Source organism: Vicia villosa, unplaced genomic scaffold (genome assembly GCF_029867415.1).
Source record: "Vicia villosa cultivar HV-30 ecotype Madison, WI unplaced genomic scaffold, Vvil1.0 ctg.001245F_1_1, whole genome shotgun sequence".
NCBI lineage: Eukaryota > Viridiplantae > Streptophyta > Magnoliopsida > Fabales > Fabaceae > Vicia > Vicia villosa.
The window spans coordinates 237,295-309,383 of NW_026705548.1; the positions used below are offsets into that span (position 1 = coordinate 237,295).

General features: G+C 33.2%; 3 protein-coding genes across 3 annotated transcripts; all 3 read right to left on the reverse strand.

Moving 5' to 3' along the window:
* Positions 1-18,444: 18,444 nt before the first annotated feature.
* On the reverse strand, positions 18,445-21,082 carry LOC131634165 (LEAF RUST 10 DISEASE-RESISTANCE LOCUS RECEPTOR-LIKE PROTEIN KINASE-like 1.1). The gene is made up of 4 exons (XM_058904820.1): positions 20,383-21,082; positions 20,111-20,143; positions 19,564-19,773; positions 18,445-19,445 (listed from the first exon to the last, which is right to left on the reverse strand). Exons 1-4 carry the CDS (start codon positions 21,080-21,082, stop codon positions 18,445-18,447), a joined length of 1,944 nt encoding a protein of 647 aa, XP_058760803.1.
* A 2,068-nt stretch (positions 21,083-23,150) lies between these two features.
* Positions 23,151-27,663, reverse strand: LOC131634164 (LEAF RUST 10 DISEASE-RESISTANCE LOCUS RECEPTOR-LIKE PROTEIN KINASE-like 1.1). Its single transcript, XM_058904819.1, has 4 exons — positions 25,713-27,663; positions 25,570-25,620; positions 25,192-25,455; positions 23,151-25,060 (listed from the first exon to the last, which is right to left on the reverse strand). Exons 1-4 carry the CDS (start codon positions 26,428-26,430, stop codon positions 24,105-24,107), a joined length of 1,989 nt encoding a protein of 662 aa, XP_058760802.1. The 5' UTR covers positions 26,431-27,663; the 3' UTR covers positions 23,151-24,104.
* A 238-nt stretch (positions 27,664-27,901) lies between these two features.
* LOC131634163 (LEAF RUST 10 DISEASE-RESISTANCE LOCUS RECEPTOR-LIKE PROTEIN KINASE-like 1.2) lies at positions 27,902-40,037 on the reverse strand. Its single transcript, XM_058904818.1, has 4 exons — positions 39,104-40,037; positions 29,807-29,854; positions 29,120-29,377; positions 27,902-29,042 (listed from the first exon to the last, which is right to left on the reverse strand). The coding sequence occupies exons 1-4, from the start codon at positions 39,873-39,875 to the stop codon at positions 28,054-28,056; spliced, it is 2,067 nt and encodes a 688-aa protein (XP_058760801.1). The 5' UTR covers positions 39,876-40,037; the 3' UTR covers positions 27,902-28,053.
* Between the last annotated feature and the right edge of the window lie 32,052 nt (positions 40,038-72,089).

Sequence of the window (72,089 nt, forward strand, 5' to 3'; positions counted from 1 at the left end):
CCATTTGACCACGCATAAAGACCATCTTTATTCCCTCTTGAATTTTGAATTTGAATTTCAAAATTCATTCTTCCTCATTCTTCCCCTATTTATTCCATTTAAACACCATAAACATCATTCATCCTCCATCATTCACCTCTTAATTCTTCATCATTTCCCAATCTTCTATTCCATTCAAATTTCAAACACCACCATAATTCCATTTTAATTCTACATTAACCACACCATTCTTAAACCTCACTATAAAACCACACCACCACCACTCTTACTTTTCACAACCTTCATACCATTTTCTACCATTCTACTCTCATTTCTATTTTCCATTTTCAAACTCACCATGCCTCCACGTTCAATCATCCGTAGTGTGCGTCCTGAGAGACCACCACCCGACCTTTCAAATATTATTTTTCGAGAAGACGACAATGATGCTCAACGAACAAAATACCTCGCTTTCTATGAACGTTCGATCGTTCCCACAAAATTTGTGAACACCGAATGTCTAGAAACTCTAGGCCTCATTGATGGTGTCACCCGTTTACTCACCAAATCTAGCCTACACCATCTTTGTACCGAACCCGTACCCACTTATGAGCCGCTCGTCTTAGAGTTCTTGAGTTCTTTCAACTACGACACTCCTTCTAATCAACCGCTCTCAACCGGTAGCATCCAATTTCGGATGTTCAACCGTGAATTTGGATCAAGAAGTGGTGGCTACGTACTTGCACTTTAATACGTCACCAAATGCTCTCCGCACTATCTTTCAAGAACTCAATGGTCGTTCATGGGAACAACATGCTTTCGACCTGTGGTTTAATCTCACTGGCGAAGTCCCTACTGGTTGGAGGGCTCTACATGCTTCTCACATTCAAAACCCCGCTATACGTTATTTTCAGCGTGTTTTGGGGCACACTATTTTTGCGAGATCCAACAACCATAAGGTAAATCAGCATGAATTATTTTTCCTTTATTGTGCGCTTAACAATATCCGCTTCAATGCCGCACCTTTCATGCTCCAACATATCCAAGGCTGTGTCAACGCCCCCGCTACAAACCCCTTTTTGTTTAGCGGACTTATTACCACCTTGGCATGTGCTCTAGGTCTGGGTGATGATCTCCTCTCACTCTCTCATCTCATGCTACCTGCTCAATCACTCGACCTCACTTATTGCCGTGACTCCCACTTAGTTTCACCCCGCCATGATGGCCGATACACTTTGGTCGTCAACAAAGTTCTGATCCCTTATGTCATCCTTCCGTGCCCCGAAAGAATCAACATCCATTATGTTCAACGTTGGAGGCTTATTGAAGACAATCCTCAAGATAACCAACCTGAACATCCTAATGAACATGTGGATGCAAATGAAGAAGAACTCAACCAAGGGCAAGCTGATGTCAACCAACCTCCTCAAAACAACCATCCGCCTATCACTCTTGAAGCCATGTATGCTGCAATTCAACGACAAGACCACCTATTTCAAGCTATGCAGACAAATCAAAATGAAACACTGAGGCTTATTCGAGAGATGCAACAGGAGCACCGTGACTATGCTATTAGGAACGAAGGCCAATACACTGAAATTGCTACACAATTGCATGATCTTAACATTCGTGTGAATGGCTCTCCTACTGATAGACGTCGCCGTGTTCGTACAAGAGGCGCAAGCAGTTCACGCAACCACAACACTGAGGAGTAGTTCTCATGCACTGAGGACATTGCATCATCTAAGTCTGGGGGAGTCGTATTACTTGCTTTAGTTTTATTTCCTTTTAGCTTATTTCCCTTCCTTGTAATGTTTTTTCTAATTCAATAAAGAATATTTATGGAATTTCAAGTCTTATCTTTATAATTCCGTAGTTATTTCAATTTCTTCCATTTTCTTGAGCCATAACAAAAATTTTGCTCTTAAACGATAAACGCAAACCCCACACGTTTGAGAAATACGAAGCTACTCAAACACTCAACGCATAGAAATTGATTCAAGTCAATACCCTTATTGTCCCAACACTCTAAAACCCCCAAGTATGCGTAACTGATTTGAATACCCGTTATACCGAAACCATCGACTTTAATTTTTGAAGTAACCCTTAGTAGTTTATTCTAGCAGTCGGCACCGTCTTAGATACAAACTACGCAGAGAGTCGATGAATATAAGTGTATGATCCTCATAATAATAATTATGTGCTTAACCATAATAAGAAATGTGCCTACTAAGTAAGGTGATCCTCACAAGATCATTTAACCCAACGGTCGCAAATCTCAAATACAAAGAATTTAAAAACTCATTGTTGATTGGTTCAGAAGTCATCTGGTACTGAACTTGGTAGGAAGGACTATTGTCCGATTCCCCACAATCTACAAGTGAGTGCTAAGGAGTATACCACATATTGTGCCAGAACTCCATGAGAAGGATCATAGTCACTAACCGACTACTCTGCTATGTGCGTGTCAAGATAATGGGCTTAATGTGATTGCGCGCGAATGAAAAGGGTAAAACATGATGACGAGTCAAAAGGTCGAGCTATAATGGCATGATTCGGATTGGTATGCATACTGGGAGTTGTCTAGTGTCGCTACTATAAGTTTATTATTTGAATCTGCAACATTATTTTCAAACAAGAACACAATGTAGCTGAGTATGACCGAACGATATGGTGGAAGCGTGTTTCATTTTGCTGTCCTCCCATTTCTATCTTGTTATTTTGCTTGAGGACAAGCAAAGGTTCAAGTCTGGGGGAATTTGATAACACGATTTTATATCGTATATTTAGCTTGAAAATTCATAGATATTTATAGCATTTTCCATTTATTATATTGATTTATTATGATATTACGCGAGTTTTTGCTTTGTTTCAGGTTTTACACTCTTATTAGGACTAATTGCGAAAAAGAGAAGAAATGGAGCTAAAACGACCCATATCTATGCCTAAAAGACGAAAAATAGGTGCTGAAGTAAAAAGGGAGTGCAAATAAGGCCCAAGTGTGCTGAAAGAGACCCAAAGACCCAATGAAGAAATCCAGCCCACGAAAGAAAGCAGCCCAATGCACACAAGTAAGAGGAGACGCACGTCTGTCATACCCCAATTTTTGACCCTAAGGTCATACATCATTTGCATCTCAATCATTAATCAAGATCACAATCTTGAGATTTCATTTTTCGGTGTTATGTTCGCTTCGTCTTTGAGGGGAACTACCAAGCACCTAATTTTCTTTAATTTGTTTTATACTAACCAAAATACAAAAATATGCATTTTGTTTCCCTTGTTTGTGTTTTGTAGGAAAAAGATCGAGCAAAAATCAAAAAGTGCAAGAAAGGGAATTTTTGAAATTTTCAATATGGAAATCGATTTACCCCTGTGGGAAATCGATTTCCTGTGCGCAAAATTCAAAAAAATATAAGGAGGGAAGCTTGACATCATTTTGGCACCTTTTTATTTGATCATTTTATCAATTTTCCACCTCATCAAAATTAACTCATTCATTAAACCCACTTTAACCTCATTTTACCATTTTTACCATTTAATTGCCACTTTAATCACCAATTAAACACAAGTTAATCACCAAACACAAAAAGACCAATTTGCCACTACTCTTGCTCCAATTCTATAAATAGAGCACTCTACTCTCTCATTTCTCAAGCTTGGAGAGCCAAAAAATTGCTTGCAAATTCATTTCTCACCCTTTCCAAAACCCTCACCCAAAGTTCATTTTCATAAGATTAGTGAGATTCACCTTGAATCTTGCTAATTTTGAACTAAGCCTCCTACATTTCACTCTTTTCTTTGATTGTTCATCTCCATACTTGAAGGATCTACACTTTGTGCTTGTTCTTGAAGCTACTTCAACACTTTAATTCAAGAATTGGTAAATTTCTCAATTCTAAGATGTAGATCTTTGTTGCTTGTGTTCAATGCATCTTTGATGCTATATTGGTGCTATTTGATGGTGATTTGATGGAAAATTCGTGCTCCAATGGATATGTGATCATAAGGTGTTTGTATGTTTGCTTAGGTCAAGTTTTATGCCTCCTAATGCTGATTTTTTTGAATGCTGCGTGCAGGAAATCGATTTCCCTCTGTAGGAAATCGATTTCCACCTTATTTTTTTTCAAAAATTTGAACTCTGGACTCAGGAAATCGATTTCCTACAGAGGTAAATCGATTTCCTGCTGGCAGAATGTGTTTTTTTGCCTTTTTTATGCTTGTTTTGGCTTCCTACTTCCTCCACTTCATTAATATCATTGGATCTAGGATGTTGATAGGTTTGAAATGATCTAATCCATAATATTAGATGAATGATATTAATGATAGTGTGAGTTGATTATCTTTTGTGAATTTTATTCTTCTTCCTCCATTTCATTAATATCATTGGATCTAGGATGTTGATAGGTTTGAAAGAACCAAATCCATAATATTAGATGAATGATATTAATGATAGTGTGAGTTGATTATCTTTATGCATTTTATCTTCTCCTTCTCCTTTTTTTCTTTTGATCGATGAAAGTCTTAATACTTTGAGAATTCTTATGGATTCTTAGTAAAGACTAGATGGTTACCTATTTTCTTTTCGTGCGGTATTGCTTTCGGAAGGCGATCTACATATCATTCTTCTCGCATGCATTAGCACATAAAGTTTTGACCGGCCTCGTTGTAGGGTGATTTCTACATAAATCACTTGGCGATCTGCTTAACATAGCGCAATATTTCGTGTCCCGAATAAAAAAAAGATCAAACATGGAAGAGAATTGTATGCGGTTGATTTAAGACTTGTGGAGGTTTTTATCGTGTAGTCGCTATGATTCTATCAAGCTTCTGATAAACCCCATTGAATTTAAATCCGAGTACATCATTCACTCACCATAGATCTTTCTACTAACTTTGATAACATACTTGACAAGTTTCAAGATGGTTATCTTTAACACTTAACAACTAACTTTAATTTCCGCACCTTTACTATACCGCTCTTTATATTACCGCTCTTTATATTTCTCGCTTTATCGCTTTACTTTATCATTTCATCATATTTACTTTCCGTCATTTTCTCTTTGTCCACTTGGACATATGTTTATGCTTCTGTTATTTTTCTTTTGTCCACTTGGACCATACTTTATTTTTTCGCTGAAACACTAATAAATAACCAAAATCTAAAAAATACATAAGGCTCCCTTTGGACTATCGGTTACTATCCCTAGCGCTTTGGAGATTCGGACTTATGGACCTAGTACCTCTGGACTCATTCTATTACTATCCTGTGATTGTTCTGTCTGTCTGGCATTGTTCTGTTGTATGTTTATGTGTGCAGGTATTTCCTTGAAAGCCCTTGATGGTTAATTCCAAGGCATTGATATAAGGATTTTACCCGAAAACAGCCGTTACTCTGCCCAATTTTCGTCAGAATCTTAACGTGCTTAATGCAAAGTGGTGCTAAGACAATAAGTTCATCTGGATCCCCAAGTGTTAATGTATTGGTATTGATAAATCCAAAGGATGGGAAAACTACATTGACGCTTAATGTCAAGTGTTGGCTTCTTATTTCGGTCAGACCGTTTCTTTCCTTAGCTTTTATTTTACGCAATAGGATAGCCTCTTCATCTCCTCCCATTCTTAAATTTTCAAAATCTTCTCTCTTTTTCCAAAACATTCTTATATTTGCAAACCTTTTCAAAACGTTTTCCCTTAAAATATCTTTTGCCCTTAGTGGCCTTTTCCTCTTTTCTTCAAAAGTTTAGACACCGTTAATTGTCAAAACGAGTGGTTATACCCCACGATTTTGAAATTGATTGATATAATGAGATCTTTTCCGCGTGAGAGAGCTAGTGGCATACTCGTCGATTTTATCCGAGTTGGAGCCCTTCTTTCATTTGCGAAGCAAAGAACTCATTTGTTCTCATGCTCAAGATCAATGGCTGTGTATTTCTCTCCAACGACGATAAAGTGTTTATTCGTTTTAAAAATGTTTTCCCTTTAAGCGGAACTACATTAGCTCTGACTTCTCCATTGCACCGAGGAGGTATGTAGGCACAAGGCTTAACGTCTTGCCGAGCTTATTTTAAAAATAAAACAAACCCTTTTTAGCACACACACACACAGATTTTCAAAAAGGTTCCCGTGGAGTACCACGGATATGAGGGGTGCTTTAAACCTTCCCCTCATATAATCAACACCCGTACCTGAGATCTCTTTCTTGTTTTAAAAAACAAAACTTTGGGTTTTACGTTCTTTTCCCTTTTCCTTTGAAAAAATAAAGCGCGGTGGCGATTTCAAAACGGAATATTGATTCGAGTCAATCCCATGGCTTCGATGTCAGATTTTCCCCACTACAACGTCTCCAACGTCCCTATGCCACATCAGCAAAAGGGAGACGCACGTCTCCATTTCCCTAAAGATTCTCCACTTGAGACGCACGTCTCAAGTCACGCGCCCAGTCTTCCTGAAGAATCGGAGACGCACGTCTCCAAGCCAGTTTGTTGGAAGCTCCTCTTTTCACGCAAAGCAAATGCAAAGCATCCCCTATAAATAGAAGCAGTCACTTCATTCCAAAGTGTCCGATTTCCTGCTAACGAAGTGCTGCCGAAATTGTACCGCGAATCATAATTTTCATTCTGCTTTCATTCAAACACTTATTTTCTCACAACGATTTCTACACCGGAAATTGTTGTGAACTTTTTATAAATCTAGCCTTACGTTAGATTTATCGTTTTTATTTCCTTGTTTTATTTTCTGCCCGTTTAACTTCCGAAGAACGATCCAGCCAACTTGTGGTGGAGGTTCGATACTTGAAGATTTACTTGCCATTTATTTAATTCAGGTTTAATATTTACCGCCTTATTTATATTTTATTTGCATGATATATTGTATGCCTATTAACATGCCTATTATTATAAACCGAATCTATTTATGCATGCTTAACCATATTAATATGTCTGGCTAAATTACTAAGGTGTCGGTATGTAGAGTAAGTTAACCGAGGAATCCGAAATAAATTGGCTTAATTATGTTTTATTAAATATCACTTATTTTTGGTTTATATGTCTAATTTAATTAGTGAGTCTTAAAACCAATAGAGCGAAAGTTTGAGGGGTTAAGACGGTCAAAGGTTAAAATCAATAGAGCGAAAGTTTGAGATCTTTAACCACATAGTAGACATAGGACATTAGTTTTAAGGATGGCGAAAGCATATTAAAACTAATTGGGATTTATTTATTTTCAAAAATTGTTTTTACACCCGAGCGGGATGGCGAAAGCGTACATTAGGGATATTAGCTTGTTCCGAGTCAATAGAGCGAAAGTTTGAGATTAGGAGATTTAAATAGATAACAACTTCATAAAATAGGCATTTTATTAATTACGTTGTTTCCAAAAAGCTCTTCTAAAATCTAATGGGATGGCGAAAGCGTACATTAGGATTAGGATAGTAATCTGAATCAACAGAGCGAAAGTTTGAGACGAGGATTTTTAATCAATTTAATTAGTAAAGATTTTTAGTTAAATTATGCAAAAGCCAATGGACCTTCGGATTACCTTAAGTTAAACGAAATACATACTGATACCTGTCTTTTATTATATTCTTTATTTCTCACTGTCACTATCCCTTAGGAACAATCAAAATTTTAGTAGCCCTAGCTTTACATAGTAACCTTAGATAACGGTAGATCGATTCATAGTCCCTGTGGATTCGATATCTTTTAAAACTACACGACACGACTGTGCACTTGCAGTCATCAGATTTATAGACACGTAAAGTCGCGACCACTCATGATCTTCAGAAGAGTGATGATATAACCATCCAACAAATCTGTTCATGTGATAATCTTGCAAACCTTTTCACAAAGTCACTCACTAGTTAAACTTTTAACCAACTAGTGCAAAAGATTGGCCTTCATCGGCGAAAAAATGATCATTCAGCTTATTGAAAAAAATGAATATATTTTAAACGAATATTGTATTTTTTTTCTCTTCACTAGATTTTTTTTCACTGGACTTTTTTAGTAAAGTTTTAACGAAACATATTTTTTATGGACATTCAATAAAATATGTTATAAATGATATGATTATGAATGTCAATCAATTAAAAAATTTCATATGAATTTTTCATTTATTACCTCTATAAATACGACTCATATTATATTTGAATTAATATGAATCATACCTTGAAAAAGAAAATAATATAACAAAGAGCAGTGCTATAGCACTGAAATATCCTACAGCTAACCATTTCAATTTGTTTTCAGTGTCACACAAAACCCAATGCAATTTTTTTTTTAAAATAAACAAAAATATGTACTGTATAATGGTATATAATTACGGTTGTAGCTTATGGTGTCATCCTAGCATTTATGTATAACAAACACTTTCTTATCTTTTCTCTTGTTCGATTGTTTTATTCTAACTAGTCAGAGACCCGTGCTGTCGCACGGGTGCATTATTTGTAGTGTAGAAGTTTTTGAACGATACGAAAAATGTGAAGTGAAGAAGTTTGATCAAATTGCATATATAAAATGAAAATTAACCATTTAAAAAAATTACTAATAAGACATTAGTAGTATGAAAATTAGGTTATAAATTACAATAAAATGATCCACAAAAAAGGTTTAAGATATGTCAACACGTGTAAGTTCATTCATATCTTAGGTCATTTGATAAGGTTTGCTTGTTGGTGATATATAATTGTTATTAGAAAATCACTAATAATTGAAAATATTTAAAAATAAATATATAGCAAATTATCAACATGATAAAACCAATATGTCTAATAACTCCAAATATTTTCAATTATTAGTGATAATTAAAATAAAAAAGATATTCTGGTGATAATGACCCGTAAAAATAATGAGTTTCAGTGATAAAATTCTCGGGAGTTGGTAAAAAACAACTCTTTAATAAATAATTTATTTTATTTTAGGATTTAATTATTTTAAACATGTCTTTCTAAAGAAGTTATGTACATCTTAATAGTTGTGGCATATATGATTATACAATAAATTATTTTTAAAGCAATTTATGTGTTCATCCTTTGCTTTTGCCTCTTGCTTTTTATCTAAGTAGTTTATAAAGATAAATTACATAAATTATTTTTAATCAAATATTTTTTTTTACATATAATTTATGTTTTCAACAGTCACGATAAATTACATAAATTGGAAATAGTTAGCATAATATTATTTCAATTGATTGGATTTTATGGGGAAGGGGGATATTGGACAATTTTATTTAATATATTTCTCAAATGTTAGCAAGCCCATTTAGACATAGGACAAATATGGGGATCTATGTCTGCTCTACATTTGCATGTTTATTGATCACATATGTATGAGCTTCCATTAAAATACTCATGGGTATTTGTATACAAAGTAGGTTAATGTCATTATATGGTGCCAGCATAATTGTAGTTAGATATAAAAGTTAGAAAGCATGTAAATCTATGAAAACTATAGAAGTCTCTTTAAAATCCATTCCAAACTATTCATATTACAGTAGCTACACCTTACGGCTTAGTAGAAACAAAGGTCATTGAGTGGTAACACAGGACTTTGAATATTAAAAGACAAAAAATAAATGTATAATAATAAGAGGATAAATTGTACATTTAGTAAATGAAGGGGAGAAAACTCACGAGGTCAAAATATGTAAAATAATCCACCTAACTACTTTGCCCAAGTTTTTGTTACCCACAGTAAGTTTCTTTGACTCCTTCAACACAGAAGAAAAGAAACAGAAAAGAAATAGGTTGAATATTGCAAAGCCATCCAGTCTAAGTACACAAGATTTTTTCAAGCACATTACTCACTTTAAATATGAGTAAACACATCCAATAAGTACTATAAAGACTATTTCATATTGAATTGTCAGTTTCATCATACAAACACTTGTGTGTGTATGTTTTGCTTCGCAATAATGCCAACATGCAATTGAACAGGAAAATCTGCAAAGAAATCAACAACTTCAATTTAATAACTAATGAAAATGAACCAAGGTTCATAAAACATTAACATTTATATTCTAGCTTACAATGTCTTTAATTTTCTTCTAGTATGGACACGAATAACCCAAGATTACCAAATAACCAAAATAATTAAAAAAACAGGAAATTACCTTCTCACATCCAGAAGCAGCTCCATGATACAAATATTTTATGACAAAAGCAACTCCAATACAATGAAGATCAACAACTGCATCACCTGTTTTACAAATCCCGGTTTGTGTTGTTGACTTAAGGGAAGCTTCCGCATATATAGATTCTGAATCAGTAGCTTTGACAGATCCATCTGCCAATATAGGACAAGAGAGAAATAAGGAACTATAATATTTCAAAGAGTGAATTAGTAAGTACATTATTCCGATTTGCGAGGAATGTATGGGAAACACCTTTCTTATCGGATCTGCCTATTTGCCTAATTTTATGAACGTAATCTTATAGAAGTTAGAGGAAAACTAAAGTTTAGCATTACTTCAACATCGGGAATATCCAATCCTCGTGCAGCCACATCAGTAGCAATCTATCCATTAGATTGAGAAAACAAATAATTAAACATATAAAGCAGCAGAAACAATGAGTGATTATTATCTCTTGCTCAAAAAATAAATGGTTCTTCTTATAGAAGAAATTCATACTCTGCTATAGACATTCAGAGGATCCCTTGCAATGATGTTAAAAACTACACAACACAGTGATAAATTTAATTTCAAACATATAACAAAGATTTCCCATCTCCATTGTTACCATTCTTCAATTGCATATAACAAAAGTTTCTACATATAACAGAGAATTTCAACATAAAGAACATTTTTAAAGTGTTTGACTTGTATTTTCAAGATAAAATTTAGAACATTGTTAAAGAATTATCCTTAGGGAACTGATTAGCATAAGATACTTCTATTCAAGGGTTTATAAAGCATATGAATATAATGTTGTGGATTGTTATTGTTGCACTTAAAGTAAACTCAAAATTGATAACTTTAAACCCACTTCGGGACCTTGTAGTTGCATTCCCATTTCAAAAAATATAGCAACTGAACTGATTCACTTAAAAATTGAATAGTTGGAGAAATATTATAGACCATATTATTTCAAAATTCATGTAAGGTACAAATGTCACCACAACCTTTGAAAAAATAGAATCTGAAACTAATCAATTGAAGCACCTAAAGTAAAAAAGAAGAAAATAATTTAAGTACCTTGCTAGATCTTAACGATACTGGATACATTCCGCAACATTCTCAGGAGAGATAAATTCCAATACCACATGAAAACAACATTATAGGTCAATAATCAAATGGCTGTCATATTATCCATACAATTTAAGATGAAGTGACTTACTATCTAGTGATTCCTGCCATTGCATCTTTTGCTTTATCTATGGTTGGCTTCAACTGCAACATCAACAATGGATTTCCATGCATCCACTTGGTCTTTTGTCTAAACACCTGGCGTGCGTGGAAATTCACAAGCAGTATCAGAAACACTGGTAGCTTCAGCAATGAGAAGACAAGAACACAGAACGAACACATAAAAAAACTACAAACATAGACATGCACCCGTGAAGAAACTACAAACACAGAACAAACACAGACACAAATAGCATAGAAACAAAAACCAGATGCACCTAAAATATCAATACACAGAGAAGAGATGTAAAAATAGTTACAATTGAACTGAAGTATGATGTACTGAAATATAGAAGGAAATATATTATATAGCATTTGATGAAGCTACATATTAATAGGAGCCAAAACATTGATTTTGGGACTTGGTTGTGTTTTGAAAAAAGATGTGCAAAACTACATTTGATAAAGCTACATATTAATTGGAAACCACACATTGATCAAGTACAATAGAATGTTAAAGAAAGAGCTTCAACATTGATTTTCCTATGAAAAAAGAAGTGCAAAACCTGAATATTAAACTGAAAATAGAATCAGCTATAGGCAACAATACATTATACTTCAACAGATGTTCATTAAACTGAATAAGTTATGAAAAGAACAAATGGATACAAAATAAGTTATAGGCTGTATATTAAACCGAAAATAACAAAGAAATATGCAAAATGATTCAAACCGGTGTAAATCAAAGCATTTGCATACAAATCGAAAGAAGATATGAATTTCAACACAAAAAGGAGAGGTAGCTTACACAAATATTTGTTTTCGAAAGTCAGGATAAAATATCTTCATACAAAACACCATTTCAAAAGGACATGAAATTTTTAGTGGAAAACAACAAACTTATTTTTTCATTGAAACATCAACGAAAGGAAATAGTTCAGACCTTGAACCTTATATAAATACGGTATGCTATATTTTTATCTACACCGTATATAAATACAGTATGCTATATTTTTTTATTATTTTATTATTTTCTATGCATTGAAAGCTGTGCAATGCTTAAGACCATCTCCAATGGTAGTTTCTTCTATTGAGTTCTCCACCTATACCATTAATTTAATAATTAAATATTTAAAAAATTTGCCATGTCATAATAGAGTTGCATTGCAATGCAAGTTTGGTTCAACGGAGGGGAGGGGAGGGGAGGGGATTTAATCGAGGGGAGGGGAATGGAGGGGAGGGAATTTAACTAAATATATGTTTGGTTCAAAGAAGGGGAGGGGAGGGGAGGGGAGGGATTTTTAACAACAAGTATGTTTGGTTCACAAGGGGAGGGGAGGGATTTTAAAATCAATTTACCTTTTCATCCTTATAAATATTATTATTTGTGCTTAGTAAAAATAATTCTTAATAAAAACTTGTTCATTCATAAACCATAATATAACCGTAAACAACAACACACATTAGTTGAACTATATATCTTCAACGCAAATCAAACTATTATCTGATCTTATGATTCATCTAACTCAATAAAACAATTCCTATAATTAAAAAATAAATAAAATAAGGTTAGAATATTAAAAAAATTAAATAAATAATATTAGAGTTAAAATTTTTATTTATAACATAAATATATTATATTTACATATATTGTATAATGTTATTATTATTATTATTAATAGTATAATAAAAAAAAGTCTTATTACTATCATATATAAGAACCGATATAAGTATAAGTATGTTATTATTATAAAAATAATAATATAATATCAAAAAGGGAACTTCAACAAAATAAAAAGAAAAAAACTCACCTGAGAGGAACAACGCACCAATAGCAACTACACAATAGAAAAAAATAAACGTGAAATAATACGGAGGAAAAATCTAGTCTTTAATAATTCAATAAGGACAATCTTGTAATTAAAAAAATAATTGAGGTTAAAAAAGGAAAAATAATATAATTATGATTACTAAATCTTCCCTCCCCTCTGAATCTCTCCAATTTGGAGGGGAGCAAAAAGTGGGTCTAGGAGGGATTTTGCTCCCCTCCCCTCCCCTCCCCTTATTAAAAATGAACCAAACACAAATTTTTATAAATATCCCCTCCCCTCCCCTCCCCTCCATCTACTCCCAACCAAACAGACCCTAAAAGATTGTAGTACCCAATTAAATCAAGTTATGAGGTAAAGTTGTGGGACCCATATCAGATTTTTATTAAAGTTAAAATTAAATAAATTCTTTTAATATGATGTAGCTTAGTGGGTCCCATAAAGAACTCAAATGTAAGTTGCACCATTGGAGATGTTCTAAGTTAACATATACAGCTACTGTATATATAGGATACGGTGTCATCATCTACTTAATCTAAATGCAAGGTTGTCATGATGACAACTTTTGCAACAACCCTAGACCTAAGAATGATGTGTCATTCTAATATAACACTAAAGCTGACGTGTCAATCTCTTAAAATTTCTAATATCAATTAACTATTTGTATTATGATATTTTGAAATAAATAGTTAAATTATTTTTTACTTTTATAGTATTATAATTCAATAATTCAATAATAATAATAATAATGATAAAGATTAAATTATACAAAATCATTTTAACAATCAAATTAATTGATGATAGAGAAGAAATAAAAAAATAATATTTTATAATAAATAATATATTATTTATTAAATAGACACAATATTAATAATTAAAATAAAAATAATAATAACAATAATAATAATCGTAATAATAATAATAATAATAATGAGATAGCAATAAAAAATATAAATGAATAAATAATAATCAGGATTAAATTATACAAAATTATTTTTACAATCAAATTAATTTATAAAAGTTAAGAAATAAAAAAAGTAAATAAGATTCTAATATATATTTTTGGATTCAAAATACATTATCTTTGATTTTATTGAAATTTGGCTTTATAAATAATTTAACTCAAATTTGTACTTATAAATAATAGTGTTTAATTTTTAAAATCTTGATTTCATAATTATAATACTTTTATCATAATGTATATCGTGATTAAATATTATTTTCATGCTATCATTTAATTATAATTAAATATTAAATATTATTTTCATGTTATATCATAAAAATAATAATTATTAGTATATTTCAATTAGATTTATAACAATAATTATTTTTATTGCAGTTGTTTAAAATAAAAAGTAAAATAAGACATGTTATTCTTTTCACAGATATTTTTTTTTGTTAATTTTCATCTTTTGTTTCTATAATAAAAAAATTTAAAAATAAGTGTTCAAATTAGAAATATTGAACAATAAGTATAACCATATTTTAATTATAATGATGACAAAATTAAAGTTCTTCTTAAAATATTATTTGTAACTCTTTTAATAAATTATATTGATAATAAAACGGTAACCCATTAAATGTTTTTTATAATAAAACGGTAACCCATCAATTTGTTTTCAATTTCTTTAATTATTAAAAAAATCAATATAAATAGGTCTTATTTACCCTCACAATCCATATAGAAATGAGATCTTCTTTTTCTCTTGTGTTGCTATTTTTATTATTTTTTTCTTAGTTCTCACTTATTTTAACTGTATTTTGATTTATGTTGCAGACTAACGATTCTTATTTATGTTGTAGGTCCTTGACTCAACTTAATCTATGTATCAATTATTTAAATACTTTATCAGTAGTGTTATGTAATAATTTGTTTTAAGAATTAATATAATATATCATTATTTATTTTTTTAATTTCTTCTTTTTTATTGTTTATTTAAATATAACTATTTTTGTTATGTGAATGAAAAAAGAGGATAAAAAATTTATTATTGTTTCGACTTTTGTTTCCTTCCAACTTAAAAATATTGAGAAAAATCGTAGCTCATGTAAATATAATTTTAACTTAATCTTTGAGAGAAATGTGTAATTGATTTAAATTTTTTTATTTAATTAATATAAATTTTCAATAAACAAAAAAGATAGTGTGAGAAGAATTTAGGAATAAAAATGTATGATTTATCAATATTTTATTTCGTACAAGTCATTTGTGATTCACTTTGATATCATGATAATGATAAAAATGATTTCTTTTATGCAATTGATACATCTATCTGTATATACATGTATAGGAAGCTACATTACCTTACAAAATTTCTCCAATTTTTTGTTTTACATCACAATTTTACAAAATTTCTTCTCACATAAGATTGATGTTAATTTCACATCATAGTTCTTTTTTATCTTAGTATTCACATAATATTTTTCTCATAAAATATTTAGCTTTGTGTCTCATAACTTTAATTTTTACTTTTTAAATTCTATTTTATTTAATTTTTATTTTAATGAATATTATAATTGTAACTAAAACATGATATGAATAATAAATACGTTTATAATTACTACTCAACAAAAATTTTAAATAAATAATTCAATAAAAAAAGATAATTTTAAATGAGTTACACATTTTTTCGTTTATAATACAAAAAATTAATTAATTTTTTAAAATAAATTTTTTAAACTTTAATTATAATAATTTAAATATACTTTTATTTATTCTTTCACTCTATTTCTGTATATTTAATTAAAAATATTACTCTCAAATAACTTTTTTATTAGTTATTATTTATTATTGTTATCTACGTAATATAAATCTAAGGTTGTCATGATGATAACACTTATGCTTTCTTTTGGAAATAAATTCTAATTTTTTTATATAGCATAAATTCTAATTATTATTTTAATCATATTTTATACTCATATTTATTTTGATATGTGTTATTTATTGGTGTACTAACAACCTTAAAATAAATATAGAAATATATGATTTTTGCAATAATTTAGAGAACAATAATACACATTTTACCATACCAATTAGATTATTATTTTTGTTTAATTTCCTTCTTTCACTTATGATTTCTAAATTTAAGGTTGTCATGATGACAACCTTATAAAAATCGTAACTCTTAATATTGATAGGTCGTTGTATTCTTAATTTTAACTTTTTCTCTTTTTTATCTAGTAAATTAATATTTTAATTTTATAGATTAAAAGTCATTTTAATAAAAATAATATTAAATTGAAAACTCTGCATTGAACTATCATTAAAAAACTGTTTAATTAAACCATCAATGTTTCAAATTTAATGATAATTAAAATTTTAAAAAAATAGAATATTTTACTTAATTTACGTTTCTTAATGATTAGTTGTCTTTTTTTTTCTTATTTATTGATTATGTTTCACATTTTTCGCATAATATAATTCTACAACACTATTATTTTATAAATTTAAATATTCAAATTTTTAGTTTGATTCTTGACCTTTGCAATTATTTAAATATGAAAATAATAATTATAGAGTATTATTTTTCTATGAATTTAAGAGTATTATATAAGATATTTCATTTTAAGAAAAGAGTCTTACAATATATTTTAACCATGAACTTGATATTTTAACAAAACAACAAAAAAATATTACTTATTAAAGGTCTCAATTTCTCAATTATTAATTAATTATTTTATAAACTTAAATATTATAATTTTTAAGTTGATTATAATATATTTAATGACATATAATCATTACATTACATAATTATAAAATCGTTGAATTGAACCATCATTACTTCAGAATTAACAATAATAATAAATATCTTTTTAAAAAATTTATAGTAATAATAATGAAATTAATATAAAAAATTAAAGTAAATATAATATTAAAAGTTAATAATTTAAAATTTTCATTAATTGAATAAATATTTAATATAACTAATAAATTTTTTTAATTTCTTTTTTCTATTATGTAATTTCTATCATATATTTATATTAATTCAATTTACTTATTATCTTGAATTTTTTTTAATTGAATGTTTCATCATTTGATATATAATTTTTTTAGATTTTATAGTCATAATAATAAATATAATAACAATATTTTGAAGTTTAAAATACTATAAACAGTGACAATAATATATTGTAGGACAACTGCGCAACGCGCGGGTTATATACTAGTTTAGTGTAAATGTAGCAGTGTAAAAACAATGAAACTACGGACAAAAATGTCTAAAATAAAAGAAGTGTCTAATCCTTTCAAATCTCTTCATTTTGGAGGGAGCCAAAATTGGCTTTATCATTTTCGTCCTCTTCCTTTCCCTCTGATCAAAAGTTAAACTAATATAATATGGTGCGATTGGTGCTAAATAAATCAGGGAAGGTCCCCATTTCCGCCAAACTCAAAGAGCCAACAAACACTAGCATTTCAGCGGTTTGAATCTCTTCTATTAAACGCATTCTTTTTCTTTTAGTTTTAAGAAAATCGCAAATGTGTCGTTTTGCATCCTTCTAAAGCCAATTCCAATTGTTTCAGATCAAATTACATGAAAGCGAAAACCCTAAATCCATAATCATCATCAGCAGCACCTCTGAACACAGAGCTAACCATTGCTTCACTATTACAAACAGGTATAATGGCTTTCATATTCATTCTTCGCACATCGCAAATGCTGAATGATGCTCAGGTAACTCATTTTTTCTACATTATCGCTGCTATGTTGATTTTATATAGTAATCTGATTTCCTTTTGATTGAGTCCATTGCAATTGCCATTTCACTTTTGAAAAATTTCCTTAATTCTATGCGTAAGAAGTGGTTTCCATACTGTATAGCTTGTAAAACCGTTGTAAGATAAATCTATAAAGTATAAACATATTATTGTTAGACTGAATTCTTATCATAAGTATCAACAATGTAGTTTGTAGGTGTATTATGTAGTACATAGGTAGAATTCTGATTTGGCTAACTATTGCTAATAGCAACTTTATATTATGCAATCGGAGAAAACGTTAATAAAGAAAATATAAGAACATGTTAATTTTAAAGTTTAGTATCCAGTCTTGAATTGGTCAACTTGTTTCAAAGAGTTATTAGTCAGGAACCTGCATCCACGCAACAAGATAAATCAATAAAGAAAAACAACCAATTTTTCGAGATGCCAAATTGCTAATAAAATATACATAACTTTTTAGCAAATATTTGGATCAGCAAATGGAATTTACAATCAAAACCCGATAACAACCAACAAGTGTTGATGAAATCTTTATTCTTGTCTTCCGAAATATAAAAGGTTTAACTAGTGTCATTATTGCATTTGGCTTGCTGATTGGCCACTTATATTAGGAGTATTGGATTCACTATCCCATTTATCTGTCACACCCTTAGGAGAAGGCGTTATCTTTTTATCCTTCGACAATTTCACCTCAACATGGTCGGATGAAGGCGGTGACAGTGAACGTACATTGATACGTGATATACCTGCTCCATGAGCTATTACTTCCTCTACATGTCCAAACTTATCCACCCCACTCCCATTATCAATTCTCCTCAGCACCTCTAAAACGTCATCCATGGAAGGCCTCAATTCCTTATCTCGTTGCAAACATTGAAAAGCCAGTTCTGCTATTGAAACTATTTGTCTCTTAACATCACTATCTGACTCAAACCAGAGGGTAGGATCCACGAGTTCCCTGATTGCACTTTTTTGAATCTTCCTTATGGCTAGGTTTGCCAAGTTTATCTCCTCCTTATCTCTGCTCATATCAACTGCTGGCATAGATGATATCAGCTCAACAAGCACAACACCAAAGCTGTAAACATCACTCTTGCTTGTAAGCCTGTAGCATTGATGATATTCCGGATCCACATAGCCTGGGGTTCCTTGTGGAGCTGTGGATACATGTGTAACATCATTTGGGAACAGTTTTGACAGTCCAAAATCTGCAACTTTAATGCAAAAGGTGTCGTCAAGGAGAATGTTGTTTGTTTTCACATCACGGTGAATGATTTCAGAAGCATGGAGATAAGCCAAAGCAGCAGCAGTCTCTAAGGCAGCTTTCATTCGGATATGCCACGGCAAAAAGCCAGATTCACCACGCAGATGACTGGCGACAGTTCCATTTGAAATGTATTCGTATACAAGCAATAGTTCATGACTGTGATGTGAAGTGCATCCATAAAGAGTAACTAGATTTTTGTGGCGCAAGCGAGTGAGGATTTTGATTTCATTCATGAACTGTTCAACTCGTTTGAAGTTGTGCTGGTATAGGCGCTTCACAGCAACTTCACGTCCATCTTTTAGTTTTCCTAGATGTTAAAGATGAAACTAAGAGTTATTATATACTTATATAGATATGGGGAAGATATTCTAATTAAACCTACCACCCTTTCATAGACAGTGTTTTTGTATGATTGTGAAACATACCATAATAAACAGTCCCAAATCCTCCTTCTCCGAGTTCTCTTGAACTGTCAAATTTTTTTGTTGCTACTTCAAGATCCTTAAAGGAAAACACTGGCACCCCATTGTAGATACTGTCACTCTCTGTGTATTTGTTGTAGAAATTAGGAACACGTCGTTTGCAGCGCCAAGTAATCAGCAATCCAGTTATAATAATGACAAGGAGTCCAATGCCTAGAAATCAATAAAGGAGAGGAAAATTAAAAAATTAATAGAATATTATCTTGAAGAGCATGCGAAAGGAATTTGAAATATTGTCTGATTGACTGATTACTCGACTATTATGTCCTTAACCATCCAAACTTTGATAGGTCTATCAAAAAGGGAAATAAATATATAGGCAAAACATTTTATTGTGAGACCTGCAGTTACGACATAAAAATATTCATTCCTGCTAAAAAGGGAGAGTAGAGTATAAAAGACATGGAATATGTGTGTACTATGCTTCTCAGGATCATTCAATTTCATGACATGCGAAATTAAAGAAACTGCTATGTCGGAGGAACATTACCAATTCCTAACTTCCAAGCCAATCTTTTATCCTCTGCAAGAGAAATCAAAGAACCCGTTACTTCAAAACAGACAATTATTGATAGTACATACAAGGCAGGAAATATCAATTGGACGAATTCTACAGGATTGAAAACAGTCTAGTGTTACTGAAACTTTTGCTTCAATTATTGCTATAAGTGCTGAAATGCTAGTAATAGAATTGTATTTCGCTGATAACCCCTTTATTTAAGACCATCGTTGTAATTATGTGTATGTATTGGACATGCATACCTTTGGCACAGTAGAAATTTTTGTGAACGTCAAGTTGACATTGGCCCCCGTGGTGGCGACACTTGTTGCAATCATCCGATAATTGTACTTTAATTTCGATTTCAGGAGATAGAAAATCAAAGGGATCATCAGAAGGGCTGTCTCTTATTGCAACCTTATACACTTTACACTGTGCCAAAGAACTTGGCACTTTGAAATTACCATCAGAAATTTGACGGTAATAGTAGATATTATAACCGGAACAGTTTTTGTAGTTATAAAATGATTTGGGAGGGATTACACTAAGGGAGTGATTGCATTTGAACATAGTTGTACTATATTTGATGTAGAAAGAAGCTAAAGGAGAACTGGGAGGAACAGGAAAATTGTGAAAGGCTTGACAATTTTTGGATAGCAAATTATTCCGTTGAGCTTCATTTTCCCTGACTGTGATGATATCACCTTCCACGTATGGAACAGTAAAAAGCTGTTTTGATGGTGGGCTGCCAAGTTGGATGGTTCTGGGAGCAGTTGCATTCTTATTGTCACAACCAAGTATTGCCAAAGCGCCACACTGAGGGTGTTGTGAAACTGTGAAAGGGAATGTAATTTGGCCCAGATATCCACAACTATAAGAGGTTGGACATCTTCCATGATCTTGAGCTGAAACAAGTAGAAACTGGAATAATATTAATGACTTGAAAATGAAAAGGGAGGTCATTGTGAATTTTAAGGCCAAGGTAAGGAAGCAATGATATGATATTAATGGAAAATAAGAAATATAGTAAGTTCCAAGACAGTCCCCTAATATGGTTTTCTAGTAAAAGTGTGGTTGATACGCAAGTTGACTTGATATATGACAAAATACAAGAAAGACAGTAGTGGATTTAGTTTTAAAAGAGTTGTCTTGCGAGAAGGGCAAGTCATTTCCAAAGAATTCAACTATATCAACCCAATACAATATTAAGACGTGATTTTTAATCTTTCATACTATTCTAGCTATTATTATAAATGAAAAATTGATTCAAAATTTAGTCATTGTTATAATCAAAATTCAACTATTTTTAAGTTGTTTAATGTTGTTATTCTTATTATACTATTTATTTCATTTAAAATGTTAGATATTACAGTTAATTGAGCTTTTTTTTATTAAATATCAAAAATGGCAATTTAATAAATTTGAATTCTATTTTATATGAAATTTAAACAATTAATTATACTTAGTTGAATTTCTTAATCATATTAAAAGGAAAGAGAGTGAACAACTTATTGATATAATGGAGAGGAACTTCAAATAAGTGTAATGCATCGGAGATGATTTAGTTTTTTTTATTAAATATCAAAAATGACAATTTAATAAATTTGAATTCTATTTTATATGAAATTTAAACAATTAATTATACTTAGTTAAATTTCTTAATCATATTAAAAGAAAAGAGAATGAACAACTTACTAATATAATGGAGAGGAACTTCAAATAAGTGTAATGCACTGGAGTGCACTAGAGTAGAGACATGATAAGTTCAATACAATTGATAGAAGTTATGAGAAGGATTGAAAATAAGGAGAGCAAGCTCTATATAAGTGTAATGAGTAACGCCTAAATTTTCTCACTATATGGCTCGCATGGCCACTTTACATCCAATCTTTGTCGAAAGGCTGATGTTAGGGGATTACTTTATTCACTTCATGGAGTGAAGGTGGACACACTGAAAATCTAAATTTACCCTTTCATATTCCGAAGATGCATCTTCCGACACACTTAAAATACACACCTCATCATTTTGTGAGTGAGCCATCCCATTTTACTCGAATTTAATTCGGATATGCATCTTTGCAATTTCTGTAACATATGCTCTGTAATTATAGTCTTACTTCTTCCTCATTTTATTTCTACAAAGTCAAGGCTATGACATTAGAATTAAATCAATAGAAAAAATACACAATATAAATTGACTAGGAGTATAGAGAAAAGGCTTTTAAATTCTTGATCTTCAAACTCACATCAATAGTTGAATTAAAACTTTGAAATCAATAGTTGAATTAAAACTTAGAAATGACATTCGACCTTTAAATGCTCCATGATGAGGATCATCTTTCAATATGACCACGCTACATATATGAAGTGCATGCAGGTTATAGTGCATTTTCGGAATATTTCGAAGATGCATTTCCAGATTAAATTTCAATAAAATGGAGGTGACTCATTCACAAAGTGCTGAGGCTTGTGTAATATAGATGTATCCGGAGATGCATTTTTGAAATTGAGAGTATTTTTGGTTTTTCACCTTGCTGAACTAACATTCCATGGATGGGATAAAGTAACCCCTGATGTTAAAATCAACAAATTATTTTAAAAACAACAATGAAAACATATACCACATTGATGGTAAAAAAGAATGACCAAAATGATTGCATTGAAACCATGTTTATGAGAAAGAAGTATGAAACTTTGACTGAGATTGAATTGCGAAAGACAACACCTTTTAACTAATTTGTGCATCAAATCAAATAAATAGTATAACACTCCTTATTTCTTAGTAACTTCAATTATTTTCCACCTTTTAACTAACTTGTGCATCAAATCAAATAAATAGTATAACACTCCTTATTTCTTAATAACTTCAATTATTTTCCCTTTTGCAAGATCCAGAAAAGTAAAATGAAAGTGAAAAAAGATTACTGCACAATTATGATCTTTTATAATTTATAAACTTAAAAATAGAGATAAGATTATTCGAAAAATTGAAAACAGAGCACTTCTTTCAATTTAAAAGATTAAAGGTCATTGTCTTATAACTATCTTCTCGAGTATGAGAACCCTGTATTATAAAAAATGTTGGAAGGTGTAAGTTTAAGTTAAAAAAAAGTTTGAAACCAAAATAGATCTATCTTTTAACACATCGTTTGATGTTTGTACTTATCTTGCTCAAAGAGAATAAAAATAGAGCACAAATAGGATTCAAGAGACTCCTGAAAAGAAATGAAAAATAGGAAAGAAAAAAAAGTTGGAACACAACAACAGTGTTGAAACTTCGAAAAAGAAAAAGAAAACGAGCAGGAAATACGTGAGTTTCAAGTAACTCAACATCCATAATGAACGCCAGTATAGAAATGTCCATGTATGGCAGCACATATACGTCATGCACCTGTAACGCTGCATGAAAGAAGTTGCAAGTGGGATGGAATCCAGTGATGAGCATCTGAGTTCGGGCCGGCTTCGGGACTGTAATTGGATGGTATGGCCATCTGAGCTAAATATGTGGCGTATGATGGTCAAACACACGCTGACACTAACGGGGTTAAATGGGAACCATAGCAGCGGCGATGAACAAGTTGAGATATCTCAAAAAGATGCAAAGACAAGCATAAAAGAAGCAAAAATTGGCACTGAAGGCTTAACAAGAGGAAACTGCAACATCGAAGGCTATGGTTAATGCAGAAGATAAGCCCCAAAAACCGGGAGCTCTTGAATTGTAATACCATATAGAAAATATTTATGATATATTTCTAAGTTGTGAATATAGTATATGTACGTTTCGCTTAAATAGACTATTCTACATCAAACATGAGTCTCATTAATGGATCAAGTACAATTTTTATGCATAATTACATGAAGTTTCTCATACCACCCCTTGTATGCTCAAATCTTCCGAATGACACTATCCTTCCTATAAAGCCAGCGTTTTAGAAGCTGACAATGTTTAAGTGCTGCAAATTAGTAAGTATACAAGGCTGTACTATTAATGACCGCTGATGGTATTTGACGTAGTAGATCGACTATCCCATTCATCAACCACAGTTTTAGGCGAAGGCTGTCGCATTGTTTTTTGGAAAAGTCCAATCTCATCCTCATTTCCTTCTGGTGAGGATGGATGCACCTCTTCTTCAACTATATGCTCAGGCTCATCCTTTCCACTTTCAATTCTCATCAGCACCTTCAAAACCTCATCCATGGAAGGTCTTAATTCCTTTTCCCTTTGCAAACATTGAAAAGCCAACTCTGCTACCGAAACTATCATCCTCTTAACCTCATTGTCTGAATCAAAACCAAGATTAGGATCCACCAGCTCAGTAAATTCACCCTTCTGGATCTTCTTTAAGGCCAGGTTTGATAAGTTAATCTCATCCTTATGCCTGTTCATATCGACAGCAAGCTTAGATGATATAAGCTCGACGAGCACAACACCAAAACTATATACATCACTCTTGTTAGTAAGCTGGTAGCATTGATGATAGTCCGGGTCAACATAACCTGGTGTCCCTTGTGGTGCCGTGGAAGCATGGGTGATATCATGGGGGAATAGCCTTGAAAGACCAAAATCTGCAACTTTTACACTGAAGCTGTTTGTAAGGAGAAGGTTTTTGGTTTTCACGTCACGGTGGATTATGCCTGAAGCATGCAGATAAGCCAATGAACTTGCTGTCTCTATGGCAATTTTCATCCTGATATGCCAAGGCAGTGTGGCTGTTCTTGCTAGATCACCTTGGAGATGAAAATCAACAGTGTGGTTTGGAACATATTCGTACACTAGCAGTAGTTCATCGCTGTGATGTGAAGTACAACCATAGAGGGACACAAGATTAGCGTGGCGAGTACGAGCAAGGATCTCAATTTCGTTTGTGAACTGTTCTACTCGCCTCCAGTTATGTTGGTATAGGCGCTTAACAGCAACTTCACGTCCATCTTGCAGTCTCCCTGGTTGTTATTTGTTAAGGATCAGACCATATAATAATTAGTTTTTCAACATGATGCATGAAAATAGAGTTCAAGTATACAACTAATCTATTTTCCAGTAGGGAATGAAGTTTGGGAAGGGAATGATTTACCATAATAAACTATTCCAAAGCCTCCACTTCCAAGTTGGTTGGCTTGGTGGAAATTATTTGTAGCTTCTTCTAGCTCCTTATAAGAGAACAGAGGTATTTTAAAGTAGACAGTGCCGTTTTCTGAGTCTTGATTTCGGTAGGGATCAATTTCATCATTGTATGATTTTATTCTCGATTGATTCTGGAGGTCTGATGGAGCATGTTTTCTTTTGGAGTGGCATCGAACTATAAGAATACCCAGTGCAACCAATGTAATACCTAAACCTGTAGTAGGAAAATTCAACCCTCAATCAGGCAAAACTTTAAATATAGTAGGATCAATATATATGAATTCTTACTCTTGGTTATGTATTTAAAACATCATTAGTTATATATTACCTATTCCAAGTCCAAGTAGAAGCTTAAAATAATCTCTCTTATTCTCCGGCTCTGCAACATAAGCCAATTTGAAGCAAGTTTATAAGTAAACCATAAATCAGCAAATGAAATATATTAGTATGAGAAATTCATCTGAAGCGTACCATTATGACAGTAAAACTTCTTGCTTGCATCAAGTCGACATTGTCCTCCTCCGTGGTTGCAGCACTTGTCACAATCAGCAGATAGTTCTATTTTAACACTCACCTGACCAGATACAAATGATAAAATGTTTTTGGTATCAGTCAAGTCTTTAGATGGAAACTGAAGAACCATGCAGGATGGGAAAAAGCTACGTGCCATCTCTATAGTAACATTGGGGTATTGGTTGCTGTCATAATATATATCATAGGATGAACAGTTGTGTTTAAAATAATGTGCAGGGGGGTTGATTTTGTGGCCATGGTTGCATCGGAAGAAAGTTACATTATAAATTATATAAAAGGAAACCAAAGGAGAAGGGGGAGGAAGAGTGTAGTTGTGGTTCAAAGCATCACAAGCATTATTTTGTAAATGCTTGTAAAAATCTTGATCAGAAAGTGTAATGGTATTCTGGTCAATGGAGCCAGTTAGCTCTGTGGTTCTTGCATTCTCCTCCAGTTGGATCAATTTGGGTGAATAGTAACCGGCGTCACAGCTATGTATGAGTATGAGGCCGCAGTCTGGTTTCTCTGCCTTGGTGAAAGGATAACTAAAATTCCCACGAATTCCACAGCTGAATGAGTGTGGACAGTTATCCTGGTACCCACTTCCATACCCTTCTGATAAAATCAACACGAGGTGACAAAACAAGAGGAAGCAGAACAAATGAACAAGAGTCATCCCAACTTTACGAGGAGGAAGTAATGGATCCTTAACATAAAAAAAAAAACTGATGTAGTGAAGATTAAGTACTAGTAGTGTGAACAGTGCAAAATACACACGTTGTCTTCACAAATAGATATGTATCAGTATCATGTATAAATCAAGTGGTCTAAAAAGGGAACCTATTTGATAGGTCAGTTGACTTGAAAAATGAAGGAGAAAGACTTGATGAAAAAGAAAGGTAGATTAGATTAACCGTAGTCCATATAAATGTGAGTTATACAATTCAAAGTTAGAAAGGTATAGTTGCTGGCCATTTCTTAGTTATTCCACCAATGAAACTGGACCCCTCTGCCATATTTTCCTTATTGACAAAACAGCACATTCAGACAATGAATACTTCAACATTCAAACGCAGCCAATTTATTTATTCACAGCACATAAGAGGGAATATAAACATCAATATTTTTTCAAACTTTTTCCCATATTAAATTTTACACTTTGTATTCTTTCTTAGAAAGAAAATATACTACTGTATATACTGTTATTGGGAAATATTATATTTGTGTTTTCTTTCTATCTCTTTTCTTTTCCTGATCCTATTTCAAGTCTGTGAGGCATACATATAATGAAAAAGGTGTCATCAATTTGACAGTCACACTTACATTTCATGACTTTCAATATATTTCATAGAACATGTAGTTTCCAATTAGCTTCCAACATGTAACCTTGCCCAAAAGGCAAAGGCAAGAAAACTAGGACAAAATTTCTGGGCCCTGGTCATTTTTATCTAAAAGCGTTTGTAGGGTATAAACTTTTTCTTTTTTCTCCCATTATATTTTTAAGTTTTGGTTAACTGCATATTAAAGTTCAACTACTAGTTAGAGCCAGTTTAAAAGACCTAGTTGGTTCAACCATAGTTTAAATCGAGCTATCGCTTCGACAGCTAAACCAGTTGAATCAAATCGATTTTTACTTCTCATCATTTTAAATTCAAAGAGTAGGTCTGACCAGTATGTGGTCGGTTCCTTATCGTATCAACCGGTCTAAGTCAGTTTTCATTAAAGTTAGTCTGTACTGTTTGCACCGGGGATGGACTATATGTTTTATGCAGTATATTAAAATGTGATAAATTACTTGGTGGAGCAACATGGTGTGAACAAATATAGTTTGCAAATTAGCATTCCAAAGATAAAGAGGAAAACAGGCATCATAAATTCATAATATAATACTATGAAGTTCCAGTAACACGAGAAACAGACTCTAAACCATGCGAAGGTTCCCCCTTCTTCGAACTTTTAAACGATATGACAAAAAGATGCTAGCTGCTCTTATATAACGATTTATTAAATTTCAAAAAATCCAAGGATAAGCAGATAGCTATAGAATAACATAGCAAACATTGTGTCCAAATTTTTTCCCTTTTTGTGTCTTATTTCTGTACCTCTTTTTATAATATTTACATGTACCCCCATCTCAACTCTTTGCCTGACTGCAATGTCTCTTAAAATAATCATCTATACAAACGGATGAGACGAGAATGATACATTATACTCGCTCAATTTCATGTTTCAACTAACAATCATTGCTTATAGTTGATTCTGTAAAAATGACTTATCAACAATTGATACTAGACAGTGATTAAGCACTGGCATTAGGTGTAGTACTAATACTTTCCCATTTATCAGTGACCGTGTTTGGTGAAGACGGGTGCTTCATATTTTTCATATTCTTCAATAATCCAACTTCATCCCATTCAGGTGAGGTTGGTGGTGGATTTACATTACCGTGTGAAGATCCAACACCATCAACATCTGCTTCGTCTACAACCTCAACCACATCCCTCCCACTCTCTATTCTCCTAAGTTCATCTAACACTTCTTCCATAGAAGGTCTCATCTCCTTGTCCCTTTGCAAACATTGAAATGCCAATTCTGCCACTGAAACTATCATGCTATTAACCTCATTGTCTAAATGAAAACCAAGACTGGGATCTACCAGCTCATCAATTGCACTTTCTTGAATCTTTTTTGTTGCTAGAGTGGACAAGTTAATCTCTTCTCTACTTCTGTTAATATCAACAGCAGGCTTAGATGATATAAGCTCAATTAGCACAACTCCGAAACTATATACATCACTCTTGCTAGTAAGCTGATAAAATTGGTGATACTCGGGATCAAGGTAACCCGGTGTCCCTTGTGGAGCTGTGGAAACATGAGTGGCATCCTCAGGGAATAATCTTGAAAGGCCAAAATCTGCAACTTTAACACGAAAATTGTCGTCAAGGAGTATGTTACTGGTTTTCACATCACGGTGGATGATACCAGAAGCATGGAGATAAGTCAAGGCAGTAGCAGTCTCTATGGCAATTTTTATTCGGATCGACCATGGTAGTAAATTTGGCTTGGCCAATTCACCATGGAGATGACTTGCGATGGTGCCATTTGAGATATATTCGTACACAAGCAGTAGTTCACGGCTGTGCCGTGATGTGCAGCCATAGAGGGACACGAGATTTTTATGTCGCAATGTTGTCAGGATATTAACTTCATTCATAAACTGTTCTACTCTTCTATAGTTGTGTTCGTATAAACGTTTGACAGCAACTTCACGTCCATCGGGAAGTTTCCCTGGATTTTAAGGTTGAACTATAAGTTATACAATAAGATGGAAAGATCAATTTAATGTCAGTTAATTGTGTACCTACCAAAGTAGACAGTACCGAATCCTCCATCTCCAAGTTCTTTAGTATGGTCGAAATTGTTTGTTGCTTTTCTAAGCTCGTCGTAGGAGAATAATGGAACTCCAAAGTGTTTACTAACAATTTCTCTGCGTGGATTTATGGACGAATCAGAATAAGAGTTACTAGATTGGAAGTGTCCAACAGAGATAGCATGTTTTCGTTTGTAGAGTAGGAGACACATCAACCCGATGAACAAGATACCCAGGACTCCAATACCCAAACCTGTGGGAAATGGCCAAAAGAATATACCAATATAAGATTACTATAAAATATAGGGTTAAATAAGTTTTTGGTCCTTATAAATATTGCAGTTTCATTTTTAGTCCCTCCCTGCCTTTAGGCAACGGTTTTAGCTGGTTTTGGCAACGGTTTTCTTGTAAAAACCGTTGCCTAAAGGCAGGGAGGGACTAAAAATGAAAATTGGAATATTTATAGGGACCAAAAACTTATTTAACCCTAAAATATAACAAAGGGAATGAAGTCATTGCACAGATTGAAATCATACAAATATATATTTTGAACAAAAATATTTATCAAAATAAATATGAACAAATATGAAGATCCTATGGGTTGAACATACTAATGAACTTTCACACTCAACATCAATGAATTTGAAATAATGTGTTGAAATTTATGTAAACGGTAGATTACCTATACCCAGCTTAACATTCCGCCTCCGCCTGCTCTTTGCATTCGTAGCTGCAAATAGAGGAAACAATTCAGATTTGAAATATGATAAAGTTGTGCAGAGAAAAATATGATTTGCTAACTCAGTGCTGCACAGACAATATTAACCAGTCAATCAGTGGAACTCAACTCTTGCCATCCAAGAGTAATAGTAAATCAGCTGAAAAGTGTAGTAAATGATAAATTCAAAATCAAAATACTGAAGACAACAAGTTTTTATTTAGATTAGGCACGTCGATGTAGTGCCAATACTCTTGAGATGTCTGACTCTAATAATGACGTGGATAAGTAACTGGGCTTGGGGTATTTTACAGTAAAAATAAATTATGTGTACTTATGTGCTTCATATTTCTAAGATATCGATTATAGTATACCGTTGGCACAATGAAACCTCCTGTTGCTGTCAAATTGACAACATCCTCTTTGATTGTAGTGACAATATGCACATTCCTCTGTTATTGTTACTTGAGTATAAATATCAGCTGTTACGAAAGTAAAAGGGTCGTTAGCGTCAGCAAAATCTTTAGCTGGAAGCCGGGCCTTTGTACAAGCTGTAAAAGCACTCCGAGATGCAATATCAGCACTATAGTAGAAATCATAGAGAGGGCAGTTTGTATACTTATACATAGATTTTGGAGGGTTTAGACGGAGGGAACGGTTGCACATGAACAAGGTTGTATGAAATTCCATATGAAAAGAAACGAAGTGAGAGGTAGGAGGAAGAGTATAATTATGTTTGAAAGCTTCACAATTTTTGTCTTGCAGCTGTTTGTAGAGATTACCGTCTCTGAAAACACAAGTACTAGTAGCATTACCACCGCGAAACTCAAGAGGATTTACAATTCCAACCTCAAACCATTTCCCTTTATCCGGAAATTGGATCATTTTGGGCTTCTTAGGATCATAACAATTATGTATTGGTAATAAGCCACAATCCTGGTGTTGTATTGTAGTAAAAGGAAAGCTGATATTGCCAAGGTATCCACAAATAAATGAAGCTGGACAATCTTCTTGGTACCCGTTACCAAGTAGCATGAGGTGTGAAAACAAAAGGAACAAAAATTCGCAAACTAGACTCATCCTTAACTCTTCAAGCTAATTTATGTGCAAAAGGGGTCAGGGATCTGATTTTCTAAAATAAGTTGAAGTATGTCTAACTTGTTTTTACACTCTTGAGTCTACACAATAAAATAACACCACCAACTTTAAATGCTTCATACATCAAGTGGAAAATGAACATGAATGGAAATGAAAGTGGGAACACATGAATATCAGTATATCTATATTTTTGGCCTTTAGGGAAGTAAGACCAACTTCATGCTCAAGTTACTAAACTCCTATTTCTGAATAAAGACAAAGACTTGACTTCATAAACTGCAAATCTCAATCTTCTACTATTGGTTCCTAAACCACGCAAAATTAGGATAATAAACCAATAGTTAACTTATATGCATGGGAACTAAAAATGAGAAATATCAAAAACTGAGGTCTAGATTCTTGAGTGAGTCAATGTAGAGATATTGAAATTAAAGAAAGTGGGTCCTTAGTGGTTGAAATACTCAAAAAAGATGAGAAAAAACAAGCAGCAATTTGAAGTTGAAAGAGTCTTTGGAAATAATAAGACAAATAATCAAAGGTTCACACTTCACTTCACAATGACTGTTCAACGAGGGATCATGAGAAAACGCGTTAACAAGAAAATGTGTCTATCTTTGTTGTCTCATCTTCATTAACTGTCTGTCATAATCCTTGACTTCAAACTTCTTTTGCTTCTTATTAGTTGGTACCTTAATGTCTTGTGCTGCGTGTTCCCTCTAAATTAAATTAGAATACTAAGTTGTTTCTCCACTTCATTATTGTTCATTTATTATTTATTCATCTTTATCCTCATTCTTGTTGAGTGCAAATTGGAAAGATTTATTGTAAAATCAACGGTCAATAAAAAGTTAACCGAACCTATCCTAATTGGCCTGTACCACATGGGAATTATACGGAGATGCCTCCCTATAAGGATGCTAATGCAAATTTAGTTGGAAATAATTATAGATGGTTACTTCGTCCAGTGATGAATGGTGCTGAATTTGGTAGGTAGGACCACGATTCATTCTCACAATTGCAATTGAGAAAAAATTAAAACCATTTAATGTCAAAACTGATCCTCAAATCAGATTAGACGGTTCAGTTGGCTGGACACCGATGGTGAAAAAAAATTATGTAGAAAATTGTTAGGAGGAGTTTGGTTGGATGCTATATTTTTAGCCAAAATAAAAAAATTAATATAAAAAATAACATATAATAAATAATTGAATGAAAAACTTTTAGACTTGGAAAGTGTTCATTTATTTTTAAAATAATTTTTAATTTAAAATAAAAATTTTTTTACATAATAATAATAATAATCGAAATGTAGAATAATTGAAACGAAAAGTATGACTAATATGGATAATTTTTGCATTATTAATATGGTTTTGTTCTGGCGTCAAAGAATTATGAACAAAAATAATATTCTTTGTTTTGAATATGAAAATTTGATTTAAATATTTCATAATTTAGATGTATTTTTTTATAAATTCTTATAGAAGTTATATGTTATTTTATGTTAATTTATCAAATGAACAAAATGTTGAATTGAATCGTACCAGTCTCTACTGGGGTTTATTACTCATTTTTGTACTTGCTGTTTTATTTTCAAATTATTTCTTCAATCAACTTAATTAATAGAAGAAAAGAGAATAGTATATATATCTTAGGAATTCTCTTATCCCATTCGGAAGGATATCATTTCAGAATTATCTATGACTGTTTAGGTCTCTAGTATGACTGACTACTTGATCAAATATAGAGGAAGGTGGGATAAATGGCCGATACTACTGAAAGAATTCCTCTTTGGATAATAGGTACTGTAGCTGGTATTGTTGTGATCGGTTTAATTGGTATTTTTTTTTTTATGGTTCATATTCGGGATTGGGATCATCCCTGTAATAATTGGATGAATAAAATATAACTGAACTTCGATAAACAGATGAAAATTTCAAAGTGACTACTTACGAAAACAAACATATATAAGACCCTTTTAAAAAAATTAATTTTTTTTTCTAAAATGAACTATTTTATTGCATTATTTTTTTTAATACAGTATTATTTATTCTTGTTTTTTGGACTCAATAACATGAATTATTTTTGTGGAATACATTGTAATGGAACATATTTTAATTTATGTTGTATATTAGATTACTCTCCTATAGCAAGTATCTACTGATATCTGTCATTTTCATGAAAATAAAAACTAATATTTTACTTTTTAATATGAACCAGACGACCAAAAACTATCTTCTATGCCCTTTTCCTACTAAACTTCATTAATATAGCTACCAAGTACAATTATTATTATTTTCATGAAAAACCAACATGAGAAAAAAAAAATCAACATAGTTGAATTATGTTGTATATATATTTATAGTCTCCTCAAAAAGAGGAGACAAATTTCTATATAGATGATTTGTTAAACTTAAGAAATGTTTCTATATAGAAGATGGCGTGGGTTGGGAGTAGGAATGTCAAAAGTAATCAACAGTTGAAGTGTAGTGTGTCAATTTTATGAATATTCACTGTCATTCAGTTGGGAAAGTTGGATACTAAAAAAGTTGATAAATAGGAGTATTTGTTTTCTTTTTCAAGCTCACCGCGTATAAATCTTTGAACCTCTGGTTTTTGTAGAAAGAGTAATCGCCGCTAATTGAGAAATTGATTTAAATCACTTTACCATAAAAATTTATTTAAATTTATGTTAGAATTAGGGAAGGCAAAACAGGTTTGGCGGTAATTTTTTGTGCACTTTTTTATGTTAGATAAAAATTTAAGATTTGTGTTCTCTAATATATTCGGTCCACCTTCATTTTATTTTTTTTTCGGATTTTTATAAATACAGACGTTAATATATAAGACAAAGAAATATAGTTTTTGTGAGTCTACTCCATCCCGCTTTCATTTTTTTTTTGAGCCATTGATATTTTAAGCTCACACGCTGTCCCATTCGGTTTTTTACAACCTTTTGTGAAACGAATTTAAATAAACAGATATGTTCGTTTGTTACCCCTTATTAAATTTGATCAAACAATTTTAGATGGATTTAAATAAGACTCTTTTTGCGAGTTTGAAAGAGATGAAAGAAAAGAGTGAAATGTAAATTTGAAAAAAATATTTTTGAAATTATACTTATATAAAATAATAAATGAATATTTATTTAATTTTCATTATATTTAATGAATTTATTTAAATTTTCCAAAATCCTCTCCTTCAATATAACCTTAAAATTTTTTAAAAAATTGTAGTATAATAAAAATAAATTTTTTAAAATTCTCTTTATTCAAATCATTCAACTCTTTCAAATGTTTTTTAAACCTTAATATAAAAGGTCGGTCGTGCATAAAATAGATTAACAAAAGTGGCATGGTTGTTTGAAGTATTCAAAATGTGTTCGTAATCAACAACTTAGAACACACAACTACCAGCTTTTTTCTTTTCAGTGTTGTAATTGTTTAATGAAATCACTTTAATTAGAGTATTTTAATTCTTGATAAATATAATAAATATTAACACAAATTTAGGCCATTAGTGGTGGTAAGTGGGGTGGAAATTAGGCAGACTAATTAATATGTGTCTACTGATTTACACGTCAGGTTAAATTACTTTTTAAATAGAAATGAAAATATGAATCCTCTAACACTTTCCACGTATCTTCGACAAGACATATGTGGATGACTACAACGAGGCTTTGCCATGTGCTTGCTCATTCATCCTATTCAGAGAGAATCAGACGACCAAGCTGTTTCAAGTTCATCTTGACCATATCGCGATAGATAATATAATGTTTACACCATACGACAATCAAAATGAGACACACCAATTTGATTAGATATCCTTCTACTCCGAATGACTAGTTTGTAGATCACGACTGATGTATCTACATCTACCTGAGTGTGTCATGCACCAGTTCGAATATCTATGGGATATTCCCAGAGCTCTCACAATTGTTGCTCCTCATACACTTCGTCGCAAAGATATTGATAAGATATTTATGGGGTATCATGATTATCTGGTCCTAGAGGATGTACGTAGTGTTTCAGCTCCTCAGCCATGGAGTATTGTATACAATTACATCCAATGATTTTTTAGAGTGTCGCATCCTTACATGACATTGGGAGAACGAGCATAAAAAGATAAGAGTTTCAGGTAGACACTCTTGAGAGGGCCACTATAGAGGCCATATAGTTGAGGCACGACATGTCTTGCACTAGAGGAAGCAGACGATGAATCAGATGGGGGGTCAGATATACCCAGTAGTTGACTTTTTCTTTGCATTTTAATAAATTGTATTTTGTGAAGCATATATGATTCGGATTTTGAATTAATATATGATATTTTTTATTGAATTGAATAGGTGTATTATTTATGTGAATAAACAATTACATAAATTTTATATAAATGACTTAAAATATAAAGCTTATATTTTATATAATTGACTTAAAATATAAAAATATAACGTTTATTAAGAAATGTTAAATTTATAACAAAATTATTTTTCATTAGATAAATTTATTATCTTGAAGGCTAGTATCAAGGTTGTTAAGATCGCGATTTAAAATCTAAACTCTTAGATTTTACGTTTCTAAGTCAGTATTTAGTGTTAAATCGCAGATAAAATCGTTGGAGTTACTCTTTAACTTGGTTTTATCTCTTCTTTTTTTTCTTGAAATTTCAAAAAGCCTAGCCCAATATAATTTCTCCCACTTTAATATTTTATTCACTTTAAATAACCTTATTTTGTGCATAAACATGGACAGACTTATTTCAGCTTTTGATGTTGGATTTAGCAAATAGGTTATCATTTCCAATTATCATAATTCTTACATGTTGTTAGATTTCTAAACACTCAAAACAACTATTAATTTTTTGCATTAAGTTACATAGTCAAAGCATAAATTTTATATATATATATATATATATATATATATATATATATATATATATATATATATATATATATATATATATATATATATATATATATATATATATATATATAATTTTAATGAGGTAAACTCAACGATTTTATGTTTCGATTTTACTTAATTTTTGTAATATCAATTGAGTTATGAAATAGACACAATATCATAAATTCAAAATGTGTTTAATGGTTGATATGAGACTTAACCTACAAAATCACATTTTCATCTATATGAAGATTAACTTGGGTACTAATTTTTTTTTTTTTTGTTAAAATGAAAATGAGTCACTTACAAATATATGTTGATGGACATGGTGATATCAGGAGGTTAACTTTTAGGGTCTTGTTAATCAGTGCACTCAGGGCACTTTTTAAGCATATTAAATAAAGAAAATATTCTTTATAAAAGTCAACATTTCAATTTCCAATATATTTTCAATTCATTAAATACACACATTTCAATAAAAATTTGCTACTTTAATCACTTAAAAAATGCCTTAAGGGTACTGATTAGCATTTCTCTAACTTTTATACTATTTCAAATGTATATTTTTGAGTTTTTTAAAGATGACTTTTCACCGCTTAGTAGAACACCCCTCTAGGACTAAGAGATAACTAACCAACATAACTGGCTAACCTAGGGATTAATAGTGGATTAGGCCAACCTGCCAATTCATCATTTATTTATAAAATAACGATGGTAAGAGCATCTCCAATGGTGCAACTTATATTTGAGTTCTTTATGGGACCCACTAAGCCACATCATATTAAAAGAATTTATTTAATTTTAACTTTAATAAAAATCTGATATGGGTCTCACAACTTTATCTCATAACTTGATTTGATTGGGTACTACAAGTACAATCTTTTAGTTGTTGCATTGCAATGCAACTCTATTATGACATGACAAATTTTTTAAATATTTAATTATTAAATTAATGGTACAGGTGGAGAACTCAATAGAAGAAACTACCAATGGAGATGGTCTAACAAATTCTCTAAGAATATTATTTTAAAAATTAATAGAAAACAAATCTCATCTTAATAACTCAAGTTAGGCACATGTAAAACTATATAAGATTATTAAGTTAATATTAGCCCTTTTGATTACTTAAACAGTATTAAGGGTGATTGTTTCAATTTTATTTCAATTTTAGCCACTTTAATAATCTTTTTGTTTCAATTTTATGATGGTCCAACATATGCATTAGGAGATAAATGAAATACAAAAAAGCTATTTGGCACCCCAAAACTCGCACTAAGCACCCCTTAGTTTACCCAAATGCATATTTAATCTTTAAGAAAATAACATAAAACAATTATTATTTTTTAAAAAATTTTATACTTTATATTTGTTTTTTTAAAACTAGTAAAAATTATTAATTTTGAAAAAAGTCTATAATTTCATACTAAATTTTTAAATATATGAAGTATAAACATAATTTTTTTTGTTTTATATATGATTTATGAAAGAGCTGATAAAAACTATAGGAATCTACCAAATTATTTAAAAAACACAAAGTTAATCCTATTCATTTGTTTTTGATAATTAGTAGTATGTTTTTGTATGATGGTCACCGGATTTTTTTTTTCAAAAATCTGGTAAAATTATATATTTTTTCTAAAATTTATGATTTTATAATACTTTTAAAAATATCCCGCATAAAATATTAAAATTTTAAAAAAGAGATAAATTTATTTATTTTTAATAAGGAATGAAATAATCATTTTAAGTGATATGTGGGATGATAGATACAACTTTTAAAGTTTCAGATAAGAAATTAAGCTTCACTATATGGGTTTGATATGCACCTAAAAAAGTTACTAACTTCATTTTTTTTATTATAAGTTATTTTTATATTTTTATACGTATTAAAAAATAATCATTATTGTATAAAAAAATTATGAATGATTTTATAAAATCATATTTGATTAATTGTATGATAAACTCAAATTTAAAAAATTAAAAGAAAAAGAATAATAAATATTTAAAGGTATAATAAAAAAAATTAATAATTTATTGAAATTATAAAATAATTTATAATTTAACATAATTTCTTCTTCAAAATAATTTATAATAAAAAAACAGAGTTTAATAAACTCGCATTGTTGTCGTGTGACTTCGAAGACTAATCCTTTGAAATAATTGAGATTATTTTAAATTGTTGACATTTTTCAATATATGTTCTTTTAGATGCATTATCAAAAATAAAACTCTTCATCAAATAATTAAGAAATTTAAATGAGTGTAAGTTGATTTAGGATTTAATCTCTTAGAATAACATTTATTTTTATTTTTGTATTAATGTAAATATATTATTGATATTTATAAATCAATAAATTTTAAAAAAATAATTAAGAAATTTAAAAATCTATCACTATGTCTTAGCATGTTGTTTATGCACATAACAAATACTAATTAGAAATAGTTTTTCACTTAGAGTATTTTCTTAAAATGTATAATTTCATTAATAATTTATTAATTAAAACACCTTAAGTTACTTAAATACTTTTATAAGTTATGTCTAGCAATACTTGCTTCTGATGAATAGTCACCCATCCCTAATCACACTTATTAGATTAGATTCAAATTTGTATAAACTGACATGGTTAATTTTTTTAAAAAAAAAGTGAGTAAACATTATGTATGTGCAAAAAAATCACGTTCCTGACTTAAACTTGCCTCAGTCGACCTCCACGGGAGGTTTAAGATTTTGTCCCTTGGGACATCCATGAACAAACTTTATGTATGTGCAACTGTTCCTTTGTTTTCTATAAACTTTTTTTTTTAATATCTCAGAGTCATTAATTAGAAACCTTTTTAGTTTGTATGGATAATAAGGGTGGCAGCTGCAAAAGTCGCACAAAAACTCACATCGTTGACAAGTTTTTGCATAGAAAGAAATAATGCATATGCGCAATTATGAGATGAATGAATGAAATAAAGTCTCATTCAAATTAGACTCTCAATGCCTCTGACCCTTATCTTAAACCTATCTATAACAATGAAAGCTCCATCGCATTAAATCAAATACTAGTCCAAAGTTAGTTATTAGTCTATGTTTGCTACTCCCTTGTGTTTCTCAAAACCACTGGGAATTTTGACATAGAAGCTTGCATTTGGTGCCTAATTAACTTAAGCAACTAAAAAAGTAATAACTGATTACTCCATAAACCAAGTTACTTAAAAAGTTATATAAGCTGATATAAATAAACAAAACACAAAGGAAATTCAGAATCAAAAAGAGACAAACCTGGATCACATTTTCGTGCATGAACTCTATCGGCGCAGTAACATCTGAAAGCGTATGCATCTGCATCAAACCCACATCTCCCTCCAGTACTGTTACATTCCCTGCAATCACCGGCAATCCAATTCAATCGAAACCCATTTCTCAGAGCTTCTCGAATTCCTCCTTCCACACCATTTTCCACCCTCGCATATACCACTTCATCCTTACAATTCTTCGACACAAAGCTTACATTTTTATCACCCGCATACAATGCCACAACCGAACTCGTTTTGTTTTCTGCAGAGCAACCGATTTTGTTCCTTTGCAGAGTTATGGGTAGGTCGCACCCGAAGAATAGTCTTACCTCGGTTTGATTTTGTGCAAGATAGAACAAGTTAGTTGGAAAACTGAGGTTTTGGGTAGGTGGAAATAAAAGACAACCTTTTTTTGTGTCTGGTCTTGAAAAAATAGCATTAGACGCTCTGAATGAATGATTCTGATAGAAAATTTGGTTGATTGTGTACAAGGTGTTAGAAAGATTAAGGATTGGAAAACCAATAGTATTGTCACAAGTGACACCAAAACCAGGGTAGCCACAAAAGGATTCTTGTATTCCTTTGATGTAGAAAGGGTAGCTTATAGTTTGGTTTCCACATGTTTTAGGTTCACAAGCTTCAAATTTTGGATCCCCACCATAGCTTAGAGTGGTTGTGGTGAGGAAATAGAAGATGGTGATGCAGTATGAATAAATGAGAGGAGAAGAGAAATGGAAGAAGAGAGGTTTTCGGTTCATTTTGGAGATTTGTGTGATAGATGACAGAAGTCAGAGGGTAATGGAGAGAGAGATAAGAGAGTTGTGCCACCAATTGAGAACCGTGAAAGGTTTGACCTGCAAGTTGATGACTTTCGCTGTGAGTATAAAGGAAAAGGAGTTATCTAGTTGCTCTTTTCGGCCCCATAACTTTGAATGCATATATTGTGGCATGGAAAATTCTGATTATGACTTAACATATAAAAAACCAAAAAATATATATACACACTTGCATTGTCCTTTTTGTAAAAATAATGTATATTCATGATGTAACTATAAAGAATTTGTCAATAATTTAAGATAATAACTTAAACCAAGACTCTCGTACCCTGAGTTTAGTTGGATATCGGTACTCTTGTTTAGACATGGCAACAAAACTCATACTTGCGAGTATCCATCCGAGGTTGACGGAAGAAACCCCGCTTTAACTGAGTTTGAATTCGGGTTTGGATTTTCCTTGGTTACAAAATATCGGGATGGGTCGGATAATAGAGTCACTAGTACCCACCCCGAATTCACCCCGTTTATTTCATTATGTTATTATTATTTATTTTTAATGATTTAGAATATTAAATATATGGCCAAAATTTTGATATTTTGATTATTTATTACTTAAAATATTTGAAATGTATGTATGAAATTTTTTGAAATTGTTTTATTTTATTATTTATAGTGTAATTTGATTTTGGAAAAAATGAGTATTTCTATTAAAAAAATTGATTTCACTAAATGGACGGTGGCGGGGTGTGGAAATTCGAACCCAATCCGAACCTGTTTGGGTCGAGTTTGCGTTTTAATTCTTCATTCTCATTTGAGTTTGGGGCGGAGAACGGGGATTGTTGGGAATTCGAATTTGGGTTTGGAGAAGGTAATAACCGTCTCGTACCTGCCCCGTTGTCATCTCCACCCTCATCCAATCAAATAGTAAAATTCAATGTCACATCACTTATTTATTTTATTTTATTTTCAAATAAAAAAATAAAATACAATTTGCATTAAAGATACTGGGATCCAATTAAACTCATGGGTACTAAAGAATTTATAAATCGTGATATTTATATTCTTTTGAATTCTAAAATTAATCGGTTTTTATCTAAAATTAGTATTGCTTTAAAAATGATAAAATCAATTGATTTTAATATCAATTCAAAAAAATATTAAATTAAAATTGATATAATAATTTATAAAATACTTCATTTGTCTCACACTGAGTGATCCATTTAGAATAATAAAGTGTCCCAAAATGAATGTTCTATTTCAATTTCTTATGTAATATTAATTAATTTTTCCACTTCTTCCCTTTAATTAATACTATTACTTTTACAATTTTCAATAATTGATAAAGGGTACTTTTATAAAAATATTATTCTCTCTTCCAATTTTATTATTTTAATCGATGTGAAATGGTCAACTAATTATTTATTGTAGGACGGAGAGAGTAATTATATATCTAATATATAGATCAAAATTAGTTAGTATTACTTAAAAAAATTAAATTTTATAAAAGTGTCTTATTTAAATCCTATCGCTCATGACTATGACTAAGATTCATTTAAGAAACTAACTTATTCACTCTTACTCTATTGATTTATATTATAAGGTACAAATTAGACATCATATATTCTCTTTTATATGGATCATTAGCAAAGAAGACAAATTAATTTTTAGTCGGATAAATGGCATGGTGTAATTTTTGCCCGGCATCTCCATATTTCCAAGGCCACCTTCAACAATCTTAAAATCATGTTGAGCTATTTCATTCTTGACAGAACATTGTCTATCTCTCTTAATCTTATGGCTATTTTCCCTGCTCTTGTTTGTTTGACTAGTGGATTCATAATCTTGAATATTTGGTGTAACTTGAGAGTAGGGTCAGATGGTGTTGAAACAGATTTGGAGTCAAGAAATCCTCAATCATCGAGCAAGTCAAGACAATATTTTCTTTAATAGAGAAGAATGTCTTATTTGGAATGAGCAACATCTATACCTAGAATTTTTTTTAACTTTCCCGGGTCTTTGATTTTGAATGTAGTGTCCAAAGTTATTTTGATCTAATAGAATTCTTGGAAATCATTTCCTATTAAGATCATAATATCAACATAGACTAGTAATATTGTGATGGAATTGTTAGTGGCTTTCACAAATAGTGAATGATCTGAAGAAGCTTGTACGTAGTGATGCTCAACAAGAAATGTTGTAAGCCTTTCATACCAGCTTCTACTGGCTATTTTAAGTTCATATAAGGATTTAATAAATTTGCAAACTTGGTTAGGCTTGCTTGTGGAAACTCTAGGAGGGATGATCATATATACATTCTTTGAAATTTCTCTATGTAAAAGCGCATTATTAACATTGAGTTCATGAATATGTCATTGTTTGCATGAAGCTAAAGCAATGATAGTTCTCACAGTAGTGATTTTGGCAATTGGTGAGTATGTATCAAAATAGTCAAGACCCTCAATCTGATTATATCTCTTAGCTATTATTTATGCCTTAAATCTATCAATAGAACCATCAACATGGTATTTGATCTTATAAACCCATAAGTAGCCTATTGGCTTGACACCGGGTGGGAGATCAACAATCTTCCAAGTGCCAGTCTTGTCAAGAGCTAAAAGATCAAGTTGCATAGCTTACTTCCAACACTCATGTTTGGATGCCTCAGTATATGTTTTAGGTTCAATGTTGGAAACTAAAGATAATGCATAATGGGAATATAAAGGTGACAAATAGTCATGTGAAATGTAATTTGACGATGGATAAGGAATACCTTTGGAAGCCTGATTTGAAGCAGTAAGAGAATTACATATATAATCTTCCAAGTAAGAGGGATGATGTCTCATTCTTGAAGAGGTTCTAGGAAGTGAAGTTTCATGTGCATCAGTTATCAGAGTACTTGGTGAATCATTTTCTACAGTAGAAGGTGAGGTTGGGGAAGCAGACTGGTTATCATTGATGTGAGACTGGTCATTAGTGATGGTAGGTTGGTTATCAATGTTGTTAGGCTAGTAAGCAGTAATGTTGGCTATTTTATTTGTGTCAGTGTGTGGATATTGATCAGGTAGTGATGTATTACTTAAGGGATTGTGAAGTAAATCATCATGTGAATCTATGTTGGTTGGTGTGTGGATATTTCAGGTGATGTTGATATGGTTTGATTAGGGGGTTTATCAGGTTTGGAAGGGAAATAAGATCAGGAAGTATGTAAAGTTTTGTTGGTAGATTACGAAAGATGGTTATGAAGTTTTGAACTTGTGTGGATACCTCAGGTTTGGATTTTAACTAGACTATCAACACAAATCGTGTGTGGTCATCAATGATTGTTGAAAAGTCTTTATGGTTGTGTACGGATGGTATTGACAAAAGTTCTCAAATATCAAAGTGTAAGAGTTCAAATTTGCTAGAAGCAACAAAGTTACTTGAAAGATAAGACAACTTTCTTTGCTTTGCCAAAATTAAAATATCACAAGTGGCATTATTATCAAAATCAAATGAAAAGTACATTTTTGACATTTGAGTGATTCTCTTAGAAGATAAATGTCCTAGCCTAAAGTGTCATAAGAGTGACTTGGGAATTACAATATTTTGGACATGTGGTGAAGGAAATGTGTTACTGGTGTGACAGGAATTGGTTTGTGTTGAGGACTTCAGATGGTGATTTTCTTGATGAAAAGGATTGTAATCTTCAAGATGAGTGTCCATAGCTTGCAAGATATATATCCATTCTCTTTTCTACCAAAATCAACCATCGTCATTATATTCATATCATGCAAAATACATTGATCAACAAAAAAATTGGCAGAACATTTCAAGTTAAAGTACAATTTGGAAATTGAAATGACAGTCAATTTGAAGTTTGGTGCATATAATACATGATTAAGGTATAAGACGGATGTGAAGCTAACATTACCAACAAACTGAATAATTGTGCAATTTTCATTAGGAAGGGTAATTTAATAAGTTTAATTATGTAGTATGAGCTAAATAAGTTCAAGGATGAGCAAACATAATCATTTGCACCAGAATCCAATATCCATGTATGATGGAAATTGCTTGTGTGATAAGTAATGTTGCAAAAAATACCAGAAATTTGATCATTTGTAACTTGACTATTGGAAACTTGATTGGAGGTGGATGTAGAAACATGAGTGGATATAGTTGAGCTTTGTAGCAAGCTAATGAGCTGGTTATATTGAGCTTGAGAAATAGGCATCTGACTGCTTGAATGAGAAGTATCTTGAGTATAATCATTTGAGGAGTTTTCAACTTGACTAACATTCACAAAAGATGTGTGTTTGTTAAAGTTGGGATGACCATGTTTTTTATAGTAGAAATCAAATGTGTGGCCAATCCTATTGCAGAAAGTACAAACCCTATGAGCACTTTTACTGTTGTGAAATCAACCCTTATGCTTGTAATCGAATCTTTGAGAAGCATTAACCAAAATAGAGGCATCATCAACTAGTGTGAGGTTCTTATGGTGACTCTCTTCTTGAACCACAAGAGAGTAAATGTGATTCATAGATGATAAAGGGTCCATGATCAAGATTTCAGTTTTAAAAGTAGAAAAATTATCATTTAGCCCGGTGAGAAATTGGATAGCTTGCTCCTTAAGCCTAAGTTCTTGAGCTTTTTGCACTGCAATGCAGCGACATCTATGAGCACAAGTACAGATAGGCGAAGGTCTATGAAAATTAAGTTCTTCCCATAGTCCTTTAATCTCAAGAAAGTACTCCATTACAAATCTTGAATTTTGCTTCAAATTGTTGATGGTAGAACGCATAGTCAAGATGTGACACAATCAGCTTTGCAAAAACGTTCATTCTGGTCGTTCCAAGCATCAACAATATTTTCATGAAAAATAATAGTTGAAGCAATTTGTTCATTAACTTAATTGATGATCCATGAGAGGATGGGATGATTGCATCGCTGCCATTTATCGAAATTGAGGTGATCTTCATCCAAAATTTCAATGGATCTATCGATGAACTTTAACTTGTTCTTGGCTTCTAATTCATGTTGCATGGATCTGTTCCAGGTGAGGTAGTTAGAAACATCGTGCTTTGGAGTAATGGTGACTGAATTGGGACCTTCACTTGGATGAATATTGTATATCGAATCGAGATCAAACTGGGAATTTATCGTGAGACGCAGAGGCATTGTGGATCGATGAGAAAGATGATGAAACAACAATGACAAATGCAAGAGAATAATTTTGCACCAACATTGAAGTTGCAGAAATAGAGAATCCGGAAAGATAAATGAGGGATGAAGAAGAAGAAGAAGAAACTTCAATTGCAAGATGAAGGAAATTGAAGAAACTTCAATTGCAAGATGAAAACTGAATGAGAATATGAAGCTTGTTCATTGATTAGGGCTTGATACCATATTAAGAAATCAAAATGAACATGGTAATGCTTGAATTCTCATTGAAAGAAAAGAGTTACAGGCTAGGTTATTATATACACACATGGTGGCTTGCACTAGAGGTGTTCAAAACTGAATCAGACCAATAGGAAACCGCTAACCGAACTGAACAAAACTAAAAACCGCAAAAAAATGCATTTGGTTCGGATGTGTTTGGGTCAATTTTTAACAAAACCGCACAGTTCGGTTCGGTTTGGGGTTTGTATTTTACAAACCGAACCAAACTGCATTATGTTACAAAATCTTACAAACAATTATAAATAGAGAAATCAACAAGTGTTATATGTATATTTTATCGTATTTTTTGTATTATATTTATTTAATTTATATATTAACAAAAAATAAAATATTATTCATTTATAAATACTAATATTATTTTTTGTTTGAAATGAAATTTATACATATTTATTTTTTCTTTCACTTTTAATTTGTTGATGATGATGAGGATAAAATTAAAAGAAAAATTTTAATTTACATTAATTTTATTAATATGTATTATATTGATACTAATTTCATAGTTAAATGCATGCATGCACTTGGTTATAACTACATAATATGGTATTTCAAATTTATTTAAGAATAATATTTCATGTATATTGTCTTTTTAGATATAATATAAAATTGTAAGGTACAATTTATTTTATGGTAATTATGAATGACTATACACAAAATTATGTTATCCTTATTCAATAAATTATTTTGTAAAAAAACCGAACCAATTCAAACCACATTGGTTTGGTTTGGTTTGGTTTTTGATTCGATTTTATTTCTAAAAATCAACCAAATTAAATCAAACCGCACACTTTTTCTCTTGTAGTCCGGATGACTTATAGAATAAAAATTGCTCAAACTGCACCACGAACACTCATAACTTGCACCATAAAAAAGCTATACCCTAACATACTATATTAAAACTTTTGGTATGTACTCCCTCCGTCACTCATTATGGGACGGAGCGAGTATCTAATTTCGAACGACCAACTAACTACATTTTAAGGAATTTCAAGTTGGTTAGTGATGTACGAATTGATTATTCATCATGTTCAAAGTTAGCATGGCTATATCAATCATGTGACATTTTCCCTTCATCTCTATATTGTCTCCCTGTAACAGTGTTTTAAAAACCGGACCGGACCGGCCGATCGGACCAATCGAACCGCAAACCGGTCAGATATCTGGTCTGGGTCAATAGCTGGATCAGGAATGTCATTGAATCGGTATGAACCGGTCAAAACCGATGTAAATCGCTAAAATCGAAAAAACCGGCGGTTTTTGTAACCGCCGGTTTAAATGCATTTCTTTATTTTTTTTATTTTAAGAAATTAAAACAATGTCGTTTTGACTTTTTTTAATGAAAAATTAAAATAAAAAATAAAAAATAAAAAATAAAAAAATTGTTCCTGATGCAGTTGATTTTGTTACTCATAATTTTGATATTGAAGAAGGAGATCCCAACATTGAAACAATTTTTTTTTTATTGAAATTAAATTTAGTTGACAATGAAATTATTTAGTTATAAATTATTCAATTAGATTATATTGCGATTAAACTTTTGTTTGCAATTATATTTTATAATTATGTACTATTTTATTGTGTGTGATATCTATCTGTAAAATTTGAATTTAAATTATAAACTTGTGAGTTTATTTATATTATAATTTTCAAAAAATTTAAGTGCTAGTTATATTTTGTAGAGACTGAATCATCAGGTTCGGCAGATTTTATACCTATATAATGTTCTTATAACGATCAGTCTATTCATCTGAGTTATCTGGTTTAACCTGGTTTAGTCATGCGGTTCGACCAGTAACTCGGTGGTTCGACCAATAAACCAATGACCCAGTACCTTCACCGGTTTGATGTCCGGTCTGGTTTTTAAAACACTATCCCTGTTAGTTTGTCAATTTCCTCTCACACAATGGCTTCACTAAACTCTATCGTGCCATCAAATTCTTAACTATCATTTGCCATAGTAAAAAATAAATAAAATTGTTTATTCCATCAAATCTTATCACTTCAAATTTTGTATTAAGATTAATAGACATCTAATATCAATTTTTAATTGAAAAGAAGAAAAAAAGACTACAAATGACAAGACAATGAACATGATTGTTATTTACACTGTTCGTTCAAAGATGTCTATGTTTGCAATTATATAACAATTGAAGTTCTCTATTACTATTTGAAACTAATACCATATAGTGAAAAATAGCACAATCAATCTTAATTGTCCAACTAACTCAGTTTTTTCCCTTGATTTTGATCACCACTTACTAAATGCACTACCACTTTATTAGCTTTCTAGCCAACGTGTTCGATAAACACCGTTTTCTTATCGACTCATGCTTTCACCACTACGATAAAGGATGATTTGGTTGATACAAGGACACGTTCTGAATTCAGAGCCATGAACTTATTTTGCCGCCATGGATAATAATATTACTAAGTCTTATTCTTACTGTTTTATATGCGTAGATGTTACTAGAGAAAGTAGAAAGTTAATGATTATGTTAGACATACACTCTTATCCACTTGTTGCTATCTTTGACTTCTCAAAGCCCAATTCCTCAAAGATTAAGAACCCTCTCATCAAGATGTTCACACGCACAAACCATTCACGCGGAAGGTTTTGGTAAACTATCTATCTCAACTAGAGTCAAACAGGCCTAAACATGACCCCAAAAAGGGGAATGCTCGTTTGATTCTTAAATGCACATCTCATATTTTTGAAAATTTGAATGTCTTTTATACGTTTTATCTGCACGCGTGCAAAATCTCATAAAATCTTTGTCTTTCTAATATTCACTCTATTTTGAAAAAAATATAGTTAAGAGATACATCTTCTTACTTATTTGAATGTATCTAAAGATACATCTCTTAAATGTCTCATGTATTCATTTATGGTGTTTTTATTCACTGAGTTGATTTAATTAACGACTCAGTAATATTTTCGGAGATGCATATCCAGAAATATCAAACGGAAAATTGAATAACATACTACCTTGCATAATCTTCTTCATGCTCAAACAACACTTCATTCTTAAAACCCTTAAAAGAGTTTCTTTCATTCTCAATCAACGTGTCAACACCAAAACATATTTAATCACTTCAAAGGGATCAAAACAAGCTAGAAAAGTCCATTCATTTCATTTTCATTCCTTGCATTAATCTAGTTTTTGAGCTGAAAAATGAATGTTGAATTCAGATATGCATCTTCAGACGAAGTTTGATGTGGTCTGGATCTACATATTTGGATTGTCCTGTTAATTTGATTTTAACACCATTTTTCTGTTATTGATGGCAATAGATATGGTGCACCCAAATATGTTTCCCAAAACTATTGTGAGTGTGGATATTAAACCGGTTGAAGTGGAGCGTGATGTTAAACTGGATGAAGTGAACGTTAATGTTTAACCGAGTGAAGTGAATAATGATGATAAACTGGTGCTCGGCCGGTTGTTGTCGAGTTAGATGTATGTGCATAATTTATAAATAAAGAAGAGTTTATTGTTCGTGAACATATGCTACAATGGATCCGCGAGAGATCGAGAAATTGGAGTTTGGTGTTCTAAATGGAAGGTCCGTTTTAGAGTGATCTTCACTAGAAATATGCACATATGTTGGATACCCAAAAATCCTCAAATTAGTCATATCTCGATGGGGTTACATGTCCATACTTCCTCTGCAACTTTGTCATTTAATGAAGACCGTGGAGATATGTTGATTAGATAGCATGCCATTTTAAGTGTTGATACCCAAAATCCATTTCCAGAACACACTGCCTTACCCTTGCCTCTACCACAATCTTGATCTCCCTTCACAAACAATCCTTCACCTGAACTTTCTCCACCTTCCTCTACATTTTGGCAATGTTGTGCGTATTACAAAAGGGTAGGAGAAATAGAATCCAACGTGATTATTTCCTTCCCATATGTGAGAGTGGTCACCAAGTGATCACAAGAGATTGGTAAAGAGCACAACAAAATAATGGCTTTATCCTCATCGTCAACCTTCACACCAAGTCGTGTAAAACCAACGAGGTTGTTGTTGAAAGCGTTGACATAATCCTGTAAATCGCCTCCTTCATGCATCTTCAGGCTATAGAGACGCTGCTTTGCGAACAATTTGTTCACGAGCGTCTTAGACATGTACTGATTTTCCAATTTATCACAGACAACCTTCAGAGTTATAACGTTTAGGATATGATTCGTCACGTCATCAGAAACACAAAGCCTTCTCCTTCATCTCATTCCAATCAATGCTTACGATGTCTGTCGGTTTCTCATCACAAAGCGTATTCTATAAACCTTGCTTAGTCAACAAATCCTTAACTCTCCTTTTCCATAAATCGAAATTGCTCGTTCCGTCGAACTGAGTCACTTCGAATTCCGTACCTCAAGGATTAAGTATCATCTGATACCAATTGTTGGAACAGTAATACGTATACAAATCACAATAGGGAAAACACAAAAAAGCTTTGTTCACGCAGTTCAGCTAATGGTACCTACCTCTACGACTATAGAGTGAATATAGTTCCTTTTATTTTTGTCTTTATGAATTGATTGGATTACTGTGTTACAAACTATATATATATATATATATATATATATATATATATATATTACTAGATTTTAGTTTATCTAAAACCCTAATCTTTAGTTTTTCTCGATAAACAATTATCTCTATTCATAATTATTTAAATACTCTATACTCAATACTATATACTCTATCGTTGTCTCAACAATTCATAGTTATCTCATCGATTTGAATTATACTCTCAACAATTCATAGTTATCTCAATTAACTCAATCATCTAAATAAAATAAATAAAATTCAATATTTTGCAATTTGAACCATTTAATTTTATTCAAACATTCATTGTGTGTAATTTAGAATCATAAGTTAGTTTTAGCGATATAGGGGGGTTCTTAATATTCATCTTGCACACATATGGATTGGATCTCACGCCTATTTTCATAGTTTTTACAAGTGAGGGTAGATTCCTACTTATAAATGTGCATGTTTAATTTTAAGCGCACTCATTTATGAATAAAACTAATATGTGAGTCCAAATTATATAATGAGCTTCTTAATAGAACTAAATTTAAAGGTGTTAAAGTGAAAATAAAAAAATTGAAAAAACTATGTATGCAGTCAGGGTCGGTCTTTTGAATTTAAGTGTCTTGGACGAATGAAAAGAGTAGTGTCCCATAACTTTTTAACAATAAATATATAAAGATAAGAGAAATAATTGGATAAAAAAACACATTTTCATTTGACATTGTGCAAAAAGAATAGAAATATAAATCTTTGATTTAATGTTTATACTACATCAAAACATGAACCACTATAAAGAGACTTAATATTCTTCTTCTTGATCCAGTCTTTTTTCCTATAAATAAATTGACCAAACCTTTAACATTATTTAAATATTATCCTCTTAGCATTTTTTATTGAAAATTGTTAATGATTTGTTCATAATCAAGGTTCTACAAAAAATTACTTTCAATTGAAATCAACGCAAGACTATTTAATCTATCTTGTGACATAGTAGATCTCAAATAAGATTTTAATAATTTTAATTTAGAAAAACTTCTTTTAGCAGATGCAACACTGATAGAAATAGTTAATATTACTCTATAATCTATGCATGCATTAGGAAAACAATTAAAAGTCTTTGAAGAACTCAATATCATATAGCTTGATTTTGATTCAACTGTTAAAACTTCTCTAATAACTTTCAATTCTTCAAACAAAATTTTACCATCAAGATCAAGAGAATCGTCATATTTTAAACAAGTTTCAAGATTTTACAACATGATTTCAAGTTCCTAAATAATGATCTAAGTCTTTCAATATTAAACAAGAATCCAAAAATATTTTCATATGTGCTATACTGCTCAAATCTTCTATCAAGTTAGTTAATTGTTTAATCTACTATACATAAGAAATAATGATTTCGAAAAGACTCTTTAGAAGACTCAAGATTCAGTTGTGTGGGTTGATATAAACTTTCATCATAGTGTTGTTTTATACTAAGTTGACATTTTTGAATAAACACGCATTCAATCTCTATTTCATTCTCAATCTTTTCAGCACTAATCTTAACATTTACAAATCCAGATTCTCTTTAGCAAGTATTTTTGTAATAGAAAATTCTCTTTTAAAATATATATATATATATATATATATATATATATATATATATATATATATATATATATATATATATATATAAAATAAAATTTTGGTGTCCCTAAAATTATGGAGCCCTGGACTCCCGCCTCGCGAGCCCGTGTTCACGGCCACCCCTGTCTGCACTTCTGTAAGTTTCTCTTTTATTTTGGTTTGGTAAATTTTTTCCCTCTTAAATTGGCCATTTATGTTATACTTCTGCACCGTTGGCCTTTAATTTATGCTCTCATGATTGAACTGTTGTCCTTTATGTTATATTTTGTGACTATGTGAACCACAACTAGAGAGAGATAAACAAAATCCATGTGTCCATTCATCACGCCTACACTAAATATGAATTACTCAGTATATTGGGTTTGTGTCAAGATATCGTTTCAAAAAAATAGATACAATGATTAAAAGGTTTTTGGACCTGGAAATTTAGATTTAAAGAATACATGAAGAGGGAATTAAATAGGTGAATTTAACTTTGTCTATGTGAGTTATCATAATGTTAATATATCATGTGCCCTTTTCTTAGCTGGATTTATTAAAAAGGCTAAAAGTGCAAACGTAATGCAACATAAAGGACCAATAGAGAAGGAAAAAACGTGATGGACCTCACACATAAAAAATATCAAATTTAGAAGACCTCACACATAATTTTTCGAATTTTTTTACCAACCTGCCACTATAATAAAAAAATAATATCACAATGCCATGAGTTGAAAAAATAATATACTAGAATGTCACATTTCTTCCTCACGTTTGGCCAGGGGTTGGACGAAAAAGTGGAAATTTTTTTCCCTAGTTGGGGTTCGGCCAGAGGTTGGCCGACCCTTAACTGGGCTTTTTTTTGTTTTTTTTTTAAATTGTTTTAAATGATTTTTTAATTATAATAATTGTTTTTTTATTATATATAATGATTAAAATATATTAAAAATTAAAAAAACATTAATTGTAATAATTAAAAATACGAGTAAGGCATGGGTTGGACGAGCCTGTGTAGGTTCGGCCAATAGATGGCCGAGCGCATATAAATTTTTTTTTGCCTATAAATAAGATTGTATTGCTCATTTGCACTCACACCAGTTACAATTGAAGGCTTAGTGTTACTATTGGAGATGTCTTCTGAACCCCTTCCAACGTTTCTACCTATGAAGAGAGATGCAACATTATTTTTTGCAGCAATAAAACCTCCGTTGAAGATCAAACTCTGGAACACGCAAACTTTCGAGCATCTACAGAGGCATTTGATCGGCTGGTTAGACGAAAACATTCTCGAGGGTGAAAAGATAAGGGAAATTGAAAGGCAGGTCACAGAGAAAGGCTCAAATGGAGTAGTAACTCGTTCTTGGAGACAGTGGTGGAGCCAAGGCCCAGCTAGCCCGGGCAGGCGCCCGGGCTCAACCCCTATTTTTTTTGTACTCCCTCAATTTAATAGTCGATTTTTAGACAAAATTGAGAGTAAAATTAAGGGCAAAATTAGTAAAAATATGGTGTGAAAATTAAACCAGATGAATAATCAATGGTGTAAAGTTTTTGCCCAGGCTGCCTAAAATTCCTGGCTCCGCCACTGCGTTGGTGTTAGGAGTAAATTAATGGTAAATTCATGGGTTAATAGAAGTAATTTAGTCTCCAACCCTTGATTATCTTCTTTTCTTTGAATCTAAACCGCATTACAACCCTAGAAAGACCTTCTGATTCTCAGATTCCACAGGACTTGATGCTAACAATTTGGTGAACGTATGATATGGATTCTTGTTGATTTAATTGTTTGGATGAGTGTTTAACCCCTCTTTGAGTCATCATATTTTCTGATAAGAGTGATTAGTGCTGGTTCAAGCAATTGTGTAGTGTCTTGAACTTCTGGAGGTAATTTGCTTTCAAAGTTTGTTTCATGTGTATATTCTGAGTTTGCAGGTAGAAGAGGAGTATTTGACTTAGTTACTGTATTGAACCACTTGAGAAAAACTTTTTGAAAAACTTGTTGCATGATTGTCGGTAAACTTTGCTGGAGGTAAGTAATTTTGTTTAGGGACAAACAAAACTCTAAGTTGGGGAGAGTTTGTTAGGAGTAAATTAATGGTAAATTCATGGGTTAATAGAAGTAATTTAGTCTCCAAACCAATGTAAAATGTGATAAATCCATAGGTTTTTTATTAAGAATTGAACTGAACAAGTTTAGTTCGTGCGTAAAGCAAATTGAATCACTTGTGGGTGTTATTGTTGCAGGTTTAGAGCTGAATTGAAGCTTGAGAAGAACATGAGGAGGAAAGAGAGCTGGAAGTCTCAAAGGCAGAAGAAAAAGATGGAATTTGCAAAGGGCGCGCCGCGAGAGTTTCTAGAGCGCGCCGCGAAAATATCTCTGTTTTGAAGCGCGCCGCGCCAGTCCGATGCCGCGCCGCGGCCTCGGCGTTAAAAGCCCAAAACTTCTATTTAAAAGCCCTAGCTTCCAAGAGAAAAAGAATTTTGGGAAGAGCGAAATTAGGAGAGCAATCTGAAGGTGCAGCCACAATCATCAATTGAAGACCAATTCTCTATCAAGCGAAGACATTCCTTTGATGAAGATGAATTCTTCCATTAATCTTTGTGTGTTCTTCATGTCTATGGAGAGCTAAACCCCTCTTGTTGAATCTAAGGTAGTAGTTAACCTATGAATATACAATACCATTAATTAATTCCTGTGAACAATTATTTGAATTCATTATCAATAAGAAATCTTGTTTTTATTCTTAAATTATCGTTGAATCTTTGATCGAAAGAAAGGATTTAACTTTTGCCCTAGGTTACTATATTGATTCAATTGCAATTTGCAGAGATGGAATTGTAATTGGGTTTTCATTATTATCGTTCTTAATTACTATTATCGTTATTGATATTTGGAGAGATCGAATCTCATACCGGTAAAAGTTATCTAATTTGATTTGCAGACATGGAATCTTATTTGAGGATAAATGAAGATAATGATTCAAAAGATTGTTCAATTGTGAATTAATTGATAATTGTATAGGAATAGGTTGATGAACCCTAAGGTTCAACATATTTCTCTAATCGTTAACAACAGTTCATTACTCGCTTTTAATTTATTGCTTACTTTTGATATTATTAGAATCATAAAACAAACCAACTCGATTTTCCTAACTCAAAATAAACAACTATAGAACGGCAGTGATATTAACCAATCCCTGTGGATACGATATATTACCGAAAATATTTACCCAAAAATACTTTCAACAAATTGGCGCCGTTGCCGGGGATTGGTGTCAATATTGCACGCATTGCAATAGTTCTTATTTTGAGTTTTAATTTTTATTTTCTCGATTTGGTTGTTTCACGTGTTTGCTAGTTTTTGCAGAAGATCGTGTATGCGCAGTAAAGTTCCCAGTGATCAACTTCTTTTTGATCCAGAGATCGAAAGGACCGCTAGGAGGCTAAACATCAAAGCACGAAGAAGAGCAAACATAGCAAAAGCAAGAGACAACGCAGCTGCGTCATCGTCACAACAACTCGAAACAATTGACGAGGCACAAGAAGGACTCTTCTTTCACGAACTATTTGAGGAAGAAGAACTAGAAGTTACTAGGCAACTGATTGCTGTTATAATGGCTGCCCCTGGACCATGTGCAAACAGTCCAAGACTTAATCCGCAGTTCGCCAGAACTGCCGCCAACGGGAGACCGACAGAACTGAAGACCGGTATCATACAATTGATTTGTGCAAGTCCTTTCGCCGGATTGGACCATGAAGACCCGTACACGCATCTTACTCGATTCTATGAGTTAGCGGGTACCACGGGTGTCGCTCAAGCTGATGAGGAAGCATTATTTAAGAGGTTGTTCCCACACTCTTTGCTATCTAAGGCAAAAGATTGGTACTTGGATCAACCCGAAGCAGTGATGACTAATTGGAACACATTAGAAGAAAAATTTCTGGAAAGGTTTTACTCCCAAAACCGATTCTTCGAAGCAAAAACAGCAATAGCAGTATTCTCTCAAGGTAGTAATGAATCTTTGAATGAAGCATGGGAAAGATATAAAGCTATGTTGAGAAAGTGCAAAGGACACGGTTTTACAGACGTTAATCAAATCCATATGTTCCTTAACGGTCTCACAGCTACAAACAAGACACTTTTGGACGCTTTAGCTGGTGGTTCACTCATGTCCAAAACACCTGAAGAAGCTACTCAGATAATAGAGCGAATGGCTCTAAATGATCGTCAAGGCAACCATGATCGAACTGTCAGAGACAAGAAACCCGGATTATTGGAGCTGAACAACAGTGATGCTCTACTTGCTCAGAATAAATTGCTAACTTCACAAGTGGAAATTTTGACACAACAAATGTCCAAACTACCACAACAACTTAAGGAGCTGAACGGGATATCCAATTCTTATCAGGTTGCGAAGTGTGAATTATGCAAGGGCAATCATCAAACAGGATTTTGTCCACCAGTCCTAGAAGAAGAAGTAAACTACATGAACAACACTCAAGGACCAAGGCAGAATCAATACCAAAATCAGCCATATCAACAGAATTATCCTCCGAGGAATAACAACCAAGGATATCAACAAAGACCCAACAATCAAGGGTATCAACAACAAACTTTTCAACCATACACTCAACCGCCACCACAACAACAAGGAGGACAATCTAAGTTAGAAGAGACCGTGAATCAATTCATGCAAATGTCAATGACAAATCAGAAGAACCAAGAAGCTGCAATTAAAAATCTGGAAACTCAAGTAGGGCAACTGGCTAAACAAATTGCAGCTACTCAGTCAAATGCAACATTCTCCGCCAACACTCAAGATAATCCTAAAGAGCATTGTAACGCAATGGTGACTAGAACCAGTCAGAAAGGCGCTGAGAAAGAAGTTGAAATCAATGATACCGAGAAAGAGGATAATAATCAGGCTGCGGAAGATGAGGAGAATGAAATCATAGTGAGCACCATGAGCAAAGATGTTGAAGGAGAAATAGATGAGACCAAGAAAGAAAGAGGAATGACAGAGAAAAGAAGAAGTTCTAAGAAAAAGAAATTAGATCATGTGATACCAAGCCAACATCTACCATACCCCCACGCTCCGTCAAAGAAGGACAATGCCAGGCAATATACCAGGTTTATGAGCATCTTCAAACAACTCCACATAAACATACCATTTGCCGAAGCATTAGAGCAAATGCCTAAATATGCTAAATTTATGAAGAACATGCTCACAAAGAAAAAGGGATGCACAGATGAAGAAACTGTGGTGCTCGATGCTCAATGTAGTGCTATAATCCAAAGAACTACTCCAAGAAAGGAATCTGATCCGGGGCGAGTAACCTTACCATTAAATATTGGAGGTAATTTCACTGGCGATGGGTTAATTGATCTGGGGTCGAGCATCAACCTAATCCCTTTATCCATTGTCAAGAAGCTAGGGAATATTGTGATGAAGCCCACTAGTATGACTTTACAATTGGCCTACAAGTCTATCACTTCACCCTATGGAGTGATTCAGGATCTGCTAATTAAAGTAGACAAATTCTTTTTCCCGGTAGACTTTGTGGTTGTTGACATGGAAGAAGATCATGAGGTACCTGTGATTCTAGGAAGGCCATTCATGAAAACCGCTCGGATGATGATTGATCTGGATGAAGGGATCATGAAAATAAGGGTGCAAGATGAAGAGGTTAAGTTTACTCTGTTCAAGGCCAAGAAGCATTTTAAGAACAAGAGTGAGATCTTCCAAATCGATACAACTAAGGGATCAACCAAGGAAGACAAAAATCAACCTCCGAGCTACTTCCAAGTTGGACAAGAGGTACTCCTGTGCAACTCAAAACTAAGATGTCTCTCGGGTAAAGCAACAACAAAATGGTCTGGACCACTGATAGTAAAAGATATATGCGACCACGGTGCCATTATGGTAGAGAATCCACTGATAAAAGAGAGGAGAACCGTTAATGGAAAACGGTTAAAAGATTTCTTCGGGGGAGTGGAGCAACATGCACCATTTTTAGTTCCTTGAAAGCATGAACCGTCGAGCCATGCGACGTTAAACGAAGCACTTCGTGGGAGGTAACCCACACTTCTAATGTTTTATTTTGTTTTGTTTATTTTTATTTCAGGAAATAATAAGGGAACCTTTCTGGTGAAAGCTAGGAAGAGGCAATTGATATTGCAATACCCTCTGTGAGTCAACCCTCTCGGGCTTGTTACGAAACATTGAGGTCAATGTTTAGTTCAAGTTTGGGGGTGGATTTACTCTTTTGCATTTTTCAATTTTATACTTTTCTGTTTGTTATTTGCTCCCAGTTAGAGTAAGTAGTCCCATAACAAAACGAGAATCTCAAGCGAAGTATCAACAATGAAGCAACATGTATGAAAGTGGTAGTAAGTGAATGTTCAAATTTTTCAGTTTCACTCTCTTTTTCAATAAGTAACAAAGCAGGTATGAATTTTCAAACTCAAACTCTTAATGTGTGCAATGAAACTTAAGGTGTTAGTAAATACTGTCAGAAGTTCTTTATGGTACATTGTTTATTGGATCAGCTTAGCCTTAACCATTGTGAGGAAAGCTTTCCATTGTTTACTATATGCAGGAGACCATCAATTGTTTTGACTTGTTTGTATCATGCTAAACCGTTTGTTGCATCGTTTGTGGAAATCTGTGAAAGTGATTTAGGCACTTGTTTGAATCTGAGAGTTCTTTTAGCCTATTCCAATGTAAAACTTAATTTCTTCTGTGAGAGTGTGATCTTTTGCTAACCATTCTTTGAGCCTGAGGTCAAGATAAGCATCATAATATGCACCAAGGAAAATACCTGGTGAGTTTTGATCTCAATAAAAAGTTTTGTTCTGGATCATCAACCATAAAATTTGGTGATGTGTTTTCTCTTTGACCTTTTTAGAAAGTAGGGGAGCATTCATATAATCTAAATACAGGCTGACCTCCAAGTTGGGGAGAGTCACATTCAAAAGAAGAGTAAGTACATGTGGTAATTGGTGAAAGATTAAAGAAGTCGTAGCTTGAAAAAAAATTTATGGAAAAAGAACAACGTTTGAATATAACGGTTGTTGAAAAAAAAGAGTGAAAAAGAAAAACCAAGCTACGAATGGAAAAAGATGAACGGGTGAGAGAATTAAAGTTATAGAGAAGAAGGAATGAGTTATGATTTGGATGCTTCCCTAGATTAGGAACAACCCTTGATTATCTTCTTTTCTTTGAATCTAAACCGCATTACAACCCTAGAAAGACCTTCTGATTCTCAGATTCCACAGGACTTGATGCTAACAATTTGGTGAACGTATGATATGGATTCTTGTTGATTTAATTGTTTGGATGAGTGTTTAACCCCTCTTTGAGTCATCATATTTTCTGATAAGAGTGATTAGTGCTGGTTCAAGCAATTGTGTAGTGTCTTGAACTTCTGGAGGTAATTTGCTTTCAAAGTTTGTTTAATGTGTATATTCTGAGTTTGCAGGTAGAAGAGGAGTATTTGACTTAGTTACTGTATTGAACCACTTGTGAAAAACTTTTTGAAAAACTTGTTGCATGATTGTCGGTAAACTTTGCTGGAGGTAAGTAATTTTGTTTAGGGACAAACAAAACTCTAAGTTGGGGAGAGTTTGTTAGGAGTAAATTAATGGTAAATTCATGGGTTAATAGAAGTAATTTAGTCTCCAAACCAATGTAAAATGTGATAAATCCATAGGTTTTTTATTAAGAATTGAACTGAACAAGTTTAGTTCGTGCGTAAAGCAAATCGAATCACTTGTGGGTGTTATTGTTGCAGGTTTAGAGCTGAATTGAAGCTTGAGAAGAACATGAGGAGGAAAGAGAGCTGGAAGTCTCAAAGGCAGAAGAAAAAGATGGAATTTGCAAAGGGCGCGCCACGAGAGTTTCTAGAGCGCGCCGCGAAAATATCTCTGTTTTGAAGCGCGCCGCGCCAGTCCGATGCCGCGCCGCGGCCTCGGCGTTAAAAGCCCAAAACTTCTATTTAAAAGCCCTAGATTCCAAGAGAAAAAGAATTTTGGGAAGAGCGAAATTAGGAGAGCAATCTGAAGGTGCAGCCACAATCATCAATTGAAGACCAATTCTCTATCAAGCGAAGACATTCCTTTGATGAAGATGAATTCTTCCATTAATCTTTGTGTGTTCTTCATGTCTATGGAGAGCTAAACCCCTCTTGTTGAATCTAAGGTAGTAGTTAACCTATGAATATACAATACCATTAATTAATTCCTGTGAACAATTATTTGAATTCATTATCAATAAGAAATCTTGTTTTTATTCTTAAATTATCGTTGAATCTTTGATCGAAAGAAAGGATTTAACTTTTGCCCTAGGTTACTATATTGATTCAATTGCAATTTGCAGAGATGGAATTGTAATTGGGTTTTCATTATTATCGTTCTTAATTACTATTATCGTTATTGATATTTGGAGAGATCGAATCTCATACCGGTAAAAGTTATCTAATTTGATTTGCAGACATGGAATCTTATTTGAGGATAAATGAAGATAATGATTCAAAAGATTGTTCAATTGTGAATTAATTGATAATTGTATAGGAATAGGTTGATGAACCCTAAGGTTCAACATATTTCTCTAATCGTTAACAACAGTTCATTACTCGCTTTTAATTTATTGCTTACTTTTGATATTATTAGAATCATAAAACAAACCAACTCGATTTTCCTAACTCAAAATAAACAACTATAGAACGGCAGTGATATTAACCAATCCCTATGGATACGATATATTACCGAAAATATTTACCCAAAAATACTTTCAACAGTTGGAGAGCCGTGAAAAATGACGTTGGTGTCCTTATGATGATGCTAGGACCACATGATATTGTGTTGATGGTTGTAATCTCTTAGAATATGTTTTATTTGTTTCCTGTGAGGTCGTTTTAATTGTTTCCTGTGTGGTTGTCTTTATTTCGTTGTCATTGAATGTTGTTTTAGTAATGTGAAATGTTGTTTTAGTTATGTTTAATGTGAAATGTTGTTTTAGTCATTGATGGTTGCAAACTCAATTAAAAAGACATTATATTACATTCATAAAGCTAGTTGAAGTAAACATTAAGGCCTATTGGACGGGCCTGCTACATTTGGACATTTACTTCGCATATGGCCTACTTCACGGCATATCCCACACATTCTCTTTTCCTTTTCCACGTCGTCCATTTCGGTTCTAATCTGAGTACTATTTGGGCGACCTCTTTATTTGCTACGCATAGTTTCGTCATGACAAAGAGTAGCTCCTCTATATTGCGGCCAATTGTCTTGATGTGGGAGGATCTGGAAGCTTTGTTGGTAGACTTTAAAAACATGCTGAATCTTGAACAGGTCGGGTATGTGAATGGTGTAGTCTTGGCGTATACTTTCACATGCTGCAATCACATGTGATCAAGGCAAATGAAATTCTTGAAATTTTCCGCAATCAGTGGTTCTTTTTCGTAGATCAACACCGTAAGTACCAGTTGGTCGACCATCGTTGCGGTTTATTATTTCAACCACCATAAAATAGAATCTCTCCCGGTCAAATTGATAAACATTATGACTGCTTGCTTTGTTGACTTCTTCAGTCATCCCCTTGATACACTTGTCTGTAAAAGTTTGGCCTGATGTCAACCTTTTTGTCCATTCATGTCCATGTTGACCAAATAATGCTCCCATCCGAAAATATGTGGCCAATACCAAAGAAGTTATTGGAAGGTTTTTGGTTGCCTTTAGCACATAGTTCATTGCTTCTGCAAGGTTAGTCGTCATGTGTCCCCATTGTTGCCCTCTATCATACGCCCTTGTCCACTTCTCCCTGGGGATATTTTCAATCCACTCCAAAGCATTTCTATTTGTCTGACGAATTCCGGTTCTATAGTAGTTGTACGTTGACTCTGTCAATGCATATCCTGTTACAAATAATAAACATGTCAAGAAAACGACAAAGATCAATTGAAAAATGTACTATTAATAAAATTAGACTATTACCCATGTTGACGAGTTTTTTACGTAGTTCCTTGTCTCTAATCGCACGCATAAAGTTTTGCGCGATATGCCTAATGCAGTAGACATGTGAAGACAGAGGATTTTTCCATCCATTTGCAGGATCATCATAGGCACTTTTAATCGATGGATGTCTGTCTGATATTAGGCATAGATTGGGTTGGGGTGTCACGTGGTTTCTTAGATTGCGAAGGAAAAAACTCCAAGCATCCTTGATTTCACCCTCGACAATAGCAAAAGCAATTGGAAAAATGTTACCATTCTCATCCTGCGCCACAACCATCAACAAGGTCCCTCTGTACCTTCCATACAACCATGTTCCATCGACTTGAACAATTGGCTTGCAATAAGCAAAACCATGGATGCATGGTTGAAAAGCCTAAAATAGACGATGGAATATCATCTTATCACCCTACTGGCTTCCTTCGTTTGAAAATGCATGTAACATTTCCAAGTCTATTATCATTCCAGGCAGATATGTTTTCATTACCAATAACCATTGTGGAAGGTCATTGTAAGATGTCTCCCAGTTTCCATACAGGGATTATATGGCCTTTAAATTTGCAATCCACGCTTTCCTGTACGATATATTATAACCATACTTTCCTGTAATATGAGAGATTATGAGCTTTACCTTTATTGATGGGTCGGTGTTAACCAGATCCCTGATGCAGTGAGAGACAATATCTGATGTAAGTTGTCTATGGTCTTGCGACATTGAAGTGGTTGTGCAGACATGTGGTCCACTCAGCTTACCTATCGTCCACTTGGAGTTCTTCTTGCGAATTGAAGCTCTACATTTGAATGGGCAATATGGATTCTTGCATTTGATCATGTATCTGTTCTTATCAGATTTGTACACCCAATAATCAAAATTGTTGGTGATATGCCAATGTTGTATAGCAGCAACGCACTCCTCCTTGTCTTCAAACTCCATTCCCTCATATAAATCAACATCACTATAGTTTGTTTTGTGCGAACCAAATATTGATTCAGATCGTGACTCTTCTAAACAAATATTTCGCATGTGCTCCGGTGGGGCGTACATGCTAATTGGTTGTACATTTGTAGGCTGCGATGGCACAACGATATATGTGTCATTGTCATCAACAAAAAGATCTTCATATCGCAATTCTTGTATTTCATCGTCACTGTACTCATCCACATCTTTGTTGGATATCAACGGTTCGTTGTTTTGTGTTGGCTCTTCATCAGCGGGTTGGCTCATACCGTATTGATGTGATGCTTGAAAGATGGAGGCCCGAGACACATTGTTTCATTTGCCAACCGGCAAATGTACAATAACACTAGAGGATGTAAATATGTTATTTGGCCTCTGTATAGATGGGAGGGATGTACGAGGTGAAACCGAAAGACCTGATTATGCGTGTGTCGATGCTTTAGGCATAGAACCTTTTATTAGACCTGATAGGGTGAAGGGTGCGGTAAAATTGACATGGATCCACGACGAGCTGGATGACATGGAAAAAATTCCTCAACCAACCGAGGAGCATAATATTTTGCATGCAAAATTATATATTTTAAGCATGACTGCAGTTTTATTTCCTGACAAATCTCATAATTTGTTGCATTCTTCTTGGTTCAAATTTGTCAAAGATCTTGATAAATGCGGCCAATATAGTTGGGCCAATATGTCTTACAGTTTTTGTGGAGGCCTTACGCAAAATATCCATGTTGTGTTCAACGAGAAGCTCGGGCGTGGAGTGTAACTACCTATATTATTTGTTTTCATATGGTGGAAACGCATCACGATGATAGAGTTAGACTTCAATTTGGGTTTACTCAAGACATCCCTCAACCCCCGAGATGTCTCGAAGAATACCACGCAATAACGAAGAACGATATAAAGGATGCTGCTTATACTGATTTGAACATTGCTGAGAATAATGAGTGGAAAGATAGAAAAAAATTAATAATGATGGGTGATATGAGTAGTACTTTACAACACACCGATGAATATATGCAATGGTTTAGAAATATTCCATTAATATATTTGTCACAAGAATCGTATTTGGCCGACCCGCGTCATTATGCCTCCTCTTCCTCAACACAAGAAATAGTCCCACATACCACATTTCATCAAGAAATCCCACAATCATTTCAACCAACAACACAATTCCAACCAACAACACAATTCCAACAAACACAATTCCAACCTGTAATACGGTGAACTGACTTTTTATCGATCGAAATGTCGCGGTTAAGCATGAGTCGCCACCGACTTTTATTTTATCCAAACTAAATCAGAAAGGCTAAAAGAAACAGAAAAAAAACCTTTTAAAGAAATCTAAGTTCGGGGGGTAATTTATGCAAAGGGAAGGTATAAGGCACCCTTTGCATCCATGGTTTTCCATGGGCTCTTAATTGCTTTGCTTGCTCGTTTTCAGAAAATGTAGATGAAAGAGGAAAAATGGACTTTAGCTCGTAAATGAGCGTAGCCAGTTTTTTGAAGAATTTTGAGAAAGAATATAGAAAATAGAGCATGGCAAGGCAATTAGGGGCAATTACCTTAAACTCAGATGATAGGTCTCTTTTTAGCCTTTCAGAATGAAAGGGTCTATCCTTGCCATAAGAGGGCAGGAAGTCTTTCGTTTGGAGGTAGAAGGGTCATCGAAATATCCTTTGCCATAAGACTGTCCCATGCCATAGGAGGGCAGGTAGTCTAAGGTAAGGATCAGAATAAGCCTTATTCGTAGGCAGCCAGAAGATACCTCAGCCTTTTTCCGTAGGCAACTTCCGAGGGTCGAGGTCATATTTGTGTATCGAAGGCAGCATCATTTAGGGTCGCATGACCTTTAGTTATCGAGGCAGCATGGCTGAGGTATCCTCATATTCGAGGGACATGGCTTATTCTGCAAAAAACACAAAGGCAACAGGCAACAGGCAACAAGGCAACAGAGAGGGTTACCCAAAAGCGTGCGTGTGTGCACCAATCACGTGGTTCAATTCAGTTATTTATCTTGTATTTAATGATTCTAATTCATTCAGAGTTGCACTCCCTAGGATTACTAACCACGCATTTAAATAATATAATCAAAACAGATATGGGGGAGGGATATTGTAACCAGCGGATCCCTTAATAGGGTTTGACACAAGTAATAATAAAAGACAAGCAAATATCAGGGTTAGAGTTTAGGGTTACCGATACTCGTGGCTTTGGCGATCAACAACCCTGAAAAGGCATGCAAACAAAAATAGGGTGAGTGTATGGCTAATTCAAAAGCGAGCGGGGTTAATCCTAAAAATAAAGAATAAATAAATAAAGATAAAAAAAACAATAATTAAATAGGCGAGGGTACTTAGCTTTGATTTGATCTGATATGGTTGCTAGGGCGCCTTTAGGGTTGACCCTGAAAAAAGACAAGGCAGAAAAAGGATGAAGGCGAGACAAACCCTAATATTAAAATAAACCAAATGTAATTTAAATTAAATTAAACAGAGTACTTAACTTCGTATTTTGGATCAGGCGCGTAGTCGGGATTACTCATATTGCTAACCCTGAAAAAGGCACAGAAGAAGAAGATTTTTAATGTATGGCATGATCTTCGTAAACCCTGATTAGGGTACGAATTTAAATAAACGATTTAATTAATTATTGGTCTTGCGACCTAATTAATTAAATCTGGATAAGAAAATAAAATCGAGTATAAAACTAATTTTTATGAATTTTTTTGGAATTAAAACAAAACAACTATGATTTTTTTTTTAGGGTTTAAATGAATAATTAAATGTGAATTAAAATAAATAAATAAGGTGATTAAATAAATATTAGAAAATATATAACATAATAAATAATATCATTATAAAAATTTAGAATAAAAGAAAACAAGTAGTCTATTATTAATGACAAAAAGAAAATATAAATATATATATATATATATATATATATATATATATATATATATATATATATATATATATATATATATATATATATATATATATATATGTATATATATAGATAAATAAAATAAAAAAAAAGCAAGTTATATAATAAAAAATAAAAAAATTTGCAAAAACTTAGCTATGATTCCATGTTGCGCGCGCTGAAGGTCCATGATGCACCCTCATGTCCAGAAGCGTTAGATCTTTTGCCAGCCAGATCTGATGGTTGTGAAATCGAGGGAGCATAGTAGTGGGTGCGTTTTAAAGCACTGGAACCCCAGGGTGTTTCGCGCGCGTGGGATTTGAATGGGCCAATGGCATGGCGCCACGCCTTCATCTTCCTCACCCAATTTCTGCAATTAGCTTTTTACAGCGCTTATTTCATATGCGCTATAAAAGCTTTACTTTTAACACCTGTGGAAAATAGCGAACAGACCAAAATAGCAAGAAAATTGTTCGCGACTACATGGAACGAATCGTCCAGGCCTTGCGAATTTGACCATGGCATTGGCTGGCTCCAATTTCACCTATATTAAAAAGCCCCAAATCGGAGCAAAAAACCCTAACATGGCACTATGTTCATAACAGCATCAAATCATTCAAAACTTTCCAGAATCGATCAATAGGGAATATTAAACGTATATACGCAATTAGATTCGAATATGGATGCATGAATTTGTAAGATCGAAGCAATTTAAGAAACGGCCAAGAATGACTTACAGTGCTCGATTCTGAGTGATTTGTGACTCGAAAACGGTTGGGAACCTTTCAGTGACGATCAAGGAGTGAATTGAGATCGCTTGCAACACCTGAATTGGCTTTAATCTCAGTATTGGAGTTTGAGTTTTTGGAGAATTTTTGTGCTCGGGTTAGGGCTCTTTTGAGGCTGCAAAAACGTAACCCTAGGGGTCTGCAATAGTTTAGTACTTATAGATGATGAATTAGGGCAACAGAAATTGAATCAAATCTCCTCCAATCTTTGATTTGCATATTGAGAAAATTTGATTTGTTAAAGTTTCTAACTTTGGTCCAAAATCCAAATTTTCCAATCAATTAGCCTTAGCACGAATTTGTAATGATTGTAGGATATATTGATGATTAATGATGATTGAAATATAGACACAAATCATATCTTTTGTATATATATTTTTTATAATTAATTCATGATTTTAAATGATTAAAATCACAAAATAAATAATAAAATAATATAAAATATGAGGATATGATCTTTGGGGCATGCATGGGCTTGCAATGAAGATTGGGTGAAGAAGTCATAGGCCCATTTGGAGAATTTTGGATCTTGGACCTTTTCTTTTCACATTTTTTCCTCAAAAATAGTCCAACTTTGACATGGTGTATCTCCCTCAATTTTTGAGGTATGGAGGTGTTCTAAGACATTCTAGAAACCTTAGAGTGTCCTCTAACCAGTGTCTTTGGTCTCATATCAAAATTATTTTCCATTCTCATTTTATGCCCTTTTGAAAAAAGTGTCTTCTTGTTGACTTTTGAAAAGGACCTATAATGTATGAAGCCATATATCTTAGATTATTGACCTATGAGCTTTGATTCTTGGACCATTGGATAGAGGAATGAATTCCCTTCAAAATGAGCTTTGGTGGGAATTTTTCTGATGAAGTATGAATATTTGGTGAATTTTCAAAGTTTGGTTGACTTTTTGCAGTTTATGCCCAAAATAGTAACTTTTGACTTTTGAATTTTCTGATCTTTCCTTGTATCATCATGATCAACCCTTGATCAAATGATGATTTTAGGGTTAAGAGGATGTTTCTGACCAAATATCTTGAATTTTGACTGTGTATTGACTTGAAATGACTATTTTGCCCTTGAGAGTCGATTGTTGCCCTAATCAAGATTTGAGGGACTCAACTTTCTCTGACTGGCTTGGAACTTTACATGGAGATTCTTTGGGATGTTTGTGACCCTATGGAACCACCTTGAGCCATTGATTCAGTGATTTTCCTTTGAAAGAACCAAACCCTAGTTCAGAACTTTGTATAGGAGAATGTGTCTATGAGCTTTTGCATATGGATTTGAATTTTGAATAAGAGAAATAATGTGGGCAAATTTTGGGGTATGACAGCTGCCCCTGTTCAATTATCTTAAACCTGAAGAGTGAGTGGTTTGTGTGCCAGTCGGTATCTGAAGGTGGAAGATGATTGAACACTAGAATACCAAGAAATTTGCCCTAGCTGATGTAGGGACTTTTGTCGGAGATGGGCTTGAAGATGCCATCCAGAAAATCATGCATTAGATTCGGTTTGGAGTGTTTGAGAAGTATTTGTTAGAGATTGATCGTGTTAGCGTTGTTCGTGATGAGAGAAACGGGTCATACATTTAGACCATATCTGTAGAGGAATGTCAGAATGAGTCATACATTGGACCATATCTAAAGAGGAATATCAAAACGAGCTATGCATTAGACCATGTCTGAAGAGAAATAGCAGAACGAGTCGTACATTAGACCATATATGTGGAGGGATATCAGAACGAGTTATTCATTAAACCATATCTGAAGGTGAATACCAGAACGAGTCATACATTAAACCATATCTGAAGGTGAATACCAGAACGAGTCATACATTAAACCATATCTGATGGATAATGCCAGAACGAGTCATACATTTAGACCATATCTGACTAAAAATACCGGAGCGGGTCGTATATTAGACCATATCTGATTAAGAATACCGGAACGCGTCATATATTAGACCATATCTGATTAAGAATACCGGAACGGGTCATATATTAGACCATATCTGATTAAGAATACCGGAACGAGTCATATATTAGACCATATCTGATAGAGAATGTTTGTTTGTTAGGGTTGATGAGTTATTTGACGAAGTTTTGGAATGTAAAAAGGCTTGTCAGAATGAATCTCCAGCTCGATTATATCTGAGAGGAATGATTGTCGAGGCGGAACCTGAAAACAAAGTATGCAGTGTCATGATGCATGTAATGAATGAGATGGGATTCTCAAAATAAATGAGAAACTTGCATGAAGTGATGTATGCAATGTATGAATATGTTTATGACATATGATATGCGAATATGATTTATGTTGTCCTGATTGAGAAAATAAATCTCTATATCCTTGTGATTTTATTGTCGGATCTTGTCTTGAAGATGCTCAGTTGGTGATTTATGGTTTCTGCTTGGGGATGATTGGTAGCTTGATGTACCCTGATTTTAGAGATAAACCATGTTGGAGAAGAGCAACATATTGGATGACCGGTAATGCGGAAGATGTAAACTCTGTTGGGGAGTCATGTCTTTGTTGAGACGAATATCTTCTTGAGAATTGCTCTGTGGGGATATGATCTTACGAACGTGGCTTTGTGGGGAGATGTGGGTGTCTGGAAAGTTGCCCCCAGTATCATAGTAACTTACTACTTGATTCAGGACACGCCACTGAGTATTGATCAAGATGTTGAATTTGGACTTGCATAGATTTGCCCCAGTTAGCAGGAACTTTGGAAAGATTCGCCTCGCGAGGACTTTATGAGATGTTTACTATGGGCGATATGCCCCCAGTAATCATAGGCTCATGAAAATGTCTCACGTTGATTGGGGAGTAGCTTTAGATATGCTTGGATGCATGCCCCTGATTGTTCGAGCATCCATGAGAGATTCTCAGAATCTTGACTTGATTGCCCCAGATTGATTGGACGAAACATGTCATGCCCCTTGTATACGTAAGAGACATGGCTTCCTTGGAGTAATTTTGTCTGTCGGGATAACTTTCAATCATTAGTTGTACCCTGTGCAAATTCTTTCTGTTGCTAACATTTGAAATTATGTAGCAGAATATGTTTAATAATGTATTCATGAGATGCAATGCATACGTTTGTCTTGAGTTTTTGGAAACACATTAAAACAAGAGATGTAAAAGCGTGATATTTGTAAAAACATGATATTTGTAACAACGTGATGTTTGTAAAAATGAAATATCAATTCAGCATTTTTGTAAACCTTAAGGAGTCAGGATACCCTTTTGGTGACAATATGCTTTTGAACTAATCATGCTTCAATTAGGACTTTCAAGGGTTGTAACGTGGCTTGGTTCACGGTTTAAGAAACAAAGGATAATGGCTCAAAGTTTATTTATACCCATCCCCTTCTTCGTGATGTTCTTCAGTCCTAAGCTCAGTTAATTCAACTTATGCATTCAGGTTCCAAGAGACTTTTGGATTCGCACCTTTGATAATGATGATGGTTCATAAGCAGAGAGAACTTTTGAGATGGCAGTCACTTCTTCCTTGTGGTAGTCGCAACTTTGAGTTGTTCAAGAATTTATTGACTTCTTTTTTTTCATTTTTTTGATATCCCTAACTTTTGCCTGAACTGTCTCTTTGGAGCTTACAGTCAGCGGGACGCCTTGATTTTTGCCTAAGTCTTCTTTTTGATTTTTGACTTAGCAGGCTTTTCTTTGTATATATGTTTTTTCCATTTTTTTTTGAAAGATATTGACTGCCTTGTTTGATGATTGATGAACCGTCATTGTCTTTTGATTGACATTTCCGACACTTCTTTGATGTGTGCGGCTGAGCGTTTGTGATTGAAACCTTTGTTGAAAGATGTACTGAATGATTCTCTTAAAATAGAATGCACAGCCAAATTAACTGAGAACTACCTTGCCCCAGGTTATGATCAAGAGTTTTAATTAGTACAAGAAATAAACTTCTACTTCTTAGGCTCAAAAGGGGTTGACGAGGGATTAACATCCTTATATCTCCACTATTTAGGAAATGAAACAATGCATGTACATCGTCAACATAGTCCGTTCAAAAGCATATTGTATGAGGTTGCGGTATCTTTTTCGTCATCCTCCCTCAAAAGGCTTACAGCTTAACAGGAGTTGACACAAAACATATGCAAAGTAAAACGCAATTTAAAATGAGTGATAAAGAAATAATGTATTCAAGACAAACATAGGCAATGCACGGATGATAATTATTAAAACAGATAATGTCTGTCATAAGTCGAATGTTTTAAACAAACAGAATAGAAATTGCAAATGAAAGTAAATCTAATGATCTAAATAGTTCATCCTTCTAGCCATTCATAGTATTAACAAACTTGTTGTGATTGGGCATGGTTGCAGGGGGGTCGAACTCAATTTCTCCGGCGTCGATCATATCCTGGATCTTGTTCTTTAATGGCCAACAATCATTAGTGTCATGTCCAATACTATCAGAGTGATAAACGCATCTTGCATTAGGATTGTATTGATGAGATAAGGTGTTGGGCTTCAGAGGAGGATCCTTTAAAGTAATCAACCCTGCTTTAAGCAACTGTTGTAACGCTTCGGCCAAAGTTATGTTGATCTTTGTGAATTGCCTTTTAGATGCACCTTGTTTATGTTGGTTGCCCCTTTGTTGTGTCGGCACTTGATTGGAGGCTAGGACCGTCCCCACAGTATTAGATTCATTCCTCTCATTGTGCGCTTTCTTTGAGGTATTAGCATACGTAGCCACTTGAATTTTACCGCTTCGAATACCGCTTTCAACACGTTCCCCAGTCAGTATAAGGTCAGTGAATCCAGATGACGAACTTCCCAGCAAATGGCTGTAGAAAGGACCAGTCAGTGTATTCATGAACATATCAACCAATTCTCTATCATTCAAGGAGGGTTTGACTCTTCCAGCTAGATCTCTCCATTTTTGAGCATACTCCTTGAAACTTTCCTTGGGTCCCATAGACATGCTTTGTAGTTGTATGCGAGTAGGTGCGAGGTCAGCATTGTATTGGTATTGCTGGTAGAAAGCAACAACCAAATCTTCCCAAGTACGGATGTTGGTACTTTCCAGTTGATAGTACCATTCGAGTTGAGTTCTAGATAAACTCTCTTGGAAGAAATGGATCCAGAGCCTCTTATCAGCAGTGTGGGGCTGAATCTTTCTTACATAAGACCTCAAGTGCATCTTTGGACAAGAGACTCCATCATACTTAGCAAAGGCGGGAGTTTTGAATTTTGGAGGAATAACTACCCCAGGAACGAGTCCTAGTTCTTCAAAATCCAGCCCAGGTACCTTCTGAATTTCCACGCTTCTCAGGCGCTCTTCTAGTAGTCTATACTTCTCATCAGCATAATCCTCATCTTGAGGATACTCATCTTCCTCTTCTTCTTCTTCCTGGCCATCAGAACCTACATGGCTTCCCTGATTGTTTTTGACACTAAGATCATCTCCTTCCTCTTCCTCTTCCTCATCTTTAGGAACTGTTTCTGCAGCCTTCTTGGGACGACCCTTGAATCTTCTTCCTAGGTTGATCACTCCTTTGGGCTTCTTGGTCTTTTTCTCCTTCTTAGTCAGAAGGGTTTTCAGCTCGTCTTGCCCCTTGGATAAGTTCAGGATCAGATCTTGAAATTGGGCATTCTGAGCTTGAAGGTCTTTGACTGATTGCTCGAGATTCATGATGCTGAAATAAACAGCGGGGAAGTAAGAAACCTGTGGCGGGAACCTGTGATGCAATGTTATGAATGCAGATGCAATATTTTCAAGGATCTCTAGAAATTTAGTTAGCGACGTCAAAAATAATTTGGTCGCTTCTTCGTTTGAAGAACTCTGATTTCTGGATGTTCTTTTAGGGGAATCAAGCTCACCATATCCAGTGGGTCATAGCCTCTGATTCGGGAACTTCCGAATTTGAAGGTACATGGCTAG

Bases quoted from the DNA above. Each gene is read 5' to 3' on its own strand.
- LOC131634163 (XM_058904818.1), bottom strand. From the start codon at position 39,875: ATGAACCGAAAACCTCTCTTCTTCCATTTCTCTTCTCCTCTCATTTAT. The intron at 29,855-39,103 runs GTTTGTCTCTTT...CTCTATTTGCAG, and splicing joins TGCACGAAAATGTGATCCAG to CTACGAATGCAAAGAGCAGG. The intron at 29,378-29,806 runs GTAATCTACCGT...CATTTCCCACAG, and splicing joins GAATGTTAAGCTGGGTATAG to GTTTGGGTATTGGAGTCCTG.
- LOC131634164 (XM_058904819.1), bottom strand. From the start codon at position 26,430: ATGACTCTTGTTCATTTGTTCTGCTTCCTCTTGTTTTGTCACCTCGTG. The intron at 25,621-25,712 runs GTACGCTTCAGA...CTTATGTTGCAG, and splicing joins GAAGTTTTACTGTCATAATG to AGCCGGAGAATAAGAGAGAT. The intron at 25,456-25,569 runs GTAATATATAAC...TTCCTACTACAG, and splicing joins TCTACTTGGACTTGGAATAG to GTTTAGGTATTACATTGGTT.
- LOC131634165 (XM_058904820.1), bottom strand. From the start codon at position 21,082: ATGACCTCCCTTTTCATTTTCAAGTCATTAATATTATTCCAGTTTCTA. The intron at 20,144-20,382 runs GTATGCATGTCC...TTTCTCTTGCAG, and splicing joins AAATTTCTACTGTGCCAAAG to AGGATAAAAGATTGGCTTGG. The intron at 19,774-20,110 runs GTAATGTTCCTC...ATTGATTTCTAG, and splicing joins GGCTTGGAAGTTAGGAATTG to GCATTGGACTCCTTGTCATT.